This window comes from Anabrus simplex, chromosome 6, assembly GCF_040414725.1.
Source record: "Anabrus simplex isolate iqAnaSimp1 chromosome 6, ASM4041472v1, whole genome shotgun sequence".
In the NCBI taxonomy this organism is placed as follows: Eukaryota; Metazoa; Arthropoda; class Insecta; order Orthoptera; family Tettigoniidae; genus Anabrus; species Anabrus simplex.
In genome coordinates, this window is record NC_090270.1 from 252297682 (window position 1) to 252369770 (window position 72089).

The following is a 72089-nucleotide window of genomic DNA, read 5'->3' on the forward strand; positions in this document are numbered from 1 at the left end:
TGGAGAGAGGAAAACGATTTGATAAAGTTTGACCAGAAGAAGAGAGAATGACAGGACACCCAGGACTTGTTCAGTTGGTGTTTGGGGGAAGTGTAGGCGGTAAAAACGGCATGAATACGACAAACAGTTTAGAGTAGAGATAGGATGCAATAGTTAAGGTATGGTAAGGGTGTATTCTGCCCGAAGGCAGGTCCGAACCTCCGCAGAGGTGTGCCTGAGCCGGAGTTTACGTGCGGTAGGGTGGCCAGTTCCTTTCCGTTCCTCCATCCCCTTACCCCTCACCAACAGCGCGTGGCAACCCATCCAAATTTTGACCACACCGAATGTTGCTTAACTTCGGAGATCTCACGGGATCCGGTGTTTCAACACGGCTACGGCATGCCCACGTAAAAATGAAAAGGTTAGCACAGGATAGGATAGCAGTTTAAGGACTGATGACCCAAACAACTTCTTCTTCTTCTTCTTCTTCTTCTTCTTCTTCTTCTTCTTCTTCTTCTTCTTCTTCTTTAGCGTTTGTCCCGCCTGGTGGCAGGGTCCGCTGTATGGATTCGTTGTCTCCATTTAATTCGGTCACGGGCCACGTCAGGATGTATTTTACAGCTTTCAGGTCGTTGTGCACGGTATCGATCCATCGCTGTCTTGGTCGTCCCTTGGACCCCTTTCCAGCGACTTCCAATGTATACGCTGACTTTGCCAGTGTATTTTCTTCTGCACGCAACACATGTCCAAACCAGCGCAGACGATTTTCCTGCATTTTCTTCTGCATTGGTGCAACGCCAAAGCGTTTCCTAATATTGTCATTTGAAATATGATCCAGTCTAATGATGCCAGCTGTCCACCTAAGGATCTTTGTCTCCATGACGCTTAGTCGACGTTCTACCTCCTTCGTAGCAGGCCAACACTCGGTGCCGTAGAGAGCGACGGGACGAATAACAGTCCTGTAGATCTTAGATTTCAGATGGTCCTTCATCCGACGGTCGCAGGTGACGCCCGTTGTCATTCGCCACTTCAGCCAGGCTGCGTGTATCCTTGTGTTGACCTCATCAGCAAGTCTGCCAAACAACAACAATGAAAATATGTTTTACATAATAGGCCTGCATCACAAAATTTGGAAAACAAATCTAAGCGTCCCCAATATTTTTTTCGCTGAGTGTACATTGCTAGTGTGCGGCAGTATATACAGATATCGATCGAGTGTGTAGTTCTTTATTTTATTTTTTGTGCAAAACTTTATGCTGGGGCATTTTACATTAGAAATAATGGAACAGCATAAAAGTATTAAAAGTAAATAAAATAGGATCCAAATTTTGATGAAATAAGAAATGCCAAAAAATGACTTAAAATGGCCAAGATACCACCCTACATGTTTATCGCGAGCGACGGTTGCTAAACAGTAAATCATTTACCTGCGGACACTTCCACTCTGACCGGACCAATTGGCCATGCGGTTAAGGGCGCGCAGCTTTGAGGGCGCGCAGCTTTGAGCTTGCATCCGGGAGATAGTGGGCTCGAACCCCACTGTCGGCAGCCCTGAAGATGGTTTTCCGTGGTTTCCCATTTTCACGCCAGGCAAATGCTAAGGCTGTACATTAGTTGGGGCCACGGGCGCTTCCTTCACACTCCTGGGCCTTTTCCGTCCCATTAAATAAAACAGGATCCAAATTTTGATGAAATAAGACATACCAAAAAATGACTTAAAATGGCCAAGATACCACCCTACATATTTATCGCGAGCGACGGTTGCTAAACAGTAAATCATTTACCTGCTGACACTTTCACTCTGACTGGACGAATTGGCCATGCGGTTAAGGGCGCACAGCTTTGAGCTTGTATCCGGGAGATAGTGGGCTCGAACCGCACTGTCGGCAGCCCTGAAGATGGTTTTCCATTTTCACACCAGGCAAATGCTAGGGATGTACCTTATGTGGGGCCACGGCCGCTTCCTTCACACTCCTGGGCCTTTCCCATCCCATCGTCACCCTGATACCCGTCTGTGTCGGTGTGACGTAAAACAAATCGTAAAAAAAAACTTTCACTCTGCATAGTAGGGAGGATCGGCAGATTGTGGGGGATTATAGTTACAAAATTATAGAACACAATTAAGATGCTTTGTGCATGTGTGATGTGGGCATGCAGAACACTGATATACAAGTAAATTATGTTGATATTCAGATTGCAGTACACTACAAAATCTTTTACAGCGAATGGTATGTTCAGTTTACAATCTACAATCCAACTTTCGAGGCTACTTAGAAAAGAGATTCAACAGATCTACTGTTCTACAATGATGTCTCTGAATGTTTATTTAGTTCATTGTTAATTGTCAGTTTATTGTTTATTTTCTTTTTGTAAAATTTCCATAGGGCGTTCCAACCCCCAGTAACCGCCCCCCCCCCCCCCTTTTGCTACGCCCCTGCATCCGTATAATTATTTATCTTATTTTAGAAATACTGCCTTCCGATAAAGGTAGCCAGTAAGACTCAGTAAATACTCAAAAGTTTGTTAAAGGATAGTGTAGAAAACATAAATGTACAATTTATAGCTATGCTACAGTTTAACTTAGACTAAAATGATGGTCCAAGATTTCGCAAGACACTTTCAGTGCAGGTAGTACATCACTTGCATTAATGGATAAGCCGAACCATTTACTAATTCCTTCAAGGAATTTTGAAATAGTTCTCCGCTTCCCCGCTAGGGTACCCAACACTCCGATGTTAGCCAGCTTTAACTTCTCCTTGAAGTATGGAATGATGGGATATCTTTTCGTTGTCCACATCAGAAAGTTGATCACCTAGTTGGAGGCGAATTGTTGGATCGATAATACCCCTGCCTAGTTTTGGTATTTTAGGTTAGACCGCTAGAATGTCGACACGTCATATTGATCCATTCTCAGCAACACAGGAGCATTCCTCAACAACTTCCCACACTTTAGATTTTAGAGCTGAAGCAATCTTAGATCGTACAATATAATGGCGGGAATTTCGCAGGAACATTCCACAGCCACATTATCCCAAGGGTTTCTATCATGTCTATCATCGCCTTACGCTATTCAGAAATAACGCTCCTAAGGCATGTATTAACGTTTCGGACCAAAATTTAAACTATTCAACCAAATTGTTTGAAATGTGTACAGTGAAACACTTGTATTTAGGGAAGATATGTACACTATACAAAAAAATCACAGATGGTCTACTGTTTCTTAAATAATCGATAAAAACTTCAACATTTAGCAAAAATTAACAAAAAGGCATAATTTTTTCTGGAAAATAGTTCAGTACCAAATATTTATTTTTCCACTCAATTGGTCCTAATAATCCTTTAAATGGGCGGAGATGAACGGAATATATTTGGATATACTCTTTTCTTCCCCTTCTTCTTCTTGTTGTTTCCGAATTTGGCCGCCTATGGACCGCATTGAACCTAAGGCTTTATCTGCTTCTTCTTCTTCTTCTTCTTCTTCTTCTTCTTCTTCTTCTTCTTCTTCTTCTTCTTCTTCTTCTTCTTCTTCTTCTTCTCCTCCTCCCAGAACCTCTTTATCCTTTCACTTCTAATCTTCCTTTCTTTCTCAGATACCGAGCTCGATAGCTGCAGTCGCTTAAGTGCGGCCAGTATCCAGTATTCGGGAGATAGTAGGTTCGAACCCCACTGTCGGCAGCCCTGAAAATGGTTTTCCGTGGTTACCGATTTTCACACCAGGCAAATGCTAGGGCTGTACCTCAATTAAGGCCACGGCCGCTTCCTTCCCACTCCTAGACCTTCCCTGTCTCATCGTCGCCATAAGACTTATCTGTGTCGGTGCGACGTAAGCAACTAGCAAAATCTTTCTCAAATATGACAATTTGGGTCTACATTTTGGTGGTTTCCCTCGGAATGGTTTGATGCTGTCCACTCGGCTTATAAATTCTTTTCTGTTGTGAATCATATCCATTGTAAGTCCACTTTCTATTGCATCTCTTTTTACCTCTTCTACCCACTTCATCGAAGCTTTCAGTCCAGTGATGCACTTGAATATTTTCTTAGTTAGCCGTTTCTCATCCATTCTTTCTAGATGCCCATAGAATTTTAGCCTTCGCTTTCGCATGGTGACAGTGATTTATTCGGCAAGTTCATCATTTTTTATATTCCTCTACTCTCCATCAGCATTTTTCTGTGGTCCTAAAATTTTCTTTAAGCCTTTTTATTCATTGTCAGGTTCTCTGAAGCGTAGAGACCCTTTGGTTTTATCACTGTGCTGTAGTGTCTAAGTTTCGCCTTGTAAGATATTGCTCTTTTATTGTATCTGTTCTGGGTTAACCTGTAAGCTAATTATAGTTTTCTCATTCTTTAACTATTCTCCCTTTATCCAGTCCGTTAGGTTCTATCCATTCCCCTAGATATTTTAATTTCTCAGTTCTTTTTACAGTCCCATGCTTCACTTCTAAGTGTCTATTATGAAATTCAATATTTTAGAAATTTTAGAATTGTTATTTTCTTATCGTATCTTTGTTATCGTAGTCTTATTTAATAACATGTTAAGTTCTGGCAATTCTACGTTTAATATTAATAAGCTTTAATATGATACATGAATGGATTGTATAACATAAAATGTGATGATACTACGATTTTCTGAATTATGAGGATAGTGGACAAATTGAGCCCTCGTGAGGACACGTGATTAAATGAATTTGTCTTCGGCATTCGAACACCTGCAATGAATCGAAAACGAATAAACAAAACTCACACTATACAAATGAATCTAAAAATGACGCATCCTTATGTTTGAACTGAGGCAGTTCAATAATCAGACTGAAATATGTACTCCCCATCCCAAGCCTGTTCTGCAGAAGAAGCAGTGTCCACCAGCCTTGTAGAAAGTTACTTTATTTCATAATTCCATAACTGAGAACCTACTGAAACTTATGTTTCAAAATTCCGCCAATATTGAAATATGTTAATAACTCAACGTAAATGCATAAATATGACTAAATAATATTGCAGAAGGAGCCTCCGTGGCTCAGACGGCAGCGCGTCGGTCTCTCACCGCTGGATACCGTGGTTCAAATCCCGGTCATTCCATGTGAGATTTGTGCTGGACAAAGCGGAGACGGGACAGGTTTTTCTCCGGGTACTCCGGTTTTCCCTGTCATCTTTCATTCCAGCAACACTCTCCATTCTCATTTCATAGCATCTATCATTCATTAATGAATCATTTTGGGAGTGGCGACCCCATCGTACTAATAGCCTATATCTGCTTCATTCATTCCATTCCTGACCCGGTCAATGACTGGAAAACAGGTTGTAGGTTTTCATTTCAATATTGCAGAACAACAAGATATGTTATAAGAAATTAATAAAATGAACTGCCGAAATGTCAAATGACGCAAAATTGAAAAATATCTTCTAGTAAAAACTGCAAACAATGACAACAAAACTTAAGAAGTAAGCCTACGGGAATCTAAAATCTGACGGCAATGATCAAGATTTAGATTTATCAATGTCTATGGAGTACTAATAAAAAGATAATCAAAATTCGGGGCCTGCATCTACTGAATATACGCTATCCTTGATACCACATTTTCCTTCAGTTTACTAACAACTGCCCTTGAATGCCCACTTAATTTGCTCCATTGGATCACCTACCCGGTATTCGGACGTTTTTAATACATGACCACCTGAAAAGCGATACTAATTTTATTCCTAATATAACTTAAGTTTTCAGTCCGTTGAAACACAAAACATAACACTTAAAACACTATAACATCTCTGTGAAAAAATACACTTATTAGTAAATGAATACCAATGACATGTTTCGTTCTACAAGAACATCCTCAGATTCTATCAAATCTCTTTTAACCATGCGCATAATTATATGTACTATACTTGCCATTGATGCTTTCACGGCCCGTACTTATAGACATGATATTGTATAGGCTTTTGGGCTTGTGCCGTGTCAAGAAAATGAGGTGAAATTCTTAACGTTTCGCAGAAAACTGTGCTCTGCGTCCTCAGAAGAATTCTCGACTGTCCATGAGAAAGCCTTTCTCGTGGACAGTCGAGAATTCTTCTGAGGAGAGCAAGCCTTTCTCGTGGATAGTCGAGAATTCTTCTGAGGAGAGAAAGCCTTTCTCGTGGACAGTCGAGAATTCTTCTGAGGAGAGAAAGCCTTTCTCGTGGATAGTCGAGAATTCTTCTGAGGAGAGAAAGCCTTTCTCGTGGATAGTCGAGAATTCTTCTGAGGAGAGAAAGCCTTTCTCGTGGATAGTCGAGAATTCTTCTGAGGAGAGAAAGGCTTTCTCGTGGATAGTCGAGAATTCTCCTGAGGAGAGAAAGCCTTTCTCGTGGATAGTCGAGAATTCTTCTGAGGAGAGAAAGCCTTTCTCGTGGATAGTCGAGAATTCTTCTGAGGACGCAGAGCACAGTTCTCTGCGAAACGTTAAGAATTTTACCTTATTTTCTTGACACGGCACAAGCCCAAAAGCCTATACAATATCATGTACTATACTGTTTACGTTGTGTAACCTTTTCAAAGATTGTGAACTGGTGATATTATGAACAAATGAGGCAAATTATATGAACGCAAAAGTTCGTTACTGAAACTTTAGTGAATCTGAGAAAGTTTTCTGTGGTTATCTCATTAGAGAGAGAGAGAGAGAGAGAGACTCCAAAATTCACCATTTACCGGTAAATAAAAAGTTTAAAAATCTTCAGGTTTGAATTGAAAATAATATACAGAAAATTACTAATTTCTTAAGTATCATGTTTGTATGGAGAGGTAAATGTGTTATTTCATAACCACGTACTGTAAGTACTTAACAAAATATTCTGATTCAAAAGCATGGAATAGTATAGATCTCAAGAAACTGAAAAAAGAATGGTTCCTTCTTAACCAATCTTACTCTTGTCCAGATCTGGCAAGCCACACGCCATTATTATTATTATTATTATTATTATTATTATTATTATTATTATTATTATTATTATTATTATTATTATTATTATTATAGCCTGCAATGATTTCCCTGTTTTGGTGAAAATGGGTAGTTCATATGAAAACACACATAACACTATCCTCCGCCACAATAACACGCAGTTACCTACACATGACAGATGCCGCCCACCCACAACGGAGGGTCTGCCTTATGAGGGCTGCACTCGGCTAGAAATAGCCACACGAAATTAAATTAATACGGAAAACGATGTGCTGATTTCGAAAACACTAGCTGTTTTGTCGTAACACGTACAGATTTTATGTAATTAGATATATATCGATTGGAGATTTAATACAAATTTAAGGATATATGAATTCATTTCATTATGTTTCGACATGTTTTATCAAGCACCAAAATACACGAACAACGCTGATGTTAGTGTGTAGAATTTACTGAGTCAACCTCTGTGGTGTAATGGTTAGTGTGATTAGCTACCACCCCAGGAGGTCCGGGTTCGATTCCCAGTTCTGTCACGAAATTGGAAAAGTGGTGCGAGGGCTGGAAAAGGGCCCACTCATCCTTGGGAGTTCAGGTGAGTACAGGCGGGGGGGGGAGGTTCAATTCCTTCCTCAGCCATCCTCGAAGTGATTTTTCGTGGTTTCCCACTTCTCCTTCAGGCAAATGCCGGGATGGTACCTAATTTAAGTCCTCCTGCCCAGTTGTATCCCCCAGACCCAAAGTCTCAAATTCCAGGACGCTGCCCTTGAGTCGGTAGCGGTGGGATCCGTCGGCGAGTCCAACCCTTGAGGGTAAACAAATTAAGAAAGAAAGAAAGAAAGAAAGAAAGAAAGAAAGAAAGAAAGAAAGAAAGAAAGCAGTGAAAATAAACAGAAATTATTTATCAAGTATCGTTTACAAGATATCAATAAAAATATATTTTTATATTATGCAAATTTACGGAAATATGAAAATAATTTTATCACGCAAAAAAGGCCAGTCGTAACAATTAGTGGAATAGATAATATTATGACTTACTATCTGAAAAAAAAATACTAGCGGGGGAGGGGAGTGGGGGAGGGTAATACACCCCTAGCACTTCTAGGTGAAAATAAAATACAACCTCAATGTTATACTGTATTGGATGCTTTGTATGCTATAAGAAAACCGGACTCCGTCACTGCATTCAGTGTGTTAAAATTATTTACAATTACCTATAACATCTCAGATCTCAGAAAAAAGTTTGTTTTTCTGGCAAGTCATTTACGATCACCTATTAAATAATTTTCTTGCAGATTTTTAAGGGGTGTCAAAATTGAGTGAAATCTGATCAAAATCATGATATTAAAGAAAATGATAAGGCTACTGTGAAAAATTCTTATGTGATACGGGAAAATGGAAAGCAAAGTTGAACTCAGCACGCCTAACATTTTACCGAAGGAAAAAAAAAAAAATGCAGGCTAGTGATTATTCAAAGTGAAGCTCGAGACGAAAAGGTGTATTTATGTTTTGAGAAAAATTGAAACTATATATATATATATATTGTACGTTTGGAACGATCGCTGCCTTACTTCCAAAACAAATCCTGCGCGTTGAAGTGTGCCTCGGCGTCATTCTACACATTATTCTCTCAGTTCCCATCAGCTCAATGTAAAGACGAAAGTCTTTTGCTTTTGAGGAGCAGAAAAAAGGGCCACACGTGAAAGGAAATGTTCTGAAGGGGAAAAAAAATGTGGGACTAAGACCTGACCTACATTTTTGCAGAGAGCATCCTCAGTTCCCGTCGGCACACAAGAGAAAAAGGAGTCTCAAGGGATGGACACCTATTATGAGAAAAGAGCCAATAAAAAGACGTAGACTATTTTATTGACGCTACTGGAAGTTCAATGATGTTATATCCTCGTCAAGTCGGAGGTATTGAGGAGAGTAGATTACCAAAGGTGTGGGAATATATCCAGATTCCTGGATATAAAGAATAGTATAAAGAATGGAAATGTGTTTTTCATTACAAATGTACTCGTTATCATAGATATACCCTGTAATACAAACTACAATGAATTTAATAATGATGTTGTTGTTGTTGTTTGAGTCATAATAATAATAATAATAATAATAATAATAATAATAATAATAATAATAACAGACTAATAATAATGTCCGATTCCTTGGGTAATAAATGGTCAGCGTTGAGGCCTTCGGTTCAGAGGGTCCCGGTGGGGTCAGGTATTTTAATAACGTCTAATTAATTCCTCTCGCTCGGTGACTGATTGTTTATGCTTATCCCAACACTTTCCTGTTAAAATTCAAACACTCCTCACTATCAACCAGCACAGAAACACAGTGATTACTTGCCTCCATAAAGGGTTGGCGTCAGGAAGGGCATCTGACCATAAAAGAGGGACATGTGTGGGAAAGCGGTAGATTAATAGATCTATTATTATTATTATTATTATTATTATTATTATTATTATTATTATTATTATTATTATTATTATTATTATTATTCTACCGCTTTTCTCAAACCAGTGGGGTCGTGAGTGCGAACTGTGTCGCACATGTGGAGTTGCCCTCTTTTACGGCCGGATACCCTTCCTGAAGCCAACCTTATATTGCGTGTTTCTGTGACGGTTGGTAGTGCAGTGTGTTGTCTGAATATGAGGAGGAAAGTGTTGGAACAAACACAAACACACAGTTCCCGAGCCAGAAGAATTAATCAAACACGAGTAAAATCCCCGACCCGGCCGGAAATAGAAACCGGGACCCCCTGAGCCGAAGGCCTCAACGGTGACCATTCAGCCAATGAGTAATAGTAGTAATAATAACAACTCGTGTACTCGTGGAGCTCCTTTCACGCACACCCCCAATCGAAGTGAGCTGAATGTACCACTTTGAACATATATCAGTCTCCTTACCATTTTTAAATCTCTGGCAGTACCGGGAATGGAACCCGGGCGTCCGAGGACGGCAGTGAACAGTGCTATCCGTTACGTTCTTCGTTCGATCGCGAGTGGGATATAAACTCGTTTGCTGTTACCTTTTTAGATATTATTATTATTATTATTATTATTATTATTATTATTATTATTATTATTATTATTATTATTATTATTATCTACCGATCTGCCTACCTATTTAACCATTTATTTATTTATTTATTTATTTATTTATTTATTTATTTATTAACATATAGTGTTTGGGCAGAACACGTATATCGCCGACAGTATTTAACTTACGATTATGTTTAATGTCTCAACTTACAAATAAAAGAGGAGTCTACCTGTTACAAAAATAATAATAATATTTTTTTTGCTAGTTGTTTTACGTTGCATTTGTCTGGTGTGAAAATAGGAAACCACGGAAAACCATTTTCAGGGCTGCCGACAGTGGGATTCGAATCTACTACCTCCCGAATACTGGATACTGGCCGCACTTAAGCGACTGCAGCTATCGAGCTCGGTAATATTAATAATAATAATAATAATAATAATAATAATAATAATAATAATAATAATAATAATAATAATAATAATGAAAAATCCTGAAACGTATTTTTCCTAAAATAGTGCTTCAAAGAAAGGTAAAACTTGTGCTAAATATGTGACGTCACACCCATACTCTGTTATAAGATGGCGCTCTCTTGGAGGTTAGCTGTTGTTGTGAATACATCGTGGTCCGTTGTGTAGAATAACAAATTTAATGAGGAAAGAAAGATCTGATTAGGTTTCGACAAAAACGTGCAAAAGAAAGAGTTGAAACGAGGAAACTGAATGACGAAGGAATACAAGAAATGAAACGAAAAGAGCGTAATGGGCGTTACTATGAGAAATTGAAACAGCGAAGACAATTTGCAATAAGTAAGTACTTTGAAGTAAATGAAGGTGCACCTATAGTTACGCCCACGAGAGTTGAAGTCTGACTTTTAGCGCCACCGGCGAGAGAAAGTTGACTAACGCTGCTCGAAAATGGTCTGTTGCTATGGCAACGATAACAGAGATGCCACATTTAAGGACGCTATCGCCACGTGGGTTGCCTTGCTCGCAGTAGCTTTTGTGATATTATTCGGAGTAATGCTGCATTAGCTCTGTTGTTGCTGGTATATGTAATAATAATTTAAGTGTTCGTGCATTTGTTGAGGTTATTGTCAGTTTAGTGAATGTGGAATCTCATACTTATCGGCGATGCCGGAATTTTTAGCACGAGCTTAGGAACTGTTTAAAGTTTACTGAATTGCATTAGGCTAACATAGTTTATGAAAGGGTGATATGACGCAGACTGAGGTAACTATGACAACGCAGCATAGGCCTACTTCGTAGTTACTGCTCTCGCCGCTCAAATGTCAGACTTCACGGGTACAACAGCAAGTGTGATATAAATACGCCGTTTTATGCGATATGTCGTAATAAGCGAAGTCGTATTAAGTAATTTTTTAAATACAGTGTTTATATAGGATTTAGACGGGGCCGATAGATTTTGCCGTAATATCCGATACGTCATTAAAAAGCGGTGTCACAGCAAACAGTTTCGACTGTATTTGAATAATATCTAAAAACAGTCAGCAACCTAGTTCTATTTGAACTGTCTAAAATTAATATTAAATATTAAAATTAATATTTTCTCCGGATCAGAGTGGAAAGACGCGCTGAAAATCCAATGCAACGTGGATCCTGTACGGGCCTCCCTGGACGTAGCCGGGATGGACTTCACTGCAGTGAGCCTAAAAACACCTAGCTCATGATCTTGGTTCATGTCCACGGGGGGGGGGGGGGCTTGCTTAGGAATGTTAAGCTAAACTGACCAGACGTCCCCGATTCGGCGGGACAGTTCCGCTTATAGGCATTCTGTCCCGCTGTCCTCTCGAAATCTCTGGGGACGGTTAAATGTCCCGCTTTGCAGATTGACAATTTTAAACATCGCTCTTCAGTAAAAAGTGGTAAAATCTTCATTATTCACGATATCGATATTCGAAATACAGTCAACTCTCAATAGTGGCACAGTACATTTTTTCTCTTCCCGTAACTAATGCTTCAGTTGAAAGAGTTTTCTCTCAAATGATCAAACTGTGGACATCTGAAAAATCTCACCTGAAACTTCCTACTCTTAAGGCTTTGTTAATGATCAAGTTTAACTTTTCACAGAATTGTTTAGAGCTTCAAAAGTTTTTGAAATCATCACCACAGTTGTTACAGCTAATTATATTCTCTCAGAAGTACGAGTAACACTGGAATGTATCACAATGGAAGGTGAAAATGAAAACCTATAAGCTGTTTTCCAGTCATTGACCGGGTCAGGGATGTGATGAATGAAACATATATAGGCTGTTATTACAATGGGGTCGCCACTCCCAAGGTGATTTATTAATGAGTGATAAATGCTATGAAATGATAATGGAGAGTGTTGCTGGAATGAAAGATGACAGGGAAAACCGGAGTACCCGGAGAAAAACCAGTCCTGCCTCCGCTTTGTCCAGCACAAATCTCACATGGAGTGACCGGGATTTGAACCACGGTATCCAGCGGTGAGAGGCCGACGCGCTGCCGTCTGAGCCACGGAGGCTCGCACAAGGGAAGGTATTGTATTATTATCATTTTATCTTAAAATGTGTAGTCGAGAAATATTGCAATACCAACTTTAACGCGTAAAAAATAGCAGTGTCAAAATTTGACCTCTCGTTTATGTGTAGGCTGTCGGAATCAGTGTGTCCCGCTTTGAGCCATGGAAAAAATGGTCAGTTTATGTTAGGCACAGCAGAATAAGATCTAGAATTCCAGCAGCATTCTCCCAGAAAGGTTACGAGGTACATGAAGAGGAACCATGTGTTACTGACGGTGGAAGCAACCGGAGAATAGATATAATCGGAACTGACCGAGAAAAAGATTTTATATATTCTGGACCCCACCATTAGATGTGAGGTCGAATCAAAGTCAGCTAGCAGAGGTAGACGCGGAGAAGCGAGCCATCTATGAACCAACCATCAGCTACTTCAAAGGATCATACAACATCTCCTGTAGAAGGGTTATAGGACTTTTCATCGGAGCAAGAGGAACCATATCAAAATTCTCTTGATTCACTGTTAGGCTGGTGTACTACATGGCGTCTTAAACCTCATCCCTCCAAGTGTTCCACCATTTCGTTCACACTTCGTAAATTCCCTGTTCTACAAGAATATCACCTACTGAACCAACCGATTGCTCTTGACAATCAAAAAGACTTAGGGGTGAATTTTGACAGTAAATTGTTGTTTGTCTCGCACATAAACAGGGTCACCTCACGTGCCTATGTCACTCCTCGGTTTACAGGTTTTCTGACATCACAGGTGTAAATGCCCTCGAAGCATTCTACGTTTCCTGTATCTTGCCTATTGTTGAATACGCCTCTCCAGTCTGGTCCATTTCTGCTTCTTCAAACCTCTGCCACCTTGACCGTGTACAATCTTTTTTCTGTGCTATCGTCAGGGCCAGGGTCCCTGCATGTCGGAACCTAAGCACTATCCAAGTGCTTGGGAAACTGAACCTCAAGGCTCTTTCTGCTCGGAGAAAAGTAGCCGACCTAAAGCTGCTATACAAAACAGCTAATGGTCTATTTAGGTCTCCAGATTTAGTTTCCTTATTCCCCCTCCACGTCCCACCCCGTAGTACCAGAATGAAGACCCTATTCCATATTCCTTACTCCCGGCTTTTTCTCACCCAAAGGTCCCTTTCTGTACTATTCCAGCAATGTTTAATACCTTATACAAGAACCTAGGCATCTTCGTAACGTTTCCTTCCTTCTGTCATGATATTTCTAATATAACTTAATTTTCCCTCTTGTTCTTTCCAGTTCTGCTCCTGTATTTACTGTAAATGTATTTTTCTTTGCTAATATCGTTGTTCATGTAAATGTGTATTATATATGATTGTACAGTTTTCATTGTGTATATTTGTGTTCTTTGTAAATATTTATATATCTTTCATTTTAGAGTCATATCTATTGTACATAGCTCGGATCTTGGTAATTCGGCGTTATGCTGTTGCTGATCCTGAATGAATAAATAAATAAATTAATTAATTTTAAAAAGGCTCTGCTCATATTCTTAGAAATCACCTCTATAGTACTGCATACGTGAAGGTTTAACTCCAGAAAACTCTTCATGGTTACACATACATACAATATTCAAGTGTTTGTCAGATTTACGCAGGCTATCATAGTAGGAAGTACAAATAAATAAAACTACATACCGGTACTTCCTTTATTTCTCGACGTTCATGGAAGTATTTCCGGGGGTACGGAGGGCAGGTACATGTTTGCTCCACTTGCCGGCGATGTGGCAACAAAGAAATGATTAAGCAGCCGCGCCTTCCCCGAGCGGCAGATGTTAGGGGGCTTTGTTTAGTGCAGGGGGTGAGGGTGGGGGTGGCAGGCTGCTTGGGACTACCTCAACAGTCTGAACTGTGCGAGGGGCAGCTGCAATCAGGCCTGCCAACTCAAAGTAGACATGATTCCGGTTGGAAACATACAGAGGGCATTACAAAATTAGTTTTAAAAGCAAGGGTTACAAGTTTGGGCTTACAAAGTTGGTAAACTCACCGATGAGAGAGATGACACGATGCTCGAGAGCGGAAGACGAAGTACCAAGCCCTTTTCAAAAGTGTAATGGATGTTCCGTACTTTCTATGAGGATGCCATTATTTAAAATAAGAGGACAAGGAAGGTTAAGACAAGCGAGGGTACGGCAGGTCTGGATGGTTCGTGTAGTGAATGGGTAAGCATAAATAATTAGCGTCGATGTCTCAACAGTGTACAGTAAATCATTCCCTTACAGTTACATTATTCTTCCACAACTCTTGGGGACTGTCTAGCCGAGGTGGTAAAGGCGTGGTAGGTTCACCTGGAAGGAGGTGGCTTCGATTCATGGTGGTGATTGTTATTTTAAGAGGAAGGAAAACCAGGTAACCATCCTCTCTGAAAAAGTATGGAAATAAAATTAAAACTATGTATTCAACGGAGAATTTGAAAGCGATTTCTTTTTAATATTATTAGGATATTGAAAGCTTGAAATTTAGAAACCCTGTATTAATCCACTCTTACACATAAAGCGAATGACAAGATCAGTAGTATTCTCGTCATCGGCTAGCATAAGTTTGAGTGTCTTCGGCAGGCCGAGGTTCCGTCTTAAGCCAGAGAGATTGGAGGAAGTGAGCCACGGTGTGTTAGCTTCTGCTTTACGTCGCACCGACACAAATAGGTCTTACGGCGACGATGAGATAGGGAAAGGCTAGGAGTGGGAAGGAAGCGACCGGGCCTTAATGAAGGTACAGCACCAGCATTTGCCTGGTTTGAAAATGGGAAACAATTTGGCAGGTTCGATCCTGGCTCACTCCGGTGGTATTTGAAGGTGCTCAAATATGTGAGCCTCGTATAGGTAGAATTACTGGCACGTAAAAGAACTCCTGCAGTACTAAATTCCGGCACCTCGGCGTCTCCGAAAACCGTAAAAGTAGTTAGTGGGACGTAAAAGCAAATAACATTATTATTATTTAAAATGGGAAACCAAGGAAAACCATCTTCAGGGCTGCTGACAGCGGGGTTCAAACCCACTATGTCCCAAATGCAAGCTGATAGCTACGTGACCCAAACCGCACAGCTACTTGTTCAGTCCGGTCCGGCACCACAAGAACATTGGCGAGGCGGCGGAGGGGGGAGGGGATGCTTCCCTCTTTAGGAGGTAAGAGGGTGGCCTCGATTCCCCGACAGGAAGTCGAAAATGTTTATAAACAAGATTTCTGCTTCTGGGGAAGCTCATGGCTCTGAGGTTCACTTAGCCTACACAAAAAAATTAGTACCGGGTTAATTCCTGGGGGCAAAGGCGGCCGGGCGAAGAGCTAGCCACTCTACCCCACTTACTGACCAGGTTACGGATATCATGTTTCGCCACTCTGTAGGCTTTCATAGCCTATACGCAGAGTTAACAATCCCAGAAAACACGAAATTGGATGGAGATCTTCCGATTTATTTCCGTTCTGACTCCATACACACAAGCTACTAAGCAAAGTTTTTTACACAGCTGCACATACGCGTCTAAAGCTAGCCATACACGTACAGGAAATCCTCAAGGAAAAATTCTCCGGGATTTCCTTGGGGATTTCCTCAACCGAACCCTCGCCCACACACGGAGAGGATTTCCTTAATCCTAAAGGAAAAGGCCTTGGGGATGTTTCAAGGTTCAACTCCAGGTCAACACAACAGTTCTGTTGACTGGTGGTGGTTGGTTGTTCACATGGTGTTGCAAATAGTTTTCATCATGTTAATTTTTTGAACTCACCTGCCACAAGCAAGGTTCATTGTGGTATATTTGTATAAATTCTGTTAAAAGCTCTTGAGACATGACGATATAGGACACTCCCGACAATCATTTCACTTCCCAAATCCTCAAGGCCTACTGCCGTCAACACACACGCAGCAAGAGACTGGGAAAATCCGGCCTGCTTGGCCTCAAGGCGGAAAAAAAAATTGAATTTTGTTCCGGATTTTTGGATCTCTCGCACCCAACGCGGTCTCAAGGACGCCGCCACACACGTTGGGGAATTCCTCAAGGATTGGACTGTTCAGGCCGAACCTTGAGGAAATCTCACTCGTGTATGGCCGCCTTAACTTCCCTTCAATTGCTATCAGTCTTAAGGGAATCTGGGGGTGCGATGTTGATATATTACTTTGAAAAAGACTTCTTTAACATGTCAATGGTGCGGGTTTCTTGCATGTAAGCACTCTTAAATGATAACTGCATAAGCTGGGATATGAGTACAAAACCTAACACATAATTCCTAACGTCAATCGAAAAGTAAAATCTTGCTAGGATTTGGAACTTGGTACGATGTTTCTACATCCGAAGAGAAACCATACCCATGCGAGCAAGGCGATAGACAAGGGGCGATAACCTAGATGTTTTAAACAACAATTACAGAGGTATGAAAATTATTAGACTCGACACCAATTTCGATTATTTCCGTTATCACATTACTGTTACATGCTGCACATACAATCATGAAAAATCTCTTTGTGCTGCAGTGGAGCTGTTTCACGAGCCACTGCCTGTCTGTTTAAAGTAATTTATAGAAGTCAAATTACGCGCCCCAGATACCCACACTTGGGGTATTCGCAGGGGTCAACCCAAGCGAAGTGCAATCCAAGGGCCTCACCCTGGGGGAACAGCCTTGTTGATCCCGGTAACCCCTACGCCAGGTAAGTACCTAATATAGATTCTTACACCGGTATCAATATTTAAGTCCATTGTTGATGATTTTTAACCTTTCTTTTGCGTGTAAAATACAATGGAATCACATGCACTGGTTCTGTGATATTTTGTTTTGCTTCTGCGTTGGTATAACTTACTGTGTTTTGCGTTATTTTCTGTACTAGTCTATACAAACTCTTAGAAACTGATATTAAGTGAATACAAACTGACCAAATAGGAATATATTATCTCAACATAATATTTTTAAAAATACGAGTAATATTGTATTTCACAAATGTTATTTACTCAAATTAATATTTGGCTGAAGGCAAGAAGTTCCGTGGTGCGAATTGGAAAGACAAGTGAGGTGAAGACTACAACTAAAGGCTTTATTATTTTGTAAAATTTCTTTATAAGTCTAATAATTTTCACACTTCTGTATCATCTTCATCATCAGGAAGAAGTTTATCAGGTAAATGAGTGAAAGTTATTCAGTTCCATCGCTCAGTATTAATCGTATGATAATTTAACGTATAACTGTTAGGTTCTTCAGCCTATGAAAACTATTCATGAATGAACACATTTATAAACTTCCAGAAAAAGAAACAACTTAGTTAAAAATAGAATCACATGTTTGGTTCTTGAAAAGAACAGCATCAGAATCCTTTAAATCACAATCGAAAAAAGTTATGTTTAAATTCTGTTTAAATACTTAAATACTTTTTTTTTTTTTGCTGTTTGTTTTACGTCGCACCGACACAGATAGGTCTTTTGGCGACGATGGGATAGGAAAGACCTAGGAAGTGGAAGGAAGCGGTCGTGGCCTTAATTAAGGTACAGCCCCGGCATTTGCCTGGTGTGAAAATGGGAAACCACGGAAAACCATCTTCAGGGCTGCCGACAGTGGGGCTCGAACCCACTATCTCCCGATTTTTTTTTTGCTAGGGGCTTTACGTCGCACCGACACAGATAGGTCTTATGGCGACGATGGGATAGGAAAGGCCTAGGAGTTGGAAGGAAGCGGCCGTGGCCTTAATTAAGGTACAGCCCCAGCATTTGCCTGGTGTGAAAATGGGAAACCACGGAAAACCATCTTCAGGGCTGCCGATAGTGGGATTCGAACCTACTATCTCCCGGATGCAATCTCACAGCCGCGCGCCTCTACGCGCACGGCCAACTCGCCCGGTATCTCCCGATTACTGGATACTGGCCGCACTTAAGCGACTGCAGCTATCGAGCTCGGTACTTAAATACTTGAAATTTGGAAGTTATCTGAACGCAGTTCTCCAGTTAGTCCTTACTAGTCCAGCACAGAACAAAACATGTCATTCTGTATCGAAATGTGCAGCCTACGCTATGCGGTCCTTCAGAATTACCATATATTGATATTAATATGTACTTTTCGAGCTAAATTAGCATCTAGATGATAAAATTGATTCCTTTATTACAAAGTGAGTTGGCTTGGTATTGCGGGCGTGTACATTCGGATTCGAAACCCATCACCGGCAGCGCTGAGTATTATATTCCGCGGTTTCCCATTTTCACACCCTGTACCTTAAGTCAAATACTAACACCTACAACAGGATAAAGTTTCCCTCTCGACTTCAACATCACACCAACGCTATTAGTCGCGCGATGAGAGAACCTCTCACACAGGTCGCACGAACTCATACGAATCTTTGTTCCGATTAGAGGAGCCACACCCCCTCCCACACGCACACTTTGTAGAGAAAACCTTACATTTTTATTGCATTTTAGCCAGCTGAAACTAGGAATTATGTATTTTTTAAAAAAAAGCCATTTGTACAAGCCCTGTTGTCTTATCAGTTATTTTTTCATTTAATTTCTTTAATTATTAACAAAATGATTTATTAGCGGAAATATGCACAAAATATCGTCGCGGCTAACCGAGCACCACAGCAAGTGGCGGAGACTCGCGCAGCAGCGGGTACCATGTGTCGTGAGGAAGGGTGGCAGGGGTATATTTTTTGCCAAGATCACGGACACTGTGGTATGTTTCACCCGCTTCCCGCGCGCATTCCTCGGTCTGCCAGTCTCCTTAGTGTCTGTTAGTTTCTTACTGTGTAGTCAAATACTAAATTATTTTTTATTTGTATAATCATGCCGTAAGTCTATTTAATTGTAATACATGTGTAATATTTTACTTAGGTGAAAGTTTCATTGTATGGGATTGAATCAAAGTCTCAAGAAACTATTATTACCGCACTTAGGTTGGTAAACTGTCAACAATTACCTCTCTGTCGAAATAACACCAGTTGTTGCTGTGAAAACAGTATCAGTTACAATCGAAGAGCAGTAACGGTACAACTGCTCCAACTGCCTATGGTCAACACAATAGGGGTAGACACTTAAGAGAGGTAACCCGCTATGTAAGCATACCGTACCGAGGTCGGCCGGGAAGATGTGCTGTAAAATGAATGCTGTACTGCCCAGTTAATGTCGAACAAAATTCGAATTACAGAAGGTTTTTTCTTCTAGGTTGGAAACCTTTGCTTCGAGGAATCAAAAAATTCGCGTAATGGAATTTCGGGTAATAGAGACTAACGACCAGGATACTGATGTTGCTTCGAGATATTGAAAATTCGAGTGCAGTCTAACGAAGTCAGGTGGTGCAGGAAATATTAGATTAGGAAATGATGTCTTAAAGAAAGTAGATGAATATCGTTACGTGAGTAGTACAATAACTAACGGTGGCAGAAGCAAGGATGACATAACATTCAGATAGCATAAGCAAGGAAGGCCTATCTTAAGAAAAGAAATATGCTCACTTCGAACATTGATATATGAAACAGAAAGATGTTTTTGAAGACTTTCTGGAATGTGGCATTGCATGGAAGTGAAACATGGACAAAAACTAGCTCGGAGGGTAAGTTAGAAGCTTTTGAAATGTGGTGCTATGAGAAAATGCTGAAGGTGATATGGGTAGATCGAATTACTAATGAAGAGAAACTAAACCGATCGGTGAGAGGATTACTATTTGGCGAAATTTGAACAGAATGATAGGACACATCTTAATCGAATACAAAAACGCTTATTCGATCAGTCATTTTATTCAGTTATTCAATTATTCATTTGAATTTCTAATCGAATGATTGGGGCAACTGAATAGTGAATGCTTTCGAAATAATCGAATGTAAAGTAATCCTAATGTTGTCATCAACTCATCAATCTCATCACAGGGAAATTCAAATTACTTATCTCCATTCCGTTACAGGAAATGTGTGGGTAGGACGAACGGTCTCTGATAAACCTTCCAAAAATAATAACTCGTGCTCCACACGTATGAATGAGTCATGCACTTCAGATGCCATTACTTAAAATACATGAATTAATAAATTGCATCACACGCCCACGCCAAATTTATTTATTTCATTTTTTAAAAAAACGTATTAATGTTTTTCGTAAGAGTTAATCTATTGTCTTATTTCAATTGATTATCCATCGGACACACTTAAATCGAAAATTTTATTCGTGACGATCCAATTATTATAAGCGATACAGCTGAATTATATTTGAAACGCATTCGATTATTTAAATAATCGGATGGAGGTTTTTCAATTATTAAAAGCATTTGATTATCCCATCATTACTATGGAGCCAAGCTCAGCATTCGCAGACGAGTGGGTTCGAATCCCAGCGACCGGTGTCCTGAGAATGGTTTTCCGTGGTTTCTCATTTTCACTTCTAGGCAAATGCCAGGACAGTTCCTATTTATAGGCCACAGACGATTCCTTCCACCTCCTTACACAATTTCATTCACTATCATTCATTTCATCTTTCATCTTGCAGGGTTACACCTCCATTTTGAATAACTAATTATATATATAATGATATAGGTTTATATGATTTCTAAATATGTAGGCATATTATTAAGGACTAATGTGTTTGTTATACCAAGTTTTCTTTCAGTACACGTTTCCGTTGCTACGGAAAAGAAAGTTTAACGAACCCAATGTTTCTATGTTCAAAGGTCTCCCCTTACTTAAGACCACGGCCGTTTACTTCCCGCTTCCTAGCCCTCTCCTATCCTACCGTCGCCATAAGACCTATGTGTGTCGATGCGACGTAAAGAAAATTCAACAACAACAACAACAAAAAGAAAGGAGATAGTCCAAGGGAGTTACTATGGACATCATCCTGACAAGGCTTTGTACAACTTTCTGTGGTCTGCAGTCTACTTTTTAAGTACAATTACGCTGGGTTAACACAGTGTTAGTGAACTCGCATGATGCGTTCTATCCCGACCCGCCACTCGCATCGTGTGAACGGATGATCCGCGTTCAGTTGCCTGCGTTTTACTCCGACCGCGTGGTTACGTGCCACAAGCGACCGTGCCGGATGCGACCACGCTGATATCGTGCCGCTAGCGACCGAGTAGACAAGCATTGTGCCGCATGCGACCAATCTGTCAGTCAGTCACCGCTTTTGTGTATTTAAGGAATCACCGATGTGGCAGTTTTGGCTACTGTATTTTCGGCTTGTCTTCAAACGGGTTACGTCCCCAAGGCTTGGAAGGTCGGCAAGGTTGTCGTTCTACCAAAACCGGGGAAGGACAGATTATTCCCGCAAAATTATCGACCAATCACTCTGTTATCCTATATTTCAAAATTATTCGAGAGACTTATTCTCAATCGCCTCAATGTATACCTCTGGTCACGTGACATACTGCGACCGGAACGGTTCGGGTTCCGGTCGAGACGCAATGCCCCTCTAGCAGCATGCGCCTTGTCCAGTATGCTACAAGGTCATTTAATTTACGGCGTACCGTGCCAGCGGTATTTTTTTATATAGAAAAAGCTTTTGACACCGTCTGGCACGAAAATTTAATCCATAAACTTCTTGATTTGTACCTTGTTCCAGGCTATCTCGTCAAAATTATATCATATTTATCTAATAGAAAGTTTTACGTCTATATTTGACGGAGAGAAATGCACCCCTCGGAGGCTCCAGGCCGGAGTTCCACAGGGTGGATTAATTTCACCAATTCTGTACGCCCTATATGTAAATGACCTTCCATATCGCCAGGGAGTAGAAATACAGAAGTACGCAGATGACATAGCTGTCTACACCTCTTCTAGGAGAAACAGAGATGCCATCTCCGTATTGAACTAATGGATTTCGATGTTCTGGAAGTGGTGCCTTCAGAATAAAATCAATATAAATCCAGACAAGACCCAGGCGATTTTATTCTCAAAGAGAAGGCCTACAGTTGATCATCTTACTATCAACAATGTCCCAATGCCCCGGACCAATCAGATAAAGTATCTCGGCCTAACAATGGATAATAGTCGCCCATGGCAGGAATATCGAATAGGCCCTGCAACAAGCATCAGCTTGCGTCGCTGCCCTAAAACCTCTGCTTTACAATAAATGTATCTCTTCTACCATTACGAGAAATATTTATCAAGCATGTATTAGGCCCATGCTGCTGTATGGGTGCGAGGCCTGGTGCTATATCCCTAAAACTCCCTTTTCAAAACTAGAAACTTTTCAAAACAAACTTTTACGTAAGATGACAAGAGCCCCCATCCTGAAATCTAACAGGCGGATACGATCCGAACTTCGTATTTCGACTCTTAGAACTCAGGTTAAAAAGATAGCTAAGATGACCAAATGTAGAATCCTGCGAACCCCGTCAGCCGTACCGGGCATCTCACTCCTCAAACAGGTCATAAACATAGCGGCCCTTGGCTCACTTATGACCCAGTCTGAGTAATATTTCGGTCTTTTCCAAATTGCACCATCTCCCTCACTAAATTAAATCAAAATTTAACCCTGACAGGGGCCGTTTGTTAGGAAGCTTGGCCTCCTCACCCACACTAAATAACAGTAAGTAATACTTTTCCAAATTATAAGTGAAGAGGGGGTTTCAGCTCTGACTAGAGGTTATTATTACCCCCATGACAGAATGGTTTGTTCCCCGCCAGTGCAGAAGAACAGAGATTTTCCGACTCATCGGGTATCCCTCGGAAACCGATGAGTAAAAGGGCACAATTTCGCTCTGGGACTCTCCATCTACTCGCTCCCCCCCCCCCCCCTAAAAAAGCAGATTGCCTATCGGTTGTTTACTTAGTCTTTTCTTAAATAATTTCAGAGAATTTGGAAATTAATCGAACATTTCCCTTGGTAAATTATTCCAAGTCCGCCTCTGTGGTGTAGTGGTTAGTATGATAAGCTGCCACCCACGGCGGCCTGGGTTCGATTCCCGGCTCTGCCACGAAATTTGAGAAGTGGTAAGAAGACTGAAATGGGATTCACTCAGCCTCGGGAGGTCAACTAAGTAGATGAGGGCTCGATTCCTATCTCAGCCATCCTTGAAGTGGTTTTCCGTGGTTTCCCCACTTTCTCCTCCAGGCGAATGCCGGGATGGTACCTAACGTAAGGCCACGGTCGCTCCCTTCCCTCTTCGTTGTCCATCCCTTCCAATCTTCCCATCCCCTCACAAGGCCCTTGTTCAGCATAGCAGGTGGGGCCGCCTTGGCAAGGTACTAGTCCTTCCCAGTTGTATCACCCGACCCAAAATTCTCATGCTCCAGGACACTGCCCTTGAGGCAGTAGAGCTGGAATCCCTCGCTGAGTCGGAGCGAAAAACCAACCCAGGGGAGTAAACGGATTAAGAAAAAAAAGAAAAAAGAAAAATAAATTATTCCAATCCCTCACTCCCTTTCTTATAAACGAATATTTACTTCAACTTGTCCTCTTGATTCCAACTTCATCTTCATATTGTGATCTTTCCTACTTTTAATGTCATTTCACGCTATCTCTCCACTGACAGCTCGGAACATACCGCTTAGTTGAGCAGATCGTCTCCTCTCTCCCAAGTCTTAGCGTAACGGTGCAAGCTACAGACCTGAAAATGACGGTACTGTGATCCTCCCTCCAAGATCTATAGTGTTAATTTGGTGCATCAGTGACTTTTCATGCTGTATATTCTGGAATGTGATTTGATTATGTACCACAATCTCACGCAAATTCGCAGTATTTGAATAACTGCTACAATTTCCTCTGATTACCTTGAAGGTTTTCAAATTGTATTTTGTAGCGCATGACTTTCAGTGCCAGATCTGTACCTCCTTTACCTGGTACACCCCATGGGAGTGAGGTACATGTACTACTATGTGAGAGTGTTGTCTGTGGGTGTAATTTTTTCTTTTGCTATTTGCTTTACGTCGCACCGACACAGATAGATCTTATGGCGACGACGGGATAGGAAAGGGCTAGGACTGGGAAGGAAGGGGCCGTGGCCTTAATTAAGGTACAGGCCCAGCATTTTCCTGGTGTGAAAATGGGAAACCACGGAAAACCATCTTCAGTGATACCGACAGTGAGGTTCGAACCCACTATCTCCCGGATGCAAGCTCACAGCTGCACGCTCCTAACCGCACGGCCAACTCGCCCGGTGGGTGTAATTGTACGGGCTAGAAATGGGAAGAAAGCGGTCGTGGCCATGAGGTAGGACCATCTCGGCATTTGGCTGGAAATGAAAATGGGGAAACTATGAAAAAACATTTTCGAGGATTGCCGACGGGGATTCCAACCCAGCCGTCTCCCTAAATAGCCATAACAAGGCAGTGCCATAACGCACTGAGACAGCCTGTTTGGTAACTTCTCCGAGACACGGAAATGCAGCTCTATATATGGTTATGTTGTAAGATAAAATGTAAACGCAGCACCATATTTCGTGTTGTAAAAACTACCAGTTTTCCGCTGTAAATTCTTCAAAAGCAACTCAGGAAAATGCTGCTCTGTCATTTCTCTTGCCCGAGAATCCAGGGACTGAACTTCATGATCCCCAAGAACTGTGTTTATAGATAAGGTAACTGTAAAACAAATATAATCACCGGGTTCAGGCGGTTGAAGCGCTGGCCTTCTGACCCCAACTTGGCAGGTTCGATTCTGGCTCAGTGCGGCGGTATTTGAAGGTGCTCAAATACGTCAGCCTCGTGTCGGTGGAGTCACTGGCACGTAAGAGAACTCATGCGAGACTAAATTTCAGCATCTCAGTGTCTCCGAAAAGCGTAAAATTAGTTAGTGGGACGTTAAGCCATTATTATTATTATTATTATTATTATTATTATTATTATTATTATTATTATTATTATTCACAAATATAATCTTCGTTAAAATATAACTGAATTTGTGTTATTGTAGTATTCAGTATAGAATTTCCTGATTGTACATTTACCCCGGCATTTTTAGGATTTTGACCTTAAAATAGCTCTTATATTATTTATGACTCACCTATGCTTTCTCTCGGGGAGGGATATCTCTATTTATGTCATTCCATTTCACTGACTTAGTTTTAACGAGGAATTCTTGAGTTGGTTTTAGCTATTACCTTTGCGTGTGATATAATGTATGCATGTTTTATTTGAACTTTCTTTAATAGAAATGTACTCGTTAACTATAATTTATAAACTTTTCACGCAGTCGTTGGGATTGTTCTCCGTAAAGATTTATATCGGCTGTATTTACCGACGACTTCATGGCTAAATGTTACTGTGCTGGCCTTTGGTCTCAGGGGTCCGGGGTTCGATTACCGGCACGGGGGATGGATGTATGTGTCGTCTTCACCACCATTTTATCCACATCACGACGCGCAGGTCGCCTATGGGAGTAAAATAAAAACACCTGCTCCTGGCGAGCCGAACATGTCTTCGAACACTCCCGACACTAAAGCTATATGCCATTTCATTTTTAAATTTTTTTCTTACCGACGACTAATTCCGTGTACATAATTAAATGCTGGGCACGGTTTGTGGTTATAGTAGTTTGCTATTTGAACAGAACAAAGAACAATTTCATTCCCAACACGGTAAGGAGTGCTATAAATGTTTGGCCTATTTTCTAACCTTTTCTTGTTCTGATTTAGTTTACCTTATTTTGGATGATGACATAGCTTATTAAATTAAAACTGGGTTGTCAGCACCGGTCGCATCCGGAACGATTACAGATTATGCGGTCGCTAGTGGCACGGGTCGCATGCGGCACTCTCGCATCTGGCCCGACACCGACCGCGCCCAACTTCCTACTTGCGAGTACTGTGCAAGTGACAGTTTCAAGATGGCGGAGAGCTTGAAGACGGTGCAAGGAAGTAAATGGAGTGATTTACAGACACTACGTTTGTGCAGTTATATGAAGTTGAAAGAAAAATGCTGTGAAATGTTAAGCTTTCTACTTATAAGATAAAAGATGACAAGGATTCAGCATTGATACAGATTGCTGAAAAAATAAAGTCCTGTAAATAAAAGTAATTATGTGTTATTTACTTGAATGTATTCCCTCGGTGCCTCGTAAGTCGTATCCAACACAGCCGGAAAAAAGTGGACATAGTACTCTTCGGAACTTGATATAAGATCTGAAGTAATCACCAGTCGCCAAGTACCGTAATGTAACTTGGAGTTTCAGAAGGGCAGGTAAAGCCGCTCTCATATTTGTGTCGTATTACTGTACTTGTGTTTTTATCGTCTGTACAAGTTGATCGAACTGAGGGTCCAGTTATTTTTAAATGCGCTTTCATCCTCATTTACAACCTCACGCAAAAAGTTATCCACGCACCGAATGCATTACACAACAAAATCCACTCACGCGCGCATATTTCATTTTTATTTTATTTTTATTGACATATCTTTTGGCTAGGGGTCACCTTAAAGTTTGCGTCATGAAATTATCAATACAAAATGTGTGATGCGATTTTGCCTAGCAATCGTGCCAGCTGTGATCTGAAGTATTGATGGATGGCCATGACTAAGTATTTCCTACTGCTAACTAATAGTTGCAGTAAATACGGTTGGATCCACACTTACAAGTAAATTCGTCTAAGTTTGAAGCTATGTACATTTTAAACACAGATTTCCATTACATTTGTTGATTGTATTTTATCTCAAGTTTTTTATGTATCATTGTTTTTGTATGTCTTTCTTCTTTATGTTATTTTAGCTGATGATGATCTCTAGCCTAGATCGAAACACGCCCTATGTAGATTTTTAGACAGATCATTTATCAAATGGGAAACGTGTATTGAACAGGTGGACCTTATACAATTATTTTAGAATTTTATCTTAGAGTAGCCTACGTCACGGTAAGCCACTGCTGACAGCCGAATGTTCACCTACAGTACGTCAGTGCCTCACAACTCAGGAGCAACTTGTGGGGTCGACAAAAATATAATTATATTTACCGTATGTTAAATGTTTCTCTTCAACAACTGCTAAGTGTTACATAAAAAGAAAAAAAAACAATATAAAAACTATATATATAATTAGACTTTACATGTATTACAGCCTTGCCCTTCTTTCTCGAACCTCCGTACTGAGTGACGTACTGTAATTTGACCCTGTCTGTCACTTTTCTCCCTCGGCGACTATTTCCAGTTACACTACATGATTACTCCTCAGTCGCCAGTCAGCTCTGTATCAAATTCTGTACTTAAGTTTTCAAATAATTCACTTCCTGAACTTCATATTAGTAACTATTATTCCTATATACGTCTTCATTATAGACCGTTATCCCTTTTAGCGTTCAGTTTGCAAACCTTTGTGAATTTACTATACGCCTCCACAATCCTCTATGTTTAGTTCTATACCTCTTATCTTTAATTTTTTAGAAACTGAGTCTACCATATTGGTATTGGTCTCCCTCTATTTATCTTCCCCTCCATAACCGTCCATTATTCTCCTAGGTAGCCTATCCTCGTCTATTCGCCTCAAATGACCCCAACACCGAAGCCGGTTTATGCGAACAACTTCATCCATCTAGATACTGTAATTCCTAAGCCAGCTTCCTCATTCCGAGTACCCTCCTGCCATTGTTACCACCTGTTTGTACCAGACTCCATCCTCGCTGCTTACTTCTAGCTTATGAATCAAGATATCCTGAATCCATCCAGGTTTCACTGCATCAGCTCTGCTGCACCTGAATTCAATCTCACTATACAATCATCTTGGGAGAGTATACATAGCAAATACTTGAAATGATCTACCTGTTCCAGCTTTGTATTCCCAACTTGGCATTCAATTCTCTTCCATTTCTTCCCTACTAACATCATTTTCGTCTTGGAAATGTGCATGTAAAAATTCTTAAAAATGCCCATTTTAAAGAAAGAACATTGAACATTTTTTTTTGAAAAATCTGAAAAATGATCCTTGCCACTCCTCTCCTAAAGGTGTTCTGGATCCGCCACTGCACGTGGATGAATAAGATTATCCTGGGCGCGAAACCATCGGCATTGGCTCGACATTCGGGATACGGAAAAACAAAATAGGAAAAATTACTCCATGACGGTCGCTTTCTAAGAAGGGTCGGCATCAGAACATGAAGAATGAATGAAGAATTATTCTCCTGGTCAAGCCTCCCAGCCACATATGGATATGCAGTCCATCATCTCTATCCCGGTGAGTAAATGAAAATGAACCTTAAATGCATTATACTGTAGGAGTGCGTAAATGCGTCACGCAAACATACATTCCTGCAGGGCGGTACAGTAAGATTCAATTTTCCTTTGCACAATGGCATACGAAAATTAACTCAACGAAAATTGTTCTGATGGACTGCATATCCATATGTGACTGGGAGGCGTGATCAGTCTTAAAGAAAATAAGGGAGAAAAAGAATATTGTGGGATACGAGGTTTTGCCGCTGCAGCGACGATATTAATGACTATGTATTTCATAAATATGTTTAGATATTTAATATTCAATGCTCTTTCAACTAAGTCAATCTTTAGAGACATCGGAGTGCATAAAATTTGACCCGCAAGGCGGCTCTTTAACGTCAGGCTCCTTGGCTCAATGGTCAGCGGTTCAGTGGGTTGCGGGTTCAATTCCCAGCTGGGCCAGGGATTTTAACCGCGTCTGGTTGAATCCTCAACTTCGTAGGTTGGCTGATTGTGTTAGTTTTACTGTAAATGCACATCTTCATTCACACACAACATATCACACTTCGTCATGTAACGCTGTACTCCCGAATATAATTTAATAGATTATGAAGAAAGTAAAAAAAAAAAAAAAAAAGGAAAAGCTAGTAAAGCTTGTGAACTATATTATTAAATGTATTAGATTCAAAGTAAAAATCCCGTTATAATAATTGTCTTGAGTATTATGCTAATATTAATTAGAATTCATTAGTAGCTTAACGTCAAAGTAGCCATATTATCCTTAATGCTTTTTTCCTATTACTGTGACTTGTGTGCTGGAATTAATTTTTAAGATTATTCTAGCTATTCATTGTGTTGTTTTTATTTGTATTTTAACGTCTAAGTAACAACTGTCGTGAACATTGTAAGTGGGACTCATGACCTGTTCTTTTCAAAATAAATACACCAATCAATAATCAATGATCTGCATTTAGGGCTGTTGTACAGGCGGCAGATTCCCTATCAGTTGTTCATCTACCCTGTTCTTAAATATTTTCAAAGATCTTGGAAATTTATCGAACATTTCACGTGATAAATTATTCCATTGATTTACTCCTCGAACTATAAATGAATATTTGCCCCAGTTTGTCCTCTTGAATTCCATATTTTCATATTATGGTCTTTCCTACTCTGCTCAAGTTTTTTTTGTCTACTGAAGTTAACCAACGCCATCTCGCCACTGACACCTTGGATCTTACCACATAGTCGAACGTCTCGTCTCCTTACTTCCAAGTCTTCTTCTTCATCTGTTTACCCTCCAGGGTCGGTTTTTCCTTCGGACTCAACGAGGGATCCCACCTCGACCGCCTCAATGGTAGTGTCCTGGAGCTTCAGACTCTGTGTCGGGGATACAAATGGGGAGGATGACCAGTATCTCTCCCAGGCGGCCTCACCTGCTGTGCTGAACAGGGCCTTTTGGGGGATGGGAAGATTGGAAGGGATAGACAAGGAAGAGGGAAGGAAGCGACCGTGGCCTTAAGTTAGGTACCATCCTGGCATTTGCATGGAAGAGAAGTGGGAAACCAGGAAGGTTGAGGTGGGAATCGAACCCACCTCTACTGAGTTGACCTCCCCAGGCTGAGTTTACACCGTTCCAGTCCTCGTACCACTTTTCAAATTTTGTGGCAGAGCCGGGAATCGAACCCGGGCCTCCGGGGGTGGCAGCTAATCACACTAACCGCTGCACCACAGAGGCGGACCTTCCAGTCAATCAATCAACCAATCAATCAATCATCAATCAATCAATCAATACTGATCTGCATTTAGGGCAGTCGCCCAGCTGGCAGCTTCCCTATCTGTTGTTTTCCTAGCCTTTTCTTATATGATCGCAAAGAAATTGGAAATTTATTGAACATCTCCCTTGGTAAGTTATTCCAATCCCTAACTCCCCTTCCTATAAATGAATATTTGCCCCATTTTGTCCTCTTGAATTGCAACTTTATCTTAATATTGTGATCTTTCCTACTTTTAAAGACACCACTCAAACTTACTGATGTCCTCCCACGCCATCTCTCCACTGACAGCTCGGAACATACCACTTAACCGAGCAGCTCGTCTCCTTTCTCCTAAGTCTTCCCAGCCCAAACTTTGCAACATTTTTGTAACGCGGAAATCACCCAGAACAAATCCAGCTGCTTTTCTTTGGATTTTTCCAGTTCTCAAGTAATCCTGGGGAGGGTCCCATACACTGGAACCATACTCTAGTTGGGGTCTTACCAGAGACTTATATGCCCTCTCCTTTACATCCTTACTACAACCCCTAAATACCCTCATAACCATGTGCAGAGATCTGTACCCTTTATTAACAATCTTATTTATGTGATTACCCCAATGAAGGTCTTTTCTTATATTAACACCTAGGTACTTACAATTATCCTCAAAAGGAACTTTCACCCCATTAACGCAGTAATTAAAACTGAGAGGACTTTTCCTATTTGTGAAACTCACAACTTGACTTTTAACCCCGTTTATCAACATACCATTGTGTAACTATTTAATGGCTTACTGATAAATAAAATCATGAATAAAAATATATAAATAAAATTACTCAAAAAGTTAATAAAATTGTGAACCACCGGGCGAGTTGGCCGTGCGCGTAGAGACGCGCGGCTGTGAGCTTGCATCCGGGAGATCGTGGGTTCGAGCCCCACTGTCGGCAGCCCTGAAGATGGTTTTCCGTGGTTTCCCATTTTCACACCAGGCAAATGCTGGGACTGTACCTTAATTAAGGCCACGGCCGCTTCCTTCCAACTCCTAGGCCTTTCCTATCCCATCGTCGCCATAAGACCTATCTGTGTCGGTGCGACGTAAGCAATTAGCAAAATTAGCACCTTTGTGAACCTCACAACCTGACTTTTAACCCCGTTTATCATCATACCATTGCCCACAGTCCATCTCACAACACTATCGAGGTCACCCTGCAGCCGCTCACAATCTTGTAACTTAGCCCAAAATTCGCAACATTTTCGTAACATTAGATACTTACAGTGATCCCCATGAGATACAATCCCCCATCAACACAGGATTTAAAACTGAGAGGACTTATTTCCTCTTGGTAAAAACTTACAACCTGACTGTTTACCATCATACCATTGTCCTCTGTCCATCTCACAACATTGTCTAGGTTTTTTTGTAGTGACTCACAATCCTGTAGCTTAGATCGGCTTGAGAGCCATACCAAGAAACACACCGTGGCTTTCAACCGGTGTAGTACGGCTTCACGGCTAAATGGTTAGGGTATTGGCCTTTGGTTCAAGCGGCCCCGGGTTCGATTCCCGGCCGGGTCGGGGATTCTAACCTTAATTGGTTATTTCCATTGGCCCGGGGACTGTGTGTGTGTGTGTGTGTGGTCCTTAAACAGAAAATACAAGAAAAACAAAGGGGAAATTAGAAAAATAACAAAAAGTGTATCAGTAAAAAAGCATAAAAAGAAAAATATTTTTCTTTTAAATCGCTATGGCGCGATCCTGCCAGCTCGGAGCTCCGTGTTCAAATTAGTCCCCTGGTAAAGTTTTTTCTTCGATGGGTGCTCGAAAGCCGGTCTTGAGCAGATTTTTTTTTTTTTTTTTTGCTAATTGCTTTACATCGCAGCGACACAGATAGGTCTTATGGCGACGATGGGACAGGAAAGGGCTAGGAGTGGAAAGGAAGAGGCCGTGGCCTTAATTAAGGTACAGCCCCAGCATTTGCCTGGTGTGTAAATGGGAAACCACGGAAAACCATTTTCAGGGCTACCGACGGTGGGGTTCGAACCTACTATCTCCCGAATACTGGATACTGGCAGCACTTAAGCGACTGCAGCTATCGAGCTCGGTTTGAGCAGATTTAGCAACACCTCCTCGCAAAGCGATGTGACTCGCTAACTTCAACAGCTGATAATGACAATGGTGTGAGATATCGATTTTTCAAATTATTTATCAGTATGACCAACACTCTAACGCCCATACACCCTGTTCACGTTGTTTCCGACAATCCTGTATATATCAGAAACATAAAGGTTTAATAATACTGCCTTGTGTGTCCCCCTCATTTAATCATTACAGGATCACAGGACATCCCTTCCGGCAATGAACCTGGGCTAAATTCATACAATGGCAAAAGGCCAGGAGGAGGAGGAGGAGGAGAAAGAAGAAGAAGAAGAAGAAGGTTCTCCTGATCATCATCATCATCATCTGTTTACCCTCCAGGGTCGGCTTTTCCCTCGGACACAGCGAGGGATCCCACCTCTTCCGCCTCAAGGGCAGTGTCCCGGAGCTTCAGACTCTTGGTCGGGGATACAACTGGGGAGAATGACCAGTACCTCGCCCAGGCGGCCTCACCTGCTATGCTGAACAGGGGCCTTGTGGAGGGATGGGGAAGATTGGAAGGGATAGGCAAGGAAGAGGGAAGGAAGCGGCCGTGGCCTTATGTTAGGTACCATCCCGGCATTCGCCTGGAGGAGAAGTGGGAAACCACGGAAAACCACTTCCAGGATGGCTGAGGTGGGAATCGAACCCACCTCTACTCAGTTGACCTCCCGAGGCTGAGTGGACCCCGTTCCAGCCCTCATACCACTTTTCAAATTTCGTGGCAGAGCCGGGAATCGAACCCGGGCCTCCGGGGGTGGCAGCTAATCACGCTAACCACTACACCACAGAGGCGGACAGGTTCTCCTGATACGGGTATGTAAATGTCAACAGACTCCGCAGGGATTCAATACCAGAACCTTGATAACAGATGGCGAACGCCCGACCAATTTTACGTATCACTTGGCTGTGATATTTCTGTAAAGACCTCAAGCAGAACGTGTGTCTGCTCGAATACATCAGCTCATTTTATTCTTTACCTTGCTCACAGATATCTAATTCCGTTAGTTCTACGGTATAAAAATATAACAATGTTATAAAATCAAGTCTAATAAGTGAACTTACCTGCCAATTGCTCCATCACGCTCTAACAATCAAATCGCTCGGCCACGGAGCACATACGTTGGCAGCCAGCCAGCTGCTGTGTGTTCCTTCAGTCAGTCTTTTCACAACTGTGAACAATGTCACCAAAACACAGCTGGGGGACCCAAAATCTACCTGAAGACCATAACGAGCCCTTGGCCTCTCTGACATAGCCCACATGTTTTCTGAGGAGGGAGGATATGCCCACAGTTGGAACTTAGTGAAAAGAAAGGAGACGGGTTTTTTCCCTTAAACCTTGGAAGTTAATCTTTTCTTCCAGTATAGGGTGCCTGGTAAGAAACGCACCTTCCCATTAACTCTGTTGTTTTATACTGTAACTTGTGGTTATGTTTTCTATCCGTAACAACAGTTGAACCTCGATATGTGGAATCACCTCAGGAGCTAAATTTTATTTTCAGTTATCGAAATTTAGACATAAAGAGAATACAGTTTTCGAGCATGTATAGCAAAAAACTGAATCATATGTATCTATGGGCTTATACTGAATACCTTATTTTTAACGAACAAACTCTGTTTTACGGCAAAACTTTAATTATAACTTTTATTAAAGTAACTTTTTAAAAGAAAGTATACAGTAGTGAAACAAGAAACATACCTCGGTTAACACCTTTGGAAAAAATCCGATAGTCTCTTCCCTTTGTTACAGTTAACCTTTCTTCCCTTCACGTTGAAACTTCTCGTCAATACCACGCAGCTGAGATTTGTAAATGGAGCTTGTCATCCGCGACTTCTGGGGTTGCTTTCGTACGTGACCGGTAATTAATTTACACCCGAGAAACAGCGAGGCTTCCCCGATTTTCCTATCGTTAGATGTTTTAGTTTTTCGGTTCTCGTCATATTAGCTCTGTCCGACTCGTTGGCTGAACGGTCAGCGTTCTGGTCTTCGGTTCAGAGGGTCCCGGGTTCGATTCCCGGCCGGGACGAGGATTTTAACCTTAATTGGTTAATTCCAATGGCATGGGGGCTGGGTGTATGTGTTCTCTTCTTCATCATTTCATCCTCATCACGATGCGCAGGTCACTTACGGGAGTCAAATAGAAAGACCTGCACCTGGCGAGCCGAACCCGTCCTGGGATATCCCGGCACTAAAAGCCATACGACATTTCATATTAGCTCTGAGCATCACTGCAAACCTTTTTTTACTTGTTAACTGTTCCTTACAAACCACAAATGCCGCATTGCACAGTTGACGTTGCACAAAATTCGAGTTACAGAGTATCTTTTGCTTCAAGGGAGGAAATGTTTGCTTCGAGAAATCGAGAAATTCGTGTAATCGAATTTCGAGTAATGGAGAAATAAATACACATGAAGAATAGGACAAACGGTCGGGAAATTTAAGTTTACTTCGAGATACAGAAAATTCGAGTAATGGACGTTCGAGATATCGAGGTTCGACTGTATTTCGCTGGCGAGACCTAGTGTTCACAATGCACTATGTCTTCTTGTATGGACTTGAGCAATGTTGTTACTTTCATTGGTCTGTCGCAGTCTTTGACAATATGAAAGTGACTGAGGTATAAGTGATGCTAGTAATGCCATTCTTTATGCAGCCAGTTCCTGCTATGAATGGTGTGAAAATGTTGCTCATACGATCGGTTGGTACGTGCATTTCAGTGGGTTTGGCAGACTGGTATGTAATAGCAACTTCTGGCTTAGTGAGGAAAGCAACGGGAAATCACCTCACTCCTCATTTCCATAAGACGCCTCTTCAGTGATGCCTAGGCCATCTATGATAGCTAATGGTGGAGCTGTTGAGGATCCAACAACCTTCGGGCTGAGGACTGAACATACACATACAACTTCTTTTTTTTTGCTAGTTGTTTTACGTCGCACCGACACAGATAGGTCTTACGGCGACGATGGGACAGGAAAGGGCTAGGAGTGGGAAGGAAGCGGCCGTGGCCTTAATTAAGGTACAGCCCCAGCATTTGCCTGGTGTGAAAATGGGAAACCACGGAAAACCATTTTCAGGGCTGCCGACAGTGGAGTTCGAACCTACTATCTCCCGAATACTGGATACTGGCCGCACTTAACTACACAACTTCTTTAGAATGGAAACCAGGTTAACGTGAACTCAGCAAATCATCCACAGTATATGCTGCCTGTCATAAGAGGCGACTAAACGGGGCAACCCTCATGGGGTGAGTTGGCGAGCTCGAATTCCCTAGCTGAGTCTGAGATTGTTTACAGCCGGGCTGAGTGGCTCAGACGGTTGAGGCGCTGGCCTTCTGACCCTAATTTGGCAGGTTCGAACCTGGCTCAGTCCAGTGGTATTAGAAGGTGCTCAAATACGTCAGCCTCGTGTCGGTAGATTTACTGGCACGTAAAAAGAACTCATGCGGGACAAAATTCCGGCACCTCGGCGTCTCCGAAAACAGAAAAAAGTAGTTAGTGGGACGTAAACCCAATAACATTATTATTATTATTATTATTATTATTATTATTATTATTATTAGATTGTTTACACTTACTTGTGACGGGCTCCTCAGATTTTAACTTATCTTTCCAAACTCCCTCGATCAGTTCTTTTTCCCTTCCAACCCTGAAGGTCGGAGTACGAAAGAAGAGTATATTTTTCAATGGCTCGTAGAACATGATCAAGCGAGCTGGCCATGCGGTTATAGTAGCGCAGTTGTGAGTTTGCATTCGGGAGATGGTGGGTTCGAATCCAACCCTCGGCAGCTCTGAAGATGGTTTCCCGTGGTTTCCCATTTTCACACCAGGCAAATGCTGCGGCTGTACCTTTATTAAGGCCACGTCTGCTTCCTTTCCGTTCCTAGGTCTTTCCTATTCCATCGTCAACATATGACCTATCTGTGTCGCTGCGACGTAAAGCAATTGTAAAAAAGAAAAGTAACTTCTTTGAACTGTAGCCGTGATTAAGGTTATATTCTGGAGTTAAAATCGATATTTTTGTAATTTTTGCCCACAAAAATGGCTTAAATTGAAAGGTTTAAGTTTCTTCTCTATTGTCACGAAGTTTTTTTCGTTTTCAAACTATTTACCACATTAATTATGCTTTGCTGTCCACCTCCGAAGCGAAACGGTTAGCTCTATTTGCTGCCGGCCTCGGGGGTACGGGTTCGATTCCCGGCATTGCCAGAAATTTAAGAATGACAGGAGGGCTGGTATGTGGCACATGTCTCTCACCTGCATTGGGGTTGTGCCTGGAAATCGCTGTACCTCCTCAGGACGAGAACACGAATTTACTAATGCTTTGTTTGCTGGTCTGTACACAGCAGAAATGGGCGTGCCGTCTGCCGAATTGCTTGGTAATCACGCACCATCCACTGCCTGCCGATGTCGTGGCCGTGTTTTCATTTGATCAAGCATGTATGTTCTTTAAGAATCGCGTTGCTAATCAAGTTAAGTCACTCATTATTTTACAAATATGTAAGCATTCAGTAACAATAAGTGTGAACACGTTATTTTTCTAAGGGCAGTAGCGGCGATTGGCAATTACAAGTGCGGGGGCAAAAAAATAAACAGACAACAAACTGTATCCGCGTTTGTGGGATATAGTGGAGGGGTGGGAGGGGGCTTATATGCATCAAAACTAAAATTAAGGCTACAAAATGGTAAGTTTTTTTAATGCTCTCTCACCTAGCTTCGACAGAGAGGTAACGATTGACGGTTTATCAACTTAAGTGCGGTAATAATAGTTGGCTGAGATTTTGATTCAGTACGGTACTGTACAATAAAACTTTCACGAAAGTGACAATGTTTCACATTTGTTACAATTAAAAAGAAATACGGCGTGAATATACAATTAAAATCATTTATTTGACTACACACTAAAACACTAACAGACGCTAAAGAGACTGCCAGACAGACGAATGCGCGCAGCAAGGGGAGTGAAGGACTGGAATAACTTACCAAGGGAGATGTTCAATAAATTTCCAATTTCTTTGCAATCATTTAAGAAAAGTCTAGGAAAACAACGGGTAGGGAATCTGCCACCTGGGCGACTGCCCTAAATGCAGATCAGTAGTGATTGATTGATTGATTGATTGATTGATTGATTGATTGATTGATTGATTGATTGATTGATTGATTGATTGATTGATTGATTGAATCATACCTCAGTGTCCATGACCTCAGAAAAAATATATCCCTGTTACCCTTCCTCACAGAACAGGAAAAGTCTCCACTACTTGCTGTGGTGGCTATACAAATAGGTTAGCCGGGACGAACGACATTTTGTACGTATTTCCGCAAAAATTGTGTGTATGATTTAAAGAAAATAAACGAAAGAATTAGCTGATGACAACAGGGCTTGTACAAATGGCTTTTCTTAAAAAAAATTCCTATAATTCCCAGTTTCATCCGGCTAAAATGGAATAAAAATGTAATAGTTTCTTCACAAAGTACCCCTTCGCCCTCCCCCCCCCCCTAATCGCCACTACTGCAAAGGAGTGGTTCTCCAGATGTTTTATCCACGCACCGTCCATGGTCAACAGACACCTTCCAAGTAGAGTGAGATGAGCTAAAACTAATATCACAATAGAGACTGAAGTCTGTTCTAAAGGAACTGAAACGAGAAATAACCGTTCCCAAGTTGAAGAAAATATGTTAATATTCGTTCTGTCATTCCTAGAACCAATGGATCCGTACGAAAACACCATCGGTGATTGAAGACGTATGATAGATTGTGTGATTGTGGTAGATAGGCTAGTAACATTGCCATTTTATTGTACAGCTGAATAACACTGTTTATTATTATTATTATTATTATTATTATTATTATTATTATTATTATTATTATTATTATTATTATTATTATTATTATATTGTAAATGCACATAATAGTTAGCTTTTAACTGATGTACTTAGAGAACTGTTTATGCCCATACTTGTATTTCAGTTACTTTATTATGTACTAGCAAATGCACCCGTGCTTCGGTACCGTAGTCCACGTTGTAGATGGATTTCTACGTAAATTGCTGTACAAGCAGTGAGTAAGATCATATGCCAGCTGACGTTTCCTACCGTACTTCATAATCGAGTTCGGGAGTTTCTACTGCAACGGCAGGCTCACTTGCCCACTGCCATTCACAATGGAGATGTGGCGTTTTCATTATAAAGACAGGTCCCTTTTCCTAATGTCAATCAGAATCGAGTTGGGGGGTTTTGATTATAATCGAGAAATGCACCTCTGTCTAAAGCTAAAAACGAAGTGCATGTATTGCAAAAATGAAATGTTCCTCACTAAATTGTGACGATATGAGTTACGGATTTAAGAAAGTTGTAACAGAGGAGAAATTCTTAGATTCTTAGATAAGAAGATGACTTACAGTGTTATTACTTAAGCCTCAAGAGGCAAGGCACAGACAAGAAATTAAAGCAGGAAACGGAAGTAGAAGAGAAATACAGTAAAAATTATAGCAAATCCAAGAAAACATTTTACGGTGTGAAATAATGGGCTACACTCCACGTATTGTTGAAGACGATTGTAACCTCCAACGGTATTCACCAAATATCCCGCAGAATGGCAGCTTGACGTTTAACCGCTTTCTACCCAACGAACAACCACAGGTTTGCAGGAATAATGATGAAAATGGCATTACGTTACTTCCCTGCTTGCAAGCAGCCAGAAGCGTTGCCATGGTAACAGGTAGGTTCGTTGTCGGTCTGCGTGGGTGACCGTCACTCAATGCAGGGCATGCAACCCGCAGAAAATACGAACTTCCTCCGTCATTTGAAGAGTAAGCGAAATAATGTACTGTACATAACAAAAGTTGTTTAAAATGATGGGGCGTTTCACGTATAGTCTACGGATTTGACAGAAAATCAGAAGTATAAGAGAAAATTGCAAAAACCTGTTCTGGTCTTCTTATAAATCCCCAGTCTATTCAGTGATTTTAAAATCATATGCATATCTAAACCTGCTTCTGGATGAGTATACTCTTAATATGAAGTTTAGTCGAGATCTATCTAGCCATTTCGCCTTGATGGTAGAACAGCCGGACAGACAAACAGACGGATAGACACGAAAGCTAAAAATCACTGATACCGTCTTGAATAGACCTAAAACGGATAAATATCAGAAAAATTGGCAAAATAAACGAAATTACAGACAGCGGACCCCGTACAACTTTATTTATATATATTGTGTTCTATTTATGCATTGGCTTATATTTTTCAGTTTGTATGTTACTTTTCTATTATATTTTCTTTTTTTACTTTTATGCTCCGAATTTCTTTTTATTTTATTTTATTTTATTATACTTTATTTTTTGAGATTTGGTTTCTTTCTTCATCTGTTAGTTATTTTTGATTTTGTAGTAGAAGAGTACGTTTATTTTATATATGTATTGTCTTGTAATTTACGTGGAACAGACGGTGATGCAGGAAATATTAGATTAGGAGATGAAGTCTTGAAGGAAGTAGATGGATATTCTTACTTGGGTAGTAAAATAACTAACGATGGCAGAAGTAAGGAGGACGTAAAATGCAGACTAGCACAAGAAAGGAAGAGCTTTCTTCAGAAAATAAATTTGCTCACTTCAAACATTGATATAGGAATTAGAAAGTTGTTTTTGAAGACTTTCGTGTGGAGCGTGGCATTGTATGGAAGTGAAACATGGACGATAATTAGCTCAGAAAGAAAGAGAATAGAAGCTTTTGAAATGTGGTGTTACAGAAGAATGCTGAAGCTGAGATGGATAGATCGAATCACGAATGAAGATATACTGAATGGAATTGGTGAGAGGAGTTCGATTTGGCTAAATTTGACGAGTAGAAGAGATAGAATGATAGGACACATCTTAAGACACCCAGGACTTGTTCAGTTGGTTTTCGAAGGAAGAGTAGTAGTGGTAAGAACGCCAGGGGTGGACCAAGGTATGAATATGACAAGCAGATTAGAGCAGATGTAGGATGCGATAGTTACGTAGAAATGAAAAGTTTAGCACAGGATAGTGTGGCATGGAGGGCTCCATCAAACCAGTCAATGGACAGATGACTCAAACAACAACAAAGTGTAAGAGAGGGCCACGAGCCTTAACTTCGCCACTGCTAAACCCAAGTAAATAAATAAATAAATACATCAGCAGCATTTGTCCTTCGAAAGAGCGTTTGTCTATAGTTCATAATCCCAGGGGATCAGAGAAATCCTCAGTGACAGATGAATGTGTTAAAGCCATGTTAATCATCCCAATAAATCGTTCGAAACCTTGTTTAGAAATGTATAAACAATTGAGAGATTCTGAGTGCTCACGAAGAAGTCGTCACCGGAAGTATGACTGAAACACTTTACTGTATCACAGCAGCTAAGGAGAGGAGGAGGGGGTGCTGTCAACTGTCCAGTATGATCCATTCATCTGTCCTAAATTTGGGGCCAGGAAATATAGTCACCGTATTTATAGGCTACATTTGTAATTTAGAATTTGTAAGGTTTTGAAGAAAAATGTAGATTTTGAGATTCTGAGCAATATCCCTATCTTAGGTAACATCTCTTGAAAATATTAATAAAATTAACATGAAGCAACAGTCCTGATGGGCCATGGCCTAGCAAGCGACCGCTGCTCAACCCGAAGGCCTGCAGACTTCGAAGTGTCGTGTGAACGGCACGACGAATCCTCTCGGCCGTTATTCTTGGCGTTCTAGATCCGGGCTACCATCTCACCGCCACATAGCTCCTAAATTTAATCACACACACTGAGTGGAATTCGAACCAGCTCTTAGATAATGATAAAAATCCGTGACCCGGCCGACAATCGAAGCCGGGGCCTCCAGGTAAGACACAGGTACGGTACCTCTACCATGCTAGGCCTGCCTTGATTATATAAATGTGAGCTCAAAATCACATTTGCATAAAGGTAATTGTAACATCAAAATGCGGTAAGTATAACAAAATTGTACATTTTGTTTATATTGATATACCGTTAGGCTAAAGCACAACATAGAAAAAATGTACTTTGATGCAAAATCAGAAAACTAGAAAGAAAAATATGGTATCAAGTTTCCTTCAATAAATTGAAATCAAACTGATAACGATTCATTTATATACATCTAACGAATCCTTTTCAAGAGACACCTCTATGGAATTTCGAGTCGACAAGTGTAGGGTTCAGTGTATCGAAAGGGGGGAACTGAGTCAGGGCTTATGAAAGTGTCAAGAATGAAATAGTTCTCTTTGATAAAAAAAGCCTTCAATGTCTCCCGGTCATGTTCATTCTTCAATACTTGACATCTTAGCCTGCACGGTTGCTAAGAAACATCACGTCACACATTTTGTATCACCAATTTCAGATGACCAGAGCCATAATACATAATTATGACAATATACAAAATTAAGTCATGCACATGATTATGTAACATTCTTGAGGTAATGTACAACGGGTGATTGTTTGGTCCACCCTGTCAATACATTATCATCAATATCTGATTTTATACAATGTTTCACACGTACATGTTTCGGGAGCCCCAACTCCATCAGCGATTTCTACATCAATCTTATCTTTAATCCATATACATACACTGTCCATTTCTTGATAATATGTGTTGTAATGGAACGCATTAAAACATAATAGAACACTTTAAAACACTTGTAAAAATATTAACTGTTTTTTCTTATATTGTACAACACTTTAAAATACGTATCAAACTTCAGATCGATTTCTTAGAAGAGTCGGCGAAAGTTAAAATGTTTCTTGTTACTGTTTGTTTTGTTGTATTCCACTTACTATCATACTATCATACTACCAGATTTAAAATTATGTTTCAATGTGTTCCATTACAACAGACATTATCAAGAAATGGACAGTATGTGTATACGGGTTAAAGATAATGTTATATATGACGATGCTTCATGTAAAACAGAATAATGTTAGATCTTAAGATAGGAGGAATATTGATATTGTTGTAGAAATCGCTGATGAAGGAAGTTGGGGTCCCGAAACATGTACGTGTGAAACATTGTATAAAACCAGATATTGATAATATATTGACGGGGCGGATCAAACAATCATCCACCGGGCGAGTTGGCCGTGTGCGTAGAGGCGCGCGGCTGTGAGCTTGCATCCGGGAGATAGTAGGTTCGAATCCCACTATCGGCAGCCCTGAAAATGGTTTTCCGTGGTTTCCCATTTTCACACCAGGCAAATGCTGGGGCTGTACCTTAATTAAGCCCATGGCCGCTTCCTTCCAACTCCTAGGCCTTTCCTATCCCATCGTCGCCATAAGACCTATCTGTGTCGGTGCGACGTAAAGCCCATAGCAGAAAAACAATCATCCGTTGTACATTATATGAAACCAGTCAATAACGGACCAACTAAGGGACCGAAAATGGTCAAATTTGTCGAATCGGACATTGTTGAAGACATATCATAGAACATACCTGAATATTTTATCCTGTCATTCGTGGTCTCCTATAATATACAAATAAACTGTGTATACTGAAAAACTTTCAGCACCTGCAAACTTGATTGTTAACCAAATACACTGCAGAGCTGCTTGGGCAAATTTAGGGTATTTGAGCATAGCAGCCATTAGCATTTGTAGGCCGTCCAAGGCTAAACAGAGTCCTCGGTTCAAATTTATAGCAGAAAAATCTAAATAAAGCATTCGTGTTTACACCGCATTTTAGTATAAATATCGCACTTTGAGTAAACTGTAAATTTTATCGCGCTTTCAAAACACATTAAAAATTGATTTTCAGGTCAGGCCTTTATAAATTGCGTAATATTACTATTGGTATTGCGAAAAACGCATTTTCACACCAGGCAGATGCTGTGTCCTGTCCCACCGTCGCCATAAGACCTTTCTGTGTTGGTGCGACGTAAATCAAATTAAAAAGACTATTGTAAAAACCACCACCGCTAATGACGACAATTTATTTTTTGAATATCTATTCTAATGCCACCTCCTTGCTTGCGTCAAGAGTCTATATAAAAAGAACTTTTTGAAAGATGGAGTTTGTTCTATTGGTGTAACGTCGCACAATGCACTGAAGGTTTTCGGCGATGAAAGGAAAGAAGGAAGGAGAGAAAGAAGAAAGGAAGCGGCCGTGGCCTTAATCAAGATACAGTCCCTAGCATTTGGTTTGTGTGAAAATAGGAAATCAAGGAAAACCATCTTCAGAGCTGCCGAAATATGGAGTTCATATTGTGTCCTTTCGAAAGGGTAAATTTTATTTTTAAAATTCACATTGTCTAATTGTTGGAAGACCGGATTTTAAAATGAATCCTTTTTTCCTTACTTCAATATGATACATGAAATAATTAACTATGGTGTTTAAACCTGTCTTCCACCGACCAAATTACGTGGTTTTGGATTCCATTTTTCCACTTTTTTAGTCCATATTCCCTTTTATATAAACATTTTTACTTTGAATTTTTTAACAGAATATCGAAAAATTGAGATAATTCCTACACTTTTTTGTAAAACGATAACTTTACGAGACAAACGAACAGATATTGCAAACTAATACACTATGCTGATTTTAATTTCAGGATAAAAACCAAATTTTCACCAGTGGATGCAGTTAAGCAGACATTTTTTTATTTATAAAGAGATTCTGCATTGAAAGTGACAGAATCTGAGTTTCCATGTTGAATGTGATCAAATACATGTTGCTTCTTTTGTGAAGTGATAAATGTATCAATTAATGTGCTGAAGTGTAAATTCAAAGAAAATAGCACATTTTGGAGGGAGTAACAGTCCTTTTCCAAGTCCGTTTTTTACCCGTGACTTACCTTTATCTTGTACCTTTTTGATAAACATCTTTTCCCTTCAAAATCCGGTCTCTGTTATAACAATGTGTAACAACTGAAATGACATTTATCAAATAACATTATTATTAAAAATTATATTTAATTGGGACGTAAACTGTATTTTTTATTAACATTGACATCTACTAGACTTCACATATTTTCAAGATTTACGAAATACCTCTTTGTCCGTCAGTGAAAAACTCTCTTTTGCAGTTTCAGAAGTGCAGTATTTCAAATTACCTGTCAACTGCAAACTTGCTCCTGTCTAGAGTTGACCTACATTGTTAAGAACAGTTCTGACAAAAGGGTAAACAAAAACGAAAGACAGGTGACATGTCGGAAGAAGTTAGAACTAGAGATTGGCAGTCAAATACGAGAAGAAAACTTGACAAGAAAGAAATATTTGTAGAAGAATTGGCGATCTGTTCCGTTAGATTTAAAACGTAGTACTATTAAATCCGGGTTGAGTGGCTTAGACTAAATTCTGGCACCTCGGCGTCTCCGAAAACCGTAAAAAGTCGATAGTGGGACGTAAAGTAAATAACAGTATATTTCTTCTTTTTGCGTTCCGGCCTTCTAAGGACCACGTTACAATTTCAATTCTTCCTCCTTAGTTGTTCTTTCCTTTTCTTCCAGTATAAAATTATTATTATTATTATTATTATTATTATTATTATTATTATTATTATTATTATTATTATACTATTAAAAAGTCAAAATCAGCGTAAATACATGGGAATACTGCACAGAATAAAAAAAACCATAAGTACAGCCGAAGGCGGTAGTTCTGTGAATAATAAATAATAATGTTACTGTTTACTGTTTACTCCTTTTACGATTTTCGGAGACGCCGAGGTGGTGGTGGTGGTGGTGATGATTAATGTTTTAACAGGAAATACAACTGGGCATCCATCCTCTCTTAGCACAAATCAAGGGAAAAAAAGACGTTCCTAACTGCGAAGGATGGCTGTAACAGAAAGAGAAATGAAAGGCCACGAAGGGCGTAAAAATGAAAGAGTCCCTTCGGAAGAGAAAAGAACAAGAGTTGAGCAAGGGAGGTCAGACAGGTTGTTGTTGTTGTTGTTGCTTGTTGTTTGAAGGGTTCTAACATCGAAGGTCATCGACCAGGTCAGACAGGAAAAATGAAAGCGAGGAAATGGGCACATGTAGGTGGATTATTTATTTATTTATTTATTTATTTATTTATTTATTTATTTATTTATTTATTTATTTATTTATTTATTTATTTATTTATTTATTTATTTATTTATTTATTTATTTGTTTATTTATTTATTTATGTTTAACTCAGTTGAATGTAACTTTTCAGTCTATCGAACATACAAGTTGATTAATAAATATTACACTAAAACATACAGTATCTGCAAAAAAAAAAAAAAAAACCACTATTAAACAAAGAATGACATGTTTTGTTCTGAAGAGAACATCATTAGATTATATCAAGAGCCGATGACCTTCGATGTTAGGCCCCTTTAAACAACAAGCATCATCATCATCATCATCATCATCATCAAAATTCTATCAAGTCACATCAAATATTTGGAAATATTTATGTTTATTTCCGTCTAAACACCTAGGAATTTGAAATTGGGAACTTATCTTAATGAAGGTCCGCCCCCGTGGTGTAGTGGTTAACGTGATTAGCTGCCCCCAGAGGCTCGGGTTCGATTTCCGGCTCTGCCACGAAATTTGAAAAGTGGTACGAGGGTTGGAACGGGTTCCACCCAGCCTTGGGAGGTCAACTGAGTAGAGGTAGGTTCAATTCCCACCTCAGCCATCCTCGAAGTGGCTTTACGTGGTTTCCCACTTCTCCTCCAGGCAAATGATATCTAACTTCAGGCCACGCCCGCTTCCTTCCCCTCTTCCTTTCCTGTCCCTTTCAATATTTCTCATCCCTCCACGAGGCCCCTGTTCAGCATAGCAGGTGAGGCCACTTGGGTAAGGTACTGGACCTCCTTCCCAGTTGTATCCCCCGACACAAAGTCTCACGCTCCAGGACAGTGTATTTGAGGCGGTACAGGTGGGATCCCCCGCTGAGTCTGAGGGAAAAACCGACCCAGGAGGGTAAGCAGATTAAGAAAGAAAGAAAGAAAGAAAGAAAGAAAGAAAGAAAGAAAGAAAGAAAAAATGATCTTAACGAAGTGCTGCCTTGTCTCCACTCCAGTAGTTTAGACAAAAATAAACTAAGATATTTCGAAATATTGAGTGTGACTTGATAGAATCTGATGATGTTGTTTCAGGAACGAAACACGTCATACTTTGTTTAATAGTGTGGTTTGTTTACAGGTATGTTATAGTGTAATACTGATATTGAACTTGTGTGTTCGACAAACTGGAAAGTTTTTAAGTTATAAATAAAGTGGAAACTATGCCAAACGCTCGCAAGTTGAGATACTCTGGTATCCCTTTTAGTCACCTCTTAGGCCAAGCAGGGAATGTCGTGGATGTATACTACCACGCCCACCTGCTAGGGGTAGACGTCGAGGTGCAGGAATGTTGTCCCTAGGAGTTCATTCACGTGCCAGAAATTCTACCGACACGAGACTGACGTATTTGAGCATCTTCAAATACCACCGGTCTGAGCCAGGATCGAACCTGTCAACTTGGGTTCAGAAAGCCAGCGCTATAACCGTCAGAGCTACTCAGCTCGGCGTAAACCAACGACCAAAATAAATAAATAAATAAATAAATAAATAAATAAATAAATAAATAAATAAATAAATAAATAAATAAATAAGATAAATCAGTCAACAATGATCTGCTTTTATTGCTGCCGCCCAGGTAGCTGATTCCCTACCAATTTTTTTGCTTAGACTTTTCTTAAATTATTTCAAAGATCTTGGAAATTCATCGAATATTTCCCTTGATAAATTATTCCAGCCTCTTACTCCTCGTCCTATAAATGAATATTTGCCCCAATTCGTCCTGTTGAATTCCAACTTTATTTTCATATTATTATCTTTGCTACTTTTAAAACCTTCGCTCCGCTCATTCCACTTCATCCCTCCACTGACGGCTCAAAACATACCACATAGTCAAGCATCTCGTCTCCTTACTCCCAGGTCTTCCCAGCCCAAACAAAGTTTGGAACATTTTAAGAACATTATTCCTTTGTTGGAAATCGAAATCACCCAGAATAAATCGATCAGCTTTCCTTTGGATCTTTTCCCGTTCTCATATCTATTAGTCCTGGTGAGGGTCACATACACTGGACCAATAATTGGGGTCTTATCAGAGACTTATACGTCCTCTCCTTTACATCCTTACTAGAACCCCTAAATACTTTCATAACTATGTGAAGAGATCTGTAACCATTGTTTACAACCTCATTAATATGATTACCCCCAATGAAGACCATTCCTTCTCTTATCACCTAGGTTCTTACAGTGTTCCTCATGAGGTACTAACACTCCACAACACAGTAATTAAAACTGCAATAACCGGGCGAGTTGGCCGTGCGCGTAGAGGCGCGGGGCTGTGAGCTTGCATCCGGGAGATAGTAGGTTCGAATCCCACTATCGGCAGCCCTGAAGATGGTTTTCCGTGGTTTCCCATTTTCACACCAGGCAAATGCTGGGGCTGTACCTTAATTAAGGCCACGGCCGCTTCCTTCCAACTCCTAGGCCTTTCCCATCCCATCGTCGCCATAAGACCTATCTGTGTCGGTGCGACGTAAAGCCCCTAGCAAAAAAAAAAAACTGCAATAGAAAGTTATAGACAATTATGATTTGTTATAACAGTGTTTACAATGGACAAACAGATAAAGAAAATATGTGTTATAAAAATAGGCATATTTTCCTCATTTTAAGTTTTACTCAACAATGGTTTATGTTAACTGTGTTCAAGGCAGAGGTTCACGCAAGCGCTGTACAGCTGTCGATAACACTATCAGTGTGTATTTTTTGACCAAGTACGTCCTCCGAAGAAACGTTAATAATAATAATAATAATAATAATAATAATAATAATAATAATAATAATAATAATAATATATTTTATTTATTTCGTCTCAGAGTGTAGAAAAAACTTAAAATATAATTAAGGTATTATATACAAAGAAAACAAAATACATCTTATGTCACAAAACATGTTTCACACAATGTCTGCCCAGAAATGGGGAACAGAAATTCCCTCTTCAGTGACTTGAATCAAGTCTTGAAGTGTACAACGAACAGGGCAGGACTGCCAGTCATACAGGTCCCCACAATTGCAGAAGTCTGACTGATCTTTCAAATAACCCCATTTTTAAGGTTATCCTTGGATTTACCTACTCCACTCCTCAAATGATTCAGTGCCTTCCAGGTTGTCCATTCCAAATGATGACCAGGGGGTGGAGATTCAGAAGGCACCATCCAATCAGAAAGATGCTCCATTTTTGCTCGCCACATATCACACCGTGCTGTTCTTGTTGGTTTATCCAGAGCCTTGGAGACAATGAGGAAACTTTTCCTGGACTTCAGTCTTCTGGGTGGAGGTCGATGTCCAAATAACGGGTGGTTGCTTGTGAGATCCACCTTCGACCTCTCTTGCCATGCAAACACTTCTCGCCGAATGTCTGGAAGACAAATACCAGCCAAGCAGTAGAGTTTGTCGGTGGGTGTAGGTTTCAGACACCCAGTTACTATTCTACATGTTTCATTAAGGGCTGCATCCACCCGCTTCGTATGGGCTGACCTGAACCAGACAGGACATGCATACTCAGCTACAGAGAAATAATAATGAAATGGAATCTCATAGCATACCAGAAATGTAGGGCAGAAACATACGTCATCACCTTTATTGACTTCCAAAAGGCGTATGACTCACTAGACCGGGAAAGTCTCCTTTCTGTACTCAAATAATTCGGTCTAGACAACAAAACAACAAACCTCATTAGGGAAACTCTCACTAATACTTTTTCCAAAGTCAAATACATGGGAGAATTGTCGGCTTCTTTTGAGATCAAAACTGGTGTCCGACAGGGTGACGGACTGTCCCCCATACTGTTCAATTATGCGTTGGAGAAGGTAGGCAGAGAATGGGATAAGACAACCAGTGGTGGAATTCGATTGGGATCGGTAAACAAGGGTATTAAGATCAAATGTTTAGCTTTCGCAGACGACATGGCCTTACTAGCTGAGACGTGGGAGGAAGCCAAGAAGCAGTCCATCGAACTGATACAGCAAGCAGAGAAGATGGGTCTCAAAATTGTCTTTCAAAAGACCAAAATAATAACCAACATTAAGAATCCAAAATATTTGAAAGTGGGGGAACCAAAAATGGAGATCGTAACGGATTTCAAATACCTTGTGGAATGGATCACTTGGAATGATGTTGAGAAGAAAGCAATTGAATCTCGACGAACCGAAATAGAAACAGCCTTCCAGCTTACGAAAGACACCTATAACAAAAAATCTCTCTCCTGGAATTCCAAGATCAGACATTATAAAACAGTAGTCAAGACTGAAGCCCTTTATGCTGCAGAAACATTATCTATAACTACACATGGTCCAAGGGAAAAGTTGGAGATAAAGGAAAGGAAAACACTACGAAAAATTCTAGGCCCCAAATTCCATAAAAACGAACTTTCACACATCAGCAATGAAATCCTGTATAGGAAAACAGAAAGGATTTCCGACACAATAAGGAAAAGGAGAATTAACTTCTTTGGCCACATCCTAAGAATGGACCCGGAAAGGATAACTAAAAGAATCTTCGACTATTTCCGTAATAAGAAAACCAAGTCGAACTGGTTTAAGGAAACTGACAAGGACCTACGAGAATTCCAAATTACAGAAGAGATGCTTGTAGATGGATCTGCAAAGAAAATAACCAAAGATAAAGAGGTTTCAGGACAGGGTGAAGCCCAAACAACTACCGTATACAGAATTTCTGAAGAAGAGAGGAAGGCAAGATCTGAAAGGATGAAAAAGTACTGCGAGGACAGGAAAACACGACTCACTAACCATTGATTGATCTATCGTGCCCTAAAGTGGGTGAAACGGACAAGAAGAAGAAATGTCGTATGGCTTTAAGTGCCGGGAATGTCCGAGGGCATGTTCGACTCACCAGGTGCAGGTCTTTTGATTTGACACCCGTAGGCGACCTGCGCGTCGTGATGAGTATGAAATGATGATGAAGACGACACATACACCCAGCTCCGTGCCAGTGAAATTAACCAATGATGATTAAAATTCCCGACTCTGCCGAGAATCGAACCAGAGGCCAGCACGCTAACAATTTAGCAATGGAGCCGGACATAATAATAATAATAATAATAATAATAATAATAATAATAATAATAATAATAATAATAATAATAATAATAATAATAATAATATGTGGCCTCCGCGGAGGCCTGGTGCATTTCTTTCGAGTTGACACCTTATAGGCGACCTGCGCATCTGTGAGAATGTGACCCCACCTATGACGATACTAATGCTGAACACTCACAGCCTCCGACCAATCGGAATTAACCACTTCCAGGATGGCTGAGGTGGGAATCGAATCCACCTCCACTCAGTTGACTTCCCGAGGCTGAGTGGACCCCGTTCCAGCCCTGGTACCACTTTCCAAATTTCGTGGCAGAGCCGGGAATCGAACTCGGACCTTCGGGGTTGGCAGCTAATCACACTAACGACTACACCACAGAGGCGGACCCGCGTCATTCCTACTGTAAATATTTTCCGAGCGATTTTTATTTTGCTCACCCGGTACAAACAGCTGTAGTTCCACACACATTGCAAATTTGACACATGTTACTTGAAGTAGTCTATTCTACCGCCTCCCAATTGCTCCTAAAACACCTATGTATATACCATATTGTCTTCAACTTCCCGTCGACTATTGTCGGCTTCAAGATGAAAAAGAAAAAAGGCTGCTACGCAGCTAGGCGGCCTTCAGATATTACCATATGGCCAGTAACTTCAACCGTATCCCTTGGCTTCCATGACCGGCAGGGTTTAGGAGGAGCCTGAGCCTTTAAAAACAAGACTCCATTTAAAAACAAATGACAGTCAGGTAAATGCTGTCCTTCTTCGTCACGTATAATGTAAGAAAATGTATACAATTCCAGTTGAGTAAAAAAAAAAAAAAAAAAAGCTATGCTAAACAACAGTGGGAAAGAAGGTCATCAAGGCCGGTGGTGGCAATATCTTTTTCTTTTTCTGTCGCTTTTCCCACATCTGTGGGGTCCCGTGTACGAACCGTCGCACATGTGGATTTGGCCCTGTTTTATGGCCGGATGCCCTTCCTGACGCAAACCATATATGGAGGGATGTAATCACTATTGCGTGTTTCTGTGGTGGTGGGTAGTATAGCGTGTTGTCTGAATATGAAGAGGAAAGTGTTGGAACAAACACAAACACCCAGTCCCCGGGTCCGAAATGAAATGGTGTATGGCTTTTTGTGCCGGGAGTGTCCGAGGACATGTTCGGTTCGTCAGGTGGAGGTCTTTTGACTTGACGCCCTTAGACGACCTGCGCGTCGTGATAATGATGATGAAGACGACACATACACCCAACCCCCGTGCCAGCAAAATTAACCAATAATGGTTAAAATTTCCGAACCTGCCGGAAATCGAGCCCGGAATCCCTCTCACCAAAGGCCAGCACGCTAAGCATTTAGGCATGGGGCCGGACCCCAGGTCAGAAGAATTAATCAGACGCAATTAAAATCCCCGACACGGGAACCTCTGAACCGAACGCCTCAACGCTGACCATTCAGCCAATGAGCCGGACCGGTGGTGGCAATATGTCTGAAAATTGACTGCCAGACGATAAGCACAGCCGAATTTATGGTACAGTGTCCAGGCTATAAGGCTAAAGACGTGGTGCGCTCCCTCCCACTATTGTGTACGAAATATGCCATCTTCTAAAATTTAGAATGCGTCCACAGTTTCTGAATTGCATGGTCCAGTCTTCTTAATTCTCAATCCGAAGTTGTTTGGCAGTAATTCTCCTCCTCCACTCCAGCTCTCTCTGTAATCTGTTAAGCTCTTCATTTCCTCATATGAGCCTGCTCCTACATCTTCTTTGAACTGCCTAGAGCAGTGATATTCAAATTGGGGTACAGTGGGGTACACAGAGTCGTCTCGAGGCGTAGCTTCTGCTTCAGTGAGCAGTTCAGAAATGATCTGAGCCTGCTATTTTTCAATAATTTCTTGTTTCAATTTAGTGTTTTTGTCTACCACTGCGCAGAATCTTCTTTCCGAACTATTTAGGCCTATTCTAAAATATGTGTCAGTTTGTACCTTTCATTGACTTGATATGTAAAAATGCTTACTTATGCTGCATTCCTCTTGTTTTTACTATATGTTTCGAAATCCACTCATTCAGTTCAGTTTTTCGGTAGCAATGAATATAGTACAATAGTCATTTTTGCGTTATTAATAATAACAATAATCGTATGGCCTCAGCTACCGTGTGCAGACATTTCAATTTGACGCCATCTGGCTGTCTGCTCGGCAATTTCGACGTTCCGTTTTACTCTAGGCCTACTAGATGGCAGGCCGAGTAAATCAAAACTCTCTTGAGCGTCTATGGCTGAGATTAATGAATTTGCCGGGTGAACTCCAAATGTGTCACTAGATATCTTTTACATGCCGACGTCGTATGGACTTTTTTCCGACCTTCAGAAATCCGACTACCTTTGCCGGGTTTGAACCCGCTATCTTGGGATCTAGAGGCCGACACTCTACCACAGATCCACAGAGGCAGCTTTATAATACTCGTATGTATATCGTCGCGAGGCAATGAAAATCTTGTGATTCCACTAATGAGAAAACCACGTGACTTCATCTCCATTGTGAAGGCTTGCCGCATTGTCTGAGAAGGGATCAGAAGACTCCAATGGTCGAATAATTGGGTTATCATTAAGCACTGTCCAGCTCCATGGCTAAATGGATAGCGTGCTGCCCTTTGGTCACAGGGGCCCGGGTTCGATCCCCATCACGACGCACAGGTCGCCTACGGGAGTCAAATCAAACACCTACACCTGGCGAGCCGAACTTGTCCTCGGACACTCCCGGCACTGAAAGCCATATGCCATTTCATTTTATTAAGCACTGAAAATGCCAGGAGCAATTCTCCGGCCATTGCTCACCGCTCAGTTTGGGGCTGCTTCTTAGAAGGAATCACGAGGTTCCCTTTGACCAGCGACAATTATATACAGTACATTATTGTTATGTCCGCCTCTGTGGTGTAGTGGTTAGTGTGATTAGCTGCCACCCCCGGAGGCCCGGGTTCGATTCCCGGCTCTGCCACGAAATTTGAAAAGTGGTACGAGGGCTGGAACGAGGTCCACTCAGCCTCGGGAGGTCATCTGAGTAGAGGTGGGTTCGATTCCCACGTCAGCCATCCTGGAAGTGGTTTTCCGTGGTTTCCCACTTCTCCTCCGGGCAAATGTCGCGATGGTACCTAACTTAAGGCCGCGGCCGCTTCCTTCCTCTTCTTTGCCTATCCCTTCCAATCTTCCCATCCCTCCACAAGGCCCCTGTTCAGCATAGCAGGTGAGGCCACGGCTGCTTCCTTCCCTCTTCCTTGTCTATCCCTTCCAATCTTCCCATACTTCCTGTTCAGCATAGCAGGCACTGGTCATCCTTCCCAGTTGTATCTCCCAACCCAGAGTCTGAAGCTCCAGGACACTGCCCTTGAGGCGGTAGAGGTGGGATCCTTCGCTGAGTCCGAGGAAAAAACCGAACCTGGAGGGTAAACAGATAAAGAAGATGAAGAAGACATTATTGTTATTATTGGGAAACACGTTGGTGTAGCGACTTAGCTGCTTGCCTATCATTCCGACGACCGTGGTTTGTTCCTGGTGTGGCTGGGGTGGTATTTTCAGTTGAAAATCCCCGGCCACAACTCTTTCATGCCTTAGTGCGTGCAAGAACATTGAACAAGCGGGATAAGCTGCGGAAGACGATGATGATGATGATTATAGGTAATATTATTTGGCATCCAGCAACAGTCATTCGTTATTTCTGGTATAATCGCAATATACTCGGAGGCCAATCAAAAAGTTTGAATACCACTGGCCTAGAGTATTGCAGTCTAGGTTTTCCTCTTCCTCTATTGCCTTGAATCATTCCTTCCATGACATTAACTATAAAACTATTGTGCCTGTAGGGAGGGCCAATAATCAAGATCTTTCTTCACCTATAAAATCCAAACCCCATGGCGCAACAGCCCCGAAGGGCCTAGGGCCTTGGCGTACCAAACGGTCTCTGCTCAGCCCAAAGGCCTGCAGATTATGAGGTGTCGTATGGTCAGCACGTTGTATCCTCATGCCGTTATTCTTCGCTTCCTAGACCAGTTTTCCACCTATTCTTCTAAGAATTTCTTCATTTGTGACTTTTGCTATCCATGAGATCTTTTCCACCCTCCTCCAGCACCACATCTCAAACGTCTCCAGACGTGTCTTATCGCATACACCAATACTTCACGTTTCTGAGCCGTACAAGGCCACACCACAGACATAGCATCTCTTTTTAGTCTCCACATTTAGATTCCTTGATGTAAGTAGCACCGGCTTAGTGGTGTACGGGTAGCACTCCTGCCTGTTACCCGAAGCCCCGCGTTTGATTCCCGGCCAGATCAGGGATTTTTATCTGGACCTGAGGGCTGGTTCGAGCTCCACTCAGCCTACGTGATTACGATTGAGGAGCTATTTGACGGTGAGATAGCCGCCCCAATCTAGAAAGCCAAGAATTAACGGCCGAGAAGATGCGTCGGGATGACCACACAGCACCTTGTAATCTGCAGGCCTTCGAACTGAGCAGCGGTCGCTTTGTAGGACAAGGCCCTTCTAGGTTGTTGCGCCATGGTTTGGGTGTTTTTTTTTTTTTATGTAAACAACATCCTTTTCCAGTAACAGACGATTTTTGCCTATATAATTTTGCTCTTTATGTCGGCTGAATTTTTGCCACCTGGACACTAAAAAAAACCAAACCCCATCGCACTACAGCCCTTGAAGGGCCTTGGCCTACCAAGCGACCGCTGCTCAGCCCGAAGGCCTGCAGATTACGAGGTGTCGTGTGGTCAGCACGACGAATCCTCTCGGCCATTATTCTTGGCTTTCTAGACCGGGGCCGCCATCTCACCGTCAGATAGCTCCTCAATTCTAATCACGTAGGCTGAGTGGACCTCGAACCAGCCCTCAGGTCTAGGTAAAAATCCCTGACCTGGCCGGAAATCGAACCCGGGGCCTCCGGGTAAGAGGCAGGCACGCTACCCATCTGGACAGTAGCGTTACAAAAATATGAAAGTTTTAAAATCGAAATAATTTGAAGAAAGCGCGTTCGATGGCAGTGTTCAATATCTTGTTGCAAAGACGAAGGATTACTGTATTTAGCAACAAGAGTGTGATCTCTACAAGTTGATGCAATATTGCTGCCATCTTGAGGTACTAAGCTCGCCGTGCCGCGCGGTTAAAATGAGTGTAGTTCTGTACTCCGGCGTGGCAGCACGTCGTGTGAGGTGTCGTTTTATTCGTCACAGTGAGTTTTCCAAGTATACAGTGAAACAAAATCAAACAGCGAACATTTCAGAATATTGTGGTGAGAAGTCAAAATCTTTCGTAGAATGTCGCGACATATGACCAATAAAAGGCTATCAAAATTATCGGAAACGCATTCGATAGAGAATTGTGGGAATTCCAAACCAATGTCAAGCCATCATATGTCTTACAGGGAGCGTCTCAAAGTTAAGGCGGCCGATCGTCATGTGGCGAGTTCCAGTGGCGGTGACACCCCCCCCCCCCCACACACACACACTTTTTGGAGAAAACATTACAGTTTTATTCCAATTTAGCCGCTTGAAAGTGGGGATTATTGAAAAAAAAAAAGCCGTGTTGTTTCATCACCTAATTCCATCCTTTATTTTCTTTAATTGAAGACCTCGGTTCAAGAAGGGGATAACTTCACACTTTTCCGTAAATCACTTTTTTAATGCTGTCTAAAGGAAAAAAATACGCTTCTTTCAGCAGAAGAAGGATATGTCTCATTTACAGTACATATGCCAGTCTCTATAAGCTTTAGAATCGTATCCCTTATGTCACTTCGGTGGAAGAAAGCGATAAATACTGGAGATATCCCTATTTTTCACCGAACATAGTATCTGCCTCCATAGCGTAACGGTTAGCGTAGGGGGGCCCGGGTTCGATTCCCGGCACTGTCAGAAATTTATGAATGGCAGATGTGTGGTTGAAAAGGTACATGCAGCTCACCTCCATTGGGGATGTACCTGGAATAGAGCTGCACTACCTCGGGATGAGGACACGAGTTTAGACCGGCTCCATGGCTAAGTGGTTAGCGTGCTGGCCTTTGGTCCAGAGGGTACCGGTTTTGATTCCCGATCTGGTCCGGGATTTTAACCTTCATTGGTTAATTCCAATGGCTTGGAGTCTGGGTGTGTGTGCCGTCTTCAGCCGGCTTCATGGCTAAGTGGTTAGTGTGCTGGCCTTTAGTCACAGGGGTCCCGGTTTCGATTCCCGGCAGGGTCGGGAATTTTAACAATCATAAGTTAATTTTGCTGGCACGGGGTTTGGGTGTATGTGCCGTCGTCTTCATCACGTCATCCTCAACATGACGCGCAATTCGCCTACGGGAGTCAAATTATAAGACCTGCACCTGGCGAGCCGAACATGTCCTCGGATACTCCCGGCACTAAAATTCATACGCCATTTCATTTCAGCATTATAATTCATCATAGTTAGGGATCCATCATCACAGCGCGCAGATTGCCTATACGGCGTCAAATCGAAAGACTTGCACCAGGGTTCTTCGGAGGCCACACGCCATTATTATACAGAACATAGTTTTATGAACTTCCGCAAGAAGGCAGCTCATACCTGTTTATGTGACGAACGCCTCTTTTTACATCTGTTGATAAAAGGATGGCACGAAGCAGTGACGAATGTACTGATTTCGAGAATTCTGGAAGTGAATATGTTCCGTCAGAAATGGATAGTGATTGAGAAAAGTGTGTGAAGCAGAAGAGTAAGAAAATGAAGAGAAATCCAAGTGCCTGGATAGCAAGTAACACTCACTGCCGAGCCTGCATATAACAGCAGGATGCCAAATATGCACAACGCATACTCCCCATTTAACAGTTCTCAATAATTTTTTCATTTCTACGGCCTAAGAGCCGCTCGTTCGGCTGATGGCCCGTCTAACCCCCCAGGGTTAGGAGTTGTAATAACTTTTTTGCTATGCTATGCTAAGGATACCAAATTTAAGGATACAATGAAAACTGCATCGCAGTGGGTTTATTAGAGTGGCATGTGGTACTATGAATCTCCGATATCGGGATCGGGTTTGAGTTTCAAAAGTGATAATTCTTCTTCTTAGATATTGATTCATTTAGCTTGAAAGTGATAGAGAATATTTTTTAATGTTGCGTTTTATACGTCATTTATATTCACAAATGAATGCCAATATTCTGCGCAAGAAACTGTGTTAATACAATTTTCAGAAGATTTTCTATAATAATAATTATTATTATAAGAATGTATTTTTAATAAAAATATCTTATAGTGTGTATGCAACACTTATCGACTAACAGTTCCATTAAAGTAGACTGAAAGAGGCTATATAGCTATTTTCCCATATTATGGTGCAAGAAAGGGATAGGTACATTCTTTAATTTGCTGATTACTTAAAAATCAATGTGTTCATTTTGTTGCTTTTGTGTCTACAAAGTAACCTTTAGACCCTTAATCAACCTGTATAAACCATAGCATGAAATACCAAGTGTAGATTTATAAAATTAGTTTTTGTGCTCCTGAACAATTTGTAAAATATGAGTTATCCCCTACTTGAACCGAGGTCTCCAATTATTAAGGAAAAGACTTAAGGGAAATACAAAATATCGTTCGTCGCAACTAACCGCTTCGTACAGCACTACAGCAAATAGTGGAGACTCGCGTAGCAGCGTGTAGCCTATATTGCGAGGAAGGGTAGCAGGGGTATATTTTTGCTAATGTCACGGACACTGAGGTATGATTCACCCCAATATGTCGTTGATTCACCCGCCTGCCGCGCGCATTCGCCAGTCTGACAGGCTCACCCAGTCAATGTGTCTGTGTAGTTCTATATGCTGTAGTGTCTGTTACTTTGTTTGTGCATAGTCAAATACTAAAGGATTTTTAATTGTATTATCACACCATTCTTCTAGTTAATTGTAGTACGAAGTGCATGTGTAATTGTTGTTCCTTTGTTGAACGTTTTATTGTATGGCATTGAATCAAAATCACAACATACCATTATTATTGCACGTAAGTTGGTAGAATGTGAACCTTTACCTTTCTGTCAAAATTCCCTCAGAGAGCATCAAAACTTATCACTTTGTAGCTATTTGTTTAAATTCTGATGTGACTCCCACCAACCCCGGCCAATATAGGCCTATCTCTAAAAAACGGGTACTTCTTCTTGTCTGTACCCCCTCCCCCCTTTTCACATATCTATATATATAAAATATTATTTTTGTCTGTACATCGCTCAGAATGAAAAAAGAATGGTATTTCTGTATCGGTCATGTCCACAGTAACAAGGAAATGCACTGTTTGCTTTTCCGTAATGTCTGTCTATCTCTATGTATGTATGTATACGCATCACGAGAAAACGGTTGAAGAGAATTTTATAAAAATCGGTATGTAAAGTCGGGGGATGATCCACTACAATCTAGGCTATAAATAATTTTATTCACACTGAGTGAAATGGTAGTTTAGGGCAAGGCTTAAAATTTAATTCTCAAATATTTATATTATTAGTAGTCCTATCGATAAATAATACACAACAAACGTTATATAGAATTAAATTTCTTATACATTTTTACCGTACCGGCTATGATAACACAGATATTCATGAATTTGTATTTTTATTGCCAAGCCCATATCAGCGCCGAGCCACGAGAAAATGGGTTAACAGAATGTAATGAAAATTGGTGTATAGAATCGGGGAATAAGAAACTACAGTTTAAGCTATAAACAATTTTATTTACCCTGGATAAAACTGTAGTTTAGGGGAAGCTATCTAAAATGTAATTTTTAAATTCGTATGTTATTGGTCCTATCAAAAAGTACTACATAACAAAAGTTATAGAGAATACAATTTCCGATCATTTATGTTGTATTCAGTTTTACCGTACCGACTGTGATAAGAGTGGTATTTCAGAGTTGGAAGAAAACTAAATGTGAAGGCCTACAATATCGAAAGCGCATAACATTCATCAACAATAAACCCCCTGTGGGTGGGGGCGGTAGAATAACACCCACGCTATCCCCTGCCTGTCGTAAGAGGCGACTAAAAGGGGCCCCAGGGGCTCTGAACTTTGGAGCGTGGGTTGGCGACCACGGGGCCCTTAGCCGAGTCCTGGCATTGCTTCCACTTACTTGTGCCAGGCTCCTCACTTTCATCTATCTTATCCGACCTCCCTTGGTCAACTCTTGTTCTTTTCCGACCCCGACGCTATTAGGTTTGCGAGGGCTAGGGAGTCTTTCATTTTCACGCCCTTCGTGGCCCTTGTCTTTCTTTGACCGATATCTTCATTTTTCGAAGTGTCGGATCCCTTCCATATTTTCTCTCTGATTAGTGTTATATAGAGGATGGTTGCCTAGTTGTACTTCTTCTTAAAACAATAATCACCACCACTGATCAACAATAACCTTACATTGACCATTGTTGTGATGTTCATTGCCTTTTACGCTGCCTCCCAACTCCGATAGATGGGATTACTGTTGCGTACCGAGTATAACAGCCTGTCTAAATATTGGCGGGAAATAGCTGGGGAGTTAGAAAACTTTCTTCTTTAGCATGCCATTCCTCTGGTTCATACATTTTCTGATACTGCTGGTACGTAATACACTGGTTCAACATAGTATTCCAGCTATTCGATACCTACACTAATGCGCTGTTTTGAATGAACAGTATGCAATCTTAAGGCAGAGGCTCACTTAATAGTAGTAGTATGACCTGGTCTAGAATTAAAATTTACGTCTATTCCAAATTATACCACCATAATTCATTAAATAACTCAAAATTGAACCCTGAAAAGAGCCGTTTCTTAAGAAAAGCTTCTTCCTCTTTACTTATATTAAATTCTACATTCATTTTATTCCAAATTAGCAGTGAATAGGCGGTTTCCCTCTGGCTTGGAGGAAGTCAGATAGATTTTTCCGCCGCCAGTGTAGTGAACTGAGGTTATCCGACTCATCGGGTTCTCATAGGAAACAGGGCATAGTTTTTGTCCTGGGACTCTCCACTATTCGTTAAAAGTGAGAAAATGTGTGGTTTTTCATTTGATCGAGTATATCATATGAAAGCATTGTTTTTAGTCACGCCATTCCTACTGACATTGTAATGAACTGTGTCCATTTCTGTTGGAAAAACCACGGGACAGTCTTTCTGAAGATGTAAAAAGGCAGGTGGAGAGTGAGTGTCAGCAATTATAATAAACCCTCCTCAACCTGATTGTGACTGATTGTAGGCAAGCGTGCCTAACAAAACAATGAAAATTCCCTAACCCAGTCCACATATGAGAAAAGACGTTTGGTGACTTCCCCGTCGCGTTTCTAGGGTAACGTTAAGAGATAAGCAATTTAACACAATCTTGCTCACAACGTGTACACTACCTAACCTAGAATTCCGTATACAATGCAGAATTCCGTAGCGAAGCACGGGTTCATCCGCTAGTAGCCTATAAAACTTCATAGATTTTCTACAGATATAAACACACACTATAGACTATTCACATAATAATTTACACAATTACCACGTTCTACCGCTGAGAAGGGCTTTCCGTATTGAAGTGGAAGGGTAATAAACAATGTCAAGTGACCCATCCAACTGATTTATGGACCTAACCAAGAATTTTGTTGTCCAACGTAAATAGACCAAAAGACCAATCTGCATTCTTGCCATTACCGAAGGTTCCTTTTTTTTTTTTAAAGAAAACTCCGTGTTCAAACTCTGCCTTCTATAAGACAAAATCACTTTCATTGCTGCAAAAGACCGTCCTACACAACTTATGTAATGGGAGAGTGTTTAAAGCAAAATAGGGTAGATGGTCTGCGATGGAAAATTCGTCTTATATTCTGAAATCCTAGACTTCGAGGCATAAGAAATTTGTACTTTTCACCGCGCAGCCAACTCGATAGAACATTTGAGGAGTGTCTGCTCAAAAGGCGCTGTTTCCGCCCTAAGGAAGTTGTGGAAAAATGCAAGGAAAAGTACAATAAAAGGCACATAGATCGTATCGCGTATGGGACCACTTTCAAGGAACTGCATATTTCTGGTCTGGATTACTCATGACATTCGATAGTATTCAAACTGTAATGCATGAGGACTAAAAAAATTTGAAGTGGAAGTACTGTAGCACCTTTTGAACAGATAGGCCTACTCCTCATTTATGTACAGCCAATAATATGCTGTGCTCCCACTATTATATACATCGTTCAACGCCTTGATCGATATGGCTTTATATTTCTACTCAACACCAGGTTATCTCTTCTAGACTAACGCAGCAGTATTGGACGTCATTGTAAACTTTACCGGAAGACTACAATCTTGTACATTTCTAATTCCCAATCGCCGCTACTTCAGATGTTGCAGCAAAACATACATCTTCATTATAAACTGCTATGCCTTTCTGTGTTCAGTCTACAAAGCCTCTTTCTGTGAATTTACTAACCGCCGCCGCAATCCTGTATTTGCATCCGGGAGTTAGTGGGTTCGAACCCCACTGTCGGCAGCCCTGGAGGTGGTTTTTCCGTGGTTCCCCTTCCCTCTCCCATCGTCGCCATAAGACCAATCACTTGCATTCTTGCCATTACCGAAGGTTTCTTTTTTTTTTAAAGAAAACTCCGTGTTCAAACTCTGCCTTCTATAAGACAAAATTACTTTCATTGCTGCAAAAGACCGTCCTACACAATGTGTCGGTGAGACGCCAGGCAAGTTCTAAAAAAATTGAAAAAACCTCTATTTTTAACTAGTTTTTTGGCCTCGTTTAGTTCTCCACCAATTATCTTTAAATCGTTACGAACTAAGTCTAACCATCACCGTCTTGGTCTTCCTCTACTTGTCTTACCCTCCATAATATGTGTATGTTGGATATTCAGCCCGAAGGCTGGTTTGATCCTCCATAGTTCCACCAACAGCTGTCATAGATAGCCTAGGCATCACTGAAGAGGCATACTAGGAAAATGAGGAGTGGGATAGTTTCCCGCATCTTTTCTCACCGAAGTTGCTATTATATATCAGTCTACCAAGCCCACTTAAATGCATGCACCAATCGACCCTATGAGTGATATTTTCACACCATTCATAATAGAGTCCATTATTCTCCTAGGTAACTTATCCTCATCCATTCGTCTTACATGATTCCACCACCGAAGTCGGTTTATGCGTACAGTTTTCCTCCTGCCATTATTACCACCTGTTTTGTTTTTCCAGAGATCATTCTCGCTACTTTCATGTCTGTTACTTGTAACTTATGAATGAGATATTCCAGTCCACTGAGCTTTCACTCACGTAAAGCAAAGTTGGTCTGAAAACAGACCAATGCGAAGGTAGTTTCGCCCTGGAACTGACTTCTTTCTTACATCCATCCTGGGGAGAACACACATCCTAAGTACTTGAAATTATCTACCTGTTCCAGCTTTGTATCCCTAATCTGACATTCAGTTCTCTTGGATTTCTTCCCTACTGACATCAATTTAGTCTTGGAAAGATTAATTTTCATACCATACTCATCATACCTATTTGCAAGTATCAAGAATAGTGGTGGAGATTATTGTTTTAAGAAGAAGTGCAATAGACGCCCATCCTCCTATATAAAACTAATCGGAGAGAAAAAATGGAAGGGACCCCACACTTCGAAAAATGAAGATATCGGCCAAAGAAAGACAAGGGCCACGAAGGGTATGAAAATGAAAGACTCCCCAACCCTCGAATACTATAACAGCGTCGGGGTCGGAAGAAAGTAAGGAACCTGGCACGAGTAGGAGGAAGCAATGTCAGGATTCAGCTAAGGGCCCCGTGATCGCCAAATCTACGCTCCCAAGTTAAGAGTCCCCCGGGCCCATTTTAGTCGCCCCTTACGACAGGTAGGGGGTACCGTAGGTGTTATTCTACCCCACCCACAGGGGATCAAGTTTTAAGATATTAGACTGTAGACTGTGCACAATCTGCCTTTAAGACCAAGTCGTAAATACTTCACTCACCCTGCTATGAACAACCATCAAGGTAGCTAACATTTTCTGTCGGCTAGATGGAACTACATCGTCCTCTGATCAGTACCGCTACTTCAAACAACGACAGCTGTTAATCTTCAGTAGTGTTCTTTTAGGCCTTCCCCTAAACTACCATTTCATTCAGCGTGAATAGAATTATTTATAGCCTGGATCGTAGTGCCTCATTCCCCGACTTTAGTTGCAGATGTTTATTAAACTCTCTTCAGTCATTTTCTCGTGATTGCGGGTACAGACAGACAGACAGACAGACAGACAGACAGACAGACAGACAGACAGACAGACAGACAGACAGACAGACAGACAGACAGACAGACAGACAGCAAAGATGGCGGAATATAAGAAGTGCATTTCTTTTTACTGTGGGCACGACCGATAGAGAAAACCCATTATTGTTATATTCTGACTAATGTACAGACAAAATTCTTTAGGTCTTAGAATGGACAATCTGTAGTAGCTGGTAGCGGTCACCCCTCTGACTTAGCGCAAGGATCTCCAAAATACGGCCCGTGAAGGAGATTAATCAGGCCCCGGCTTGCGAAATATGTTTGAAATTGAATAACGAGTAAACTAAGCTTTATTGGGAAAACACGGGAATGCGCTTGTTTTTAAATGCGGCTTGCCTAATTCTACAACGGACCGCAAAAAGTTTTTTTGTCCCTCCAGCCACGGAGTTTCTTATCCGTTTTTGAGACTATTTAAGTGCGAGCAAACCTCTTCTTTGTTGAAGTTCACAAAATCAGGTAAATTGACTGATCAACATTTGAGAAATAGTGTATTTACTCAACAGACCAAATTAGAGCCACATTTTGTCAATATTGTGTTTTTAAAAAAGCGAATTGGATTTTAAACTGCACGCTGAAAACACAGCATAATGTATTTTGTTGATTTCTGTGTAGTTTTTATTTATGATAAAATGTCTTGATCTGGCCTTCATATGATATATGGTGCTTGTTGTTGTTGTTGTTGTTGTTGAATATTCAGCCTGAAGACTGGTTTGATCCTCAACAGCTCCGCTATCATCTGTCACAGATGGCCTAGGCGTCACTGAAGAGGAGTACTAGGGAAATGAGGAGTGAGGTAGTTTCCCTTTGCTCTCCTCACCGAGTCAGAAGATGCTATTACATATCATTGTGCCAAGCCCACTGAAATGAATGCACCAACTGACCCTGTGAGTAATATTTTCGTACCACTCGTAACAGGGACTGGCTGCATAAGGAATGGCATTACTAGCACCACTCATACCTCGGCCACATTCATATTGTCTAGCTTTGACGTAATCCTTTAAACATCGAAATTTGTTTTATTCATTTATTCATTCACATATTTACAAGCAGTGCACATTTTACGAGTACGGTAATTTATAAATATTGTCGTAGATTCATTTTCAGAGTATACGACTTGATTATAGCCTGTTTATTAGGTCACCAGCCCAGAGGCTGGTTGGATCCTCAAATAGTACCACCAAACGTTATGCGGTTGTAAGGAAACCCCAAAAACCAATGGCAGCACCAAAATGAGGCGTACTAGGCAAGATGAGGAGTGAGGTAGTTTGCCATTGCTTTCCTCACTGGGTCAGAAAGTACTATTGCAGCACGACTGACCCTATGAGCAGCATCTTTCATAACACTCAGATGCACTAGTCATGCTCTGAATGCCATTACTCAGCACTACCCATACCCCAGCAACTGCCATATTGTCACAGCCATGGATGTTGACTGGGACTTCGGTGGAAGCTACACTTTACTCTGGCCTGTGCCAAGAGATGGATGCAAAAGTACTGTATCCATCAAGAAATGACAGCAGGCAGGATGATAGGTATTATAAAACACCCAATTGATATACATTTAATTTTTGGGAAGTGTAATGAGTCCCGTGCGCCTTTGAGTTCTGAAACAGGCGCGTGTGTTTGAGGATTAGTGTGTTCAAAATTACAATGTTCTAATGCTGAACACGTCACAAACACCCCGCCCCCAAGCCATATGAATTAACTAATGTAAGAAAAAATCCCAGACGCTGCCGGGAATCGAACCCGGGACCCGTTATATCAAAGGTCAGCGTGCTGATATGGCGTAATACTCGTTGATAATATTACATGATAGTAAATGGACTGTTGATGCGAAAACATATCTTGTGGAGATGAATGTTTAACACCTTGTTACTGAAACCAGTTATCAGCGAACCGCAATAGAACCACGGGGTATTCCAAGAATGGTATGAATGAATTAAATCGTGGGCAGGTTGAGGAGAGATGTTTTCTGCTCGGCGTTACGCCGCGCCAGCCTTGAGGAATGCTGGTTGCCCGAGGGGGGGACGCGCTCGCTCACTAACCTACCCTCATCCTCTCGGGGAGGGAGCAAGGAGAGGAACCTTTTTTTTAACGTTCTTTTTTTCTTTCGCTGCACTTCCGCGCCGAGGAGACGCCCTCCAGCAGACGCCAGCGCGGAGCTTGCTTCACGTCAATTGTACTACTATCACTTTCATATTCTTACACGAGATCTTCACAGCATTCAGGATCGTAGTAGTAGTAGTAGTAGTAGTAGTACAACCACACGAGATTCTCGGCAGTTAACTTCACGTCACTGTCACTTTTATCTCTTTCACGAGATTATCTCAGTAAAGAGCTTCAATGATTCGTGATCGTAACAGTTCTACCACATGTGATTCAGTTGAGTTCACATCACTATCCCTTTTACTTATTTCATGATAATAATAATAATAATAATAATAATAATAATAATAATAATAATAATAATAATAATAATAATAATAATAATAATAATAATAACGTAGTTTATTGCCATTAGACAACAAACAGTTGCTATAGACAAATACAGTATGTTACAGTACCAGAAACGTCCGCTTTCGTAGCGTAACGGGTAGTATTATAAGCTGCCGTTGAGATGGGGGCCAGGTCTAGAAGGCCAAAAAATAGGCCGAGAGGATTCGTCGTGCCGACCACACGACACATCGTAATCTGCAGGCCTTCGGGCTGTGCAGCGGTTGCTTGGTAGGCCATAACCCTTCCTCGGGGCTGTTGCGCCGTGGTTGTATATATAGTAACCGTGCTGACTTTCATACTCGCCCCTTGGCAACATCCTTACGACTGTTCCTTCAAATTCAGATAGTAAAAAACTGTTTAATATCAGCCATTTTTATATATGTTTTGAAGCTACCTAAGGGCATATCTTTCCATTTGGTTGTATCATACTGAATAATTTAATTCCATTATATCTGTAATTTCCTTGTGTCTTTTCAATCTAATGTGTGATAAATCTAAATAATTCCTGCTCCGTGCCTCGTATGTATGTACATTTCTACGAGATATTAGATCATCGAGATTTTCTTTAATATTAAGAACGTAATGAAATAGGCTATGCATTGTTTAGTGATGGGGGAAATCATAATAACGAGTTCTTGAAACATAGGCCTGTATGACTCCCTATTGGCCTTGCCGTTTATAAATCTTATTGCTTTCTTTTGCCACTTGTGCGCCTGTGGAATTTCCCTATAATATGGTACAGAATAAAGAAGGAAAAGAGACGCTACTTCAACAAGACCACCCCAAACCCCGAAAGTACAGATCGAACAGAATACACAAAAGCACTACAACACAACCTCCAAGAGCTTAGTCAACAAACAGACCTGAAGGCACAACAATATTATACAGAGCTCGTAAACTGCATATCCCTCTCAGTCAAGCAATCTTCGACACCGGGAAACAGAAGAAGAAATAGAATAAAATTAAAGGATAGTACTAAAAGACTGATCGAAGAAAGAGAACGTCTGAAACCACAAGCCAAAGAAAATGAACGCACAAAGCTGGAATATACAAAAATCAATAAACAAACGAAAAGGGAAATCCGAAAAGACATCAGAGACCACAACACGGAAGTAGTCAAAGAAATCATGGAAAATACAAAATCAATGAAGAAGATTCGAAAGGAATTAACTCCGGACAAACATTGGATACTGGGAGTGAAAGACAGTAATGGTAAAAGACAAGCCAAGAGAGAACAGATAGTGACACAAGCGACAGAATTCTACAGGAAATTATATACAAGTAATTCCCAAAATGGCACACAGTGTCATAAGACGCCAAAAGAGGACATTGAGGAAGGAATACCACCCATTCTTCCCAGTGAAGTAAGAGCAGCCATAAGGGAAGCAAAGAATGCAAAATCCCCAGGCGATGATGGAATCTACAATGAATTCCTGAAATGGGGTGAAGAAGACATAACCCCATTCATCACTACGCTATTTAACAAGATACTCGAATCAGAAGACATACCAAGGGAGTGGAAACAAAGCACCATCATACTTCTGCACAAAAAAGGAGCCAAAGACGATATCAATAACTACAGACCTATCAACCTAATTGTAAATCTTTACAAACTCTTCATGAAGATCCTAACTAAGAGAATGGCGAAGACACTAGATGAACAACAACCAGTGACACAAGCAGGTTTTAGAACAAATTACAGTACATCAGACCACCTACAAGCAGTGAATCAACTGATCGAGAAAACACAAGAATTCAATCTGGATGTATATATAGCATTTGTGGACTACAATAAAGCATTCGACTCCGTAGAACGGGAATACGTTTTAGAAGCACTGAGCAAACAAGGGATCCAGAACAAATACATCAGACTCCTGGATAAACTCTACGAAGGCAGTGAGGCCAGAATAAAAACAGAAAGAGAAGGAAAGAAAATCAAGATAGAAAGAGGAGTTAAGCAAGGGGACCCTCTCTCACCAAAATTATTCACGTGCTTACTGGAGAATCAGTTCAGAAAACTAGATTGGGAAAACAAATACGGCATTAAAATAGATGGAGCAAGACTAACGCACTTACGATTTGCAGACGACATCGTATTGATGGCAGAGTCGGCAACGGAGCTAGAACAAATGATAATAGAATTAGACAACATCAGCAAAGAAGCAGGCCTGACAATGAATCCAAGAAAAACTAAATTGATGACTAATGCACTGGAAACTCCAGTTAGCGTAAACGGAGAAATACTGGAATACGTAGAGGAATGTGTATACCTTGGCCAGAACATATCATTCTCAAACTGTTCAGAAAAAGAGGTCAAACGGCGAATAGGACAAGCATGGAAGAGGTTCTGGTCTCTAAAGTTCATACTGACAGACAAGACTCAGAAACTCACCCTTAAAGCTGAAGTCCTAGAAAAATGTGTGATACCAGTCCTACTATATGGATGCCAAACCTGGGCGCTAACACTAAAACAAAGGAAAATGATCCAGATATGCCAGCGCAAAATGGAAAGAAAAATACTCCAGGTCACATTGAGAGACAGAATACGGAACGAAGATGTACGAAGGAGAACCGGCATGAAGGACGCTCTGACGACAGCCGATCAGTTAAAGTGGAAATGGGGAGGACACGTAGCGAGACTGGAGCAAAATCGATGGACCTACAAAATGACAATGTGGGATCCCAGACAAGGAAGACGAAACGTGGGAAGGCAAAGAACTAGATGGGCAGACTGGTTTGCAAGATGGGGAGGAAAACAATGGACAAGAACAGCAAAGATAAGGCAAGAGTGGAAAGAGTTGGGAAAAATTGTGTGCAGAGATCACTGACCATACGGGATACACCTTTGCTCAAGCCCTGTAATAACATAGGTCGATCAAGACACATATTATAGATATTGTGCAGCAGTGAAATATGCAACAGTGCGCTTCCGCAAAGAGACCTGGAGATCACCTCTCTGATCACTACGGCATAATACAGTAAAATTGATAAAAGAGGTTTTTATGAAGTGGTGAATATAAAATTATCATCCTCGCGTACACTGCGGAAAGAAGCCGAGCAAGTGTAAAATATGTTGAAATACGCTCTCAGGACAGAGGTGAAGAATACAACATACAATTGTACGCTTCGACGAAGAGGATACCGTGATGGTCATCTTCTGTGCACTCGGGAGAATGGCAAGACGAATGTCAAACAGATAAACGTTTGCATGCAGTAGTGACATGAATAACTCATCACGTAACACATAGTGGAAGGAGGATATGCACTTGCAATGTATGTCAGGAGAATTTCAACGGAGGATAAGGTCAAGAAATTACAAGAAAAGTCTACAACATTCGGAGAAGAAGCTATGCAAGAACGAAGAGTGCAAGTTTACGCCTTTACCTAGAAACAACCTGAACCCTCCCTGGGATAAAAGTGTACACCTGTCATTTATGCAACAGTGCGTTTTCGCGAATTGTTGTTCCAGAAAAACACAATTGCATTCACTCGGGGGTGAGACTACACAAATGTACAATATGTGGTAATATGTTATCATGAAAAATCTACAGATTAACCAATATAATAATGCTCTTCAGGACCTGCTCACCTGATGAGCTAAACTGAGCACTGTCCCTGCATTGCAGGAGGCCATAGCCCTTAGGGGATTCATACGGCTAATTTATTTATTTTATTTATTATGGTACCGTATTATGAAATTATATCAGCAAAGAATTTCATTCATTTTTAACATGGATATGTTTGTGAGCTGGGGGTCTATCTGGAATTAGCATGGATAGAAAAACGTGAAAGGAAAATCGACACCGTGGTAACTATGGCAACGAGTGTTCGTAATCTATATTGTCTTTTTCTTCCTCACATTATTATATACAGTAGATACAAACGGCGTCATTGTTTAAACGAGACCAGGCCAGATAGTGCACCTGTTCGGAAGTGTGCACTTTTCCACGCCATGAGCTTTTCTTCCTCATGTACCACACACAGCCTGATTCGAGTAACGAGATACCGTATGTGCGAATCTTTGGCATTGATGTACGGCCTCACATCGTAATGATATGTCATTACCTTGACTCTTTCTCTGGTAATACTGAAAAAATTGAAGGATGATGCTGTATACAGGAAAATCAGGGAAACCATTGGGGAAAGGTAAACTTGGTGTATGAATATTAAGAGCGCAAATGGAAAGCCACTTCTAGAGAAAGAAGCCAAGGCTGGAAGATGGCAAGAACATATTCAACGATAAGGATAATAAGGGTACAGGGATCTTGAAGTCAAGTACGGATGACATAAACAAGTTAGTGTTGAATATTGTAAAGAAAGGAATAGAATTAACCAATTTAATAGCCGGGCTGAGTGGCTCAGACAGTTTAGGTGCTGACCTTTCTGGCCCCAACTTGGCAGGTTTGATCGTGGCTCAGTCCAGTGGTATTTGCGGTGCTCAAATACTTCAACCTCGTGTCTGTAGATTTACTGGCAAGTCAAAGAACACCTGCAAACACGGTAACCTCACCGAAGGCGATCAGTCTCCGTGATCTATTCATATTACTTCAGTGGCGTAATATTATATGCATTGCTATAAGAATGCAAGCTCATGTTTTCGTGAAAATACTTCATTGAACCTCTACACTCCTGTAATCTAATACAGATACTTGCAGTACATGGAAAATCAAAGAATTTAATGTCGATACGAATTGCCCTCTCATGTTCGAAGCAGAAAAATTACAGGAATAACCTATTGGTGCAGGATTGTGCCCTAAGCTGCATGAGGAATATAGTCCGAGAAATAATAATAATTTGGGTAGTAGAATTATTAAAGATGGCAGAATTAAGGACAACAAATGCAGACTAGAACAAGCAAGGAAGGCCTTTCTAAAGAAAAAATACTTTTCCCTCTGCAAAAAGCTAATGATCATAAATGAAACTCAAGAACTGATAATGAACGATTTATTTGCATCATGTCACAGAGCATCTTTGGCGATCAAGGCCTGCGTTAACGACTAATGTGACGTCACTTCCGTAATACATTTTGTCGCGTCACGTTACACAAATTTTCGGATAACCCCCAGTCATAAGACATATTGTCAAAACATATTCATGACTTCCATCTTTTCCCTGTAGCGGAGAATTTTATTATTATTTATTGGCTTTCTTTTATGGCAGGACTCAGGCTATGCAGCCTGCTATTATGCCAAGCCATATTATGAAACACCGTTAAACAGATTATAGAATAATATAAATTAGTACTATAGTACCATATACAACGCAAGGTTCTCGACAGAATACAGTAGCACCACCACGTGAGATTGAAAATTCCACACACTCTTTCCAATTTCAACCGGGTCAGGAATGAATAAATGAAACCCCCATCTAGCGGCGAGGGTAGGAACTGTGTCGGCTGCCGATGCCTGTGCCCCAGAGGCTCTGAACTTTGGAGCGTGGGTTGGCGACCACGGGGCCCTTAGCTGAGTCCTGGCATTGCTTCCACTTACTTGTGCCAGGCTCCTCACTTTCATCTATCCTATCCGACCTCTCTTGGTCAACTCTTGTTCTTTTCCGACCCCGACGCTATTAGGTTTGCGAGGGCTAGGGAGTCTTTCATTTTCACGCCCTTCGTGGCCCTTGTCTTCCTTTGGCCGATATCTTCATTTTTCGAAGTGTCGGACCCCTTCCATTTCTTCTCTCTGATTAGTGTTAAATAGAGGATGGTTACCTAGTTGTACTTCCTCTTAAAACAATAATCACCACCACCACCACTGCCGATGCCTGTCTCACTCCTCTGGGGCAATGGTTAATGACTGACAGATGAAATAAAAGTGTATTGGAGAGTGTTGCTGGAATGAAAAATGACAGGGAAAATC

At 41.0% G+C, this 72089-nt stretch overlaps 1 pseudogene; it reads right to left on the reverse strand.

Annotated features, from left to right (window-relative positions):
* Positions 1 to 16996: 16996 nt before the first annotated feature.
* On the reverse strand, positions 16997 to 17128 carry LOC136876585 (U1 spliceosomal RNA; annotated as a pseudogene).
* Positions 17129 to 72089: the final 54961 nt, after the last annotated feature.